The sequence below is a fragment of the Lathyrus oleraceus genome, chromosome 4, assembly GCF_024323335.1.
Source record: "Lathyrus oleraceus cultivar Zhongwan6 chromosome 4, CAAS_Psat_ZW6_1.0, whole genome shotgun sequence".
In the NCBI taxonomy this organism is placed as follows: Eukaryota; Viridiplantae; Streptophyta; class Magnoliopsida; order Fabales; family Fabaceae; genus Lathyrus; species Lathyrus oleraceus.
The window spans coordinates 325,204,140-325,276,228 of record NC_066582.1 but is presented as its reverse complement, the minus strand read 5'-3'; the positions used below and the strand labels follow the sequence as shown (position 1 = coordinate 325,276,228).

Below are 72,089 nucleotides of genomic sequence, written 5' to 3'. Positions count from 1 at the left end.
TCAAAGCTTCCACATCACAACCTGCAAGTGAGTGAAAAGTATCTAACCGTTCCGGCAAAACAGATCGTTAGATAAAACCGTGCCCCAGGCGTGTCAAGATTTCAACACTTGGGTCACTCAACCTTCCGAATAAGATTTCAAGCTTTCAATCTTATAAACATGCATTGGAAGGAAACCTGTATGTTTTAAAATGCAAAGATTCTTTATCAAAATATTCGGATGTTTTTGCAATCAAAATGGTAAGGAAAAACAAAAACAAAATTATTTGACTGAATGTGCATTTTATTGATTGAAAAAATGTGGCTCGAATGAGCAATACAAAAGGAAGCGATTCCTGAAAAGAGGTAATTGCGCTCAAAAGGAAAAATCTATCCTAATGGCAATGTGAAACCCGTGATCTCATCGAGTTCCAACTCGGTTACACCCCATATGTCCTCAGACTCTCCATGCTTTCCGCCTTCTGAACAAGACAATTCCAATTGATCCCTACCGGGTATTATCCATGATGCTTTAACCAAAGCGCAAACGATCACGCTGGACGCAGTTGTTCGTTTCAATCCCTTTTTTGCCTGGACCGCCCTTTCGGGTTTTCAGTCCACCGGGATACCCCTTTTTGCCCAAGTCGCCTTTCCAGGTTTTCGACTTGCCGGGTGTACATTTTCATTTTTATCCCTAATTTTTGCCCGAACCTTTTTTCTGTTTTTGGTTCGCCGGGATGCCCATTTTTGCCTGGACTATTTTGTTCTTTTCGTCCAGCGGGTCTCTTTATACGAAGTATTTTTTAACTGCGTCCGCATTCACAGGGGATGGAAAATCTTCACCATCCATGGTCGTTAACAACAAGGCTCCACCAGAGAAAACCTTCTTGACCACGAACGGACCTTCATAATTCGGCGTCCATTTGCCCCTCCGATCGTTTTGAGGAGGAAGGATCCTTTTCAGCACCAAATCACCGACGTGATACACCCGAGGTCGCACCTTCTTGTCAAAAGCACGCTTCATCCGTTGCTGGTATAACTGCCCATGACAGATGGCAGCTAGCCTCTTTTCCTCTATCAGGCTCAACTCTTCGTACCGGGTCCTTACCCATTCAGCCTCTTGCAATTTCACGTCCATCAGGACTCTCAAAGAGGGAATCTGAACCTCAACCGGTAATACAGCCTCCATTCCATATACCAATGAGAAAGGACTTGCCCCAGTAGGCGTACCGAGGTACAATACCCAGGATACCAGCTTCATACTCGGCTACCATCGTTGGTATATTCCATCGTACTCCGGGAAACAAAATCTTATTCACCTTAACCTCCCTATCAGACATCAGAATCCGTTCGGATTCAGGGTCAGGCCCCTCCTCCGGGATCGGCTACTCTCAATCTTTCGATCAGAGCACCTCGAGATGTCCTCATCAGGGAACTCAAACTTCATCGGTTGATTATCCTCCGCGAGTTGCTGGGCGATGTAATCAGACAATACACTCCCCTCGATTGCTTTCTGAGAATATCACATATCAGTCAACATTCTTTTGCTCTTCTCGCAACCCGTCCGGTCAATGCTGGATTCTCAAATATGTACTTGATCAGATCCATCTTGAAATCCACAAAGTGGTATGAACCAGCATAAACTGTCTCAGTCGGCGAGCAGCCTATGCCAAAGTACAGCAAGTTTTCTCGAACAGTGAATGTATTGTTTCACAGTCGGTAAACTTTTTGCTAAGGTAAATTGCATGCTCTTTTCGACAAGACGCGTCATGCTGACCCAATACACCTCGTAGACCCCTCGAAGGCCGTCGAGTACAAGATTGACAATTGTTCATTCCACAAGAGGTATCAGAATCAGAGGCTCCTGCAACTTTTCTTTTATTTTTTTAATGCCCCTTGGCAATCATTATTTCACCTGACCGTTTGATCTTTTCTTTTCAACATTTTGAATATAGGTTCACACGTGGCTGTTATATGAGATATGAACCATGACAGGTAGTTCAATCCTTCTAAGAAACCACGAACCTACCCCTTTCCTTTTTCTTGGTTCAGGCATTTTTTTTAATTGTTTTTTTTTTTTTTTTTTTTTTAAGCAGGAGCAACCTCGATTCCTCTCTAACACTGAACCCCAGCAGCTTACCGGCTTGCACTCTGATAGTGCACTTATCTGAATTCAACCTCAGTCTGAATTATCTCCACTGGTCAAACGACTTGCCCCCAGTCTGCCAGATGCCCCTCTTCTGACTGGGACTTTGCTATCATGTCATAGCATCTGATTCCATGATGAATCATATCATGAAACAAAGTCACCCTGATACGCAGCATCGGCGCCCTGCTTCTCAAGAGGACAGTCTTCTCTCCGTGGTAGCTTGTGAGCAACGATATCGGTGTTCGACCCTGGCGTATCCTGACACGACCAAGCGAAAATATCCACATGCTCTTTTAACAGGGCTACCATTCTGCTCTTGACTTGCCTCTGAGGCGGCTCCAATTTCAATTCCTTCCTGACCTCGGCGGTGCGTGGAATAACAATCTCAATCTGCTCCACAGGCGGCTGAATCACCTTCTCCTCTTGTTTTCAGCAATCTGGCCAATCCCAACAGATCACAATCTTCTTCGTCTTCTTCTTCAGCAAGATAGATCGGTTTGTCGAAGTCATATGAGAGGTAACCAAATTGTTATCAATGAGATCCGGAGAAGAATTTTTTTTGAAGTCGAAACGAGACAAAACAAAAAGATAAAAAATGAAAATAAACATTGCCATTTTTATTTGTTTGTAAACTGCAAAATAAATGAAAAACAGGGAACACCGTTTTTGACTGAAAAACATCCATTTATTAATGATGCAAAAATGCAAATTTAAACATGAGGTGGCCCTTACAATGGACCATTACGTGTCGGGCAACACGTATGGCTTTCATGCAAATAAACTGAAAACAAGAAATAATACTCTTCCAGACGAGTAACAATGTTGATCTTTTAGGCCTTCCAGCTCCCTGGCACGCACGATTTTATCCACTGATCAATTCCCCAGTCACTGTTAGTTTCTTTACCCACTGCCCGGGTGTAATCTGAATCTTCAGTAATTGCATTCACCGTCGCTTGACCATGTACCGGCATGGGATTAGCATTAACATTCGGTGATGGCGCAAAATTGATAGCTTTGGAGTCTACCAGGTCCTGGACGACATTCTTGAATGCTCTACAGCCCTCAATGTTATGCCCCTGCGTACCAGAATGAAATTCACACTTGGCATTCTCATCATAATCAGGAGGCCACTGATCTGTTCTCATCGGAACCATCGCCCTCGGCTGAACCAACCCAAGATCCATCAACTTTTTGAACAGAACAGCGTATGTCACGGGCGGCTTGTCAAAATAGCGATCAACCCCTTTTCCTTTCACCTGGTACCCGGCTCTCTGTTGAGGTGGCTGACGTTGCTGTCGTACCGACTGATTACCAGCAGGGATGGTTATAGCAGCAGTGTGCTGGTAGTAACGATCCCTACCGTATCCTCCCTGGGCATACACAGCACTTGATTCTCCCTCATTCTTCCTTTGACCATTTCCGAAGGGCTTCTTCGATCCTGATGATGAAGCAATACCACCCTGGATTTTCCCCATTTTCAGCCAACTTTCAATTCGTTCACCAGCCACCACAATGTCTGCGAAATTGGTTACCGGACAACCCACCATTCTCTCGGCAAAGACCCCTTGCAAAGTACCCATGAAGAGATCAGACATCTCCCGATCCACCAAAGGAGGTTGCACTCTGGCAGCCAACTCCCTCCATCTTTGAGCATACTCTTTAAACCCTTCAGTATTCTTCTGAGACATACCCTGCAGCTGGGTACGACTCGGGGCCATATCAGCATTGAACTGATACTGTTTAAAGAAGCATCTCCCAGATCTTGCCAACCCTTGATGTCAGCAGATTTCAGCTTGGTGTACCACTCCAGAGATCCTCCAGACAGACTGTCCTGGAAGAAGTACATCCACAGCTTCTGATCCGTCGTGTAGGCAGAAATCTTACGTACGAAAGCTTGGAGGTGAGTTTCCGGGCAGGAACTCCCATTGTATTTGTCAAAGGCCGGCGCTTTGAATTTTTGTGGGATCACAATCCCCTCGACCAGCCCCATGTTGGACATGTTGACAAACCCCGGAGTAGCATGGCTTTCCAGAGCCTTCACCTTCTCTGCCAGCAACTGAATTTCTTTGCTCTGTGGCTGGACACCATATTGACCAAATGGCTCATCGTGCATGGAGAATTGATCAGCCTCTCTGTCTTCCTCCCTGTCATCATCAAACCCATAGAAAGGAGGCACAAAATTGTCCTTCAAATTCTGCCCCAGACCGGGCCCAGGTTGACCACCAGCACCAAAACCAGCAGCATTGTCATTCACCAAACCCACAGTCGCTCTTTTACCACCATCTTTGGATCCACCCAACCCCTGATTGGAGACACCATCCAGATTAACAACACTGTTAGCAGCTGAAGCCCGCTCGAGCTTTTCAACTTTATCTGCCAGAGCCTTCTGACCAACTGCAAAGCCTTGCATGATGTTGATCAGCTCGTTCATTTTATCTTTCAGTTCGAGCATATCTGTGTTGGGAAGATCCATCAGTCTGGGTGTATTGCGTCTGGTGAAGTATCTGTGAGGACGGGTTGAGTGCAAGGGTACAACTCTACGAGCACGAGCAATGATTCCTGCAAAACAGCAAACAGGTTAATATGCATGAATGCAACGTCTATCCATATGAGGAAGATTCCGTCCTTCGATTCTGGTTTCATCGAGACAGATAACATCTTAACATCCACATTCTGAAATTCATGATGTCTCTCAACCAGAATCTCAATCCATAGTACTCCCCATATGACTAGACGTAGTTTGGGTGCAGATGAATGCGAAATGAGAATGATGCATGAATGCAATGCACTGTGCCATCCTCCAAGCCCTCTGATCATCAACTGTACAGAAGCCTGGTCTCTGAACTGTTCATACCCATCCGAGGAAACTGTAACCATAAGTCCGACTCAAGGGTTCCGAAATAAACGGAAGATAGATACATCATCATCATCACCAGTCTCTGAGCAGACACCCTCAACCATCTGAATCGGCCCGGGGAATCCTGAAATAAACGGATCCCCACTGATAAATATCACGGACAGCACTTCGGCGTCACGGCAACAAATAACCATAAATCCGACTCATAAATATGTCTCTGAATCACAGATCAAAAGTCACCATCTGAAGGCTATCTGAACAAACATCTGACAGAACAACCCTCCCCTCACAGGTAAGTTCTAATCAAGTCATCCTAAGGCGGATAATGGTCTCGACAATCGGGCGGAGATACTCAATGGGTTTGCCCTTTCGGGTGTGCCATTGTAGCTCCCTTAAAATCGTCTAAACCAAAGATCCGGGAATGATCGGTCACCAGAGTCAACAACTCAAATGGAGTGACTCAAACAAAGCGGAATATCCACAGAGATGAGCACTATCAAGTGAGCCTCGTCCGGCTTGTGGCACATCACGCCGCCAGGCACATGTTGACTTAACATGAAAGAGGCAACGTGAGACCACACTAGTCCTAGGTGTATACTCGGGCCTGGGTTTTAGCCCCACTCAGAACACCCACCCCACACAACAGAACCACCTGCAGAGGACAGCAACAACATGATAGTATGATGCATGCAAACATTTAATGCAAATATATACACACTGGTTAGAATAATAAATGCAATAAATAACACAAACAAGCAACCTAAACTAATCCTAGAACGCTAGGAAAGACTCGCTTAGGGACGATGGACCAGCATAGGTCTACATCGCAAGTCCCCAGCAGAGTCGCCAGCTGTCGCATCCTGCGAAAAAACAACCGGCGAGCCTAAAAATAAAGCACACACAGAGCCGCCACTGCGCGTTATTTATCCCAAGATAGGGAAAGGAAACGCTCAGAGAAACCTGGAAAGGAAATGGTCTTGCGACCAAAGAGAAAAGGTTCGGGAGTCGGTTACGCGAGGGGAAGGTATTAGCACCCCTCACGTCCTAGGTACTCCTAGGGATCCACGTCCTAGAATAAAGAAAAGGTTGCTAAACATCACACACACACACGGGGAACGCAGGTGGGGTTAAGAGAAGGGAGCTCGATAAGGTATCGCACCTTATGCCTACATATCTTGTCTGGAACAAGAATCAGAGCCACTGTAGTTCGGCTTACGCACGCCAAACAACACAACAACATAAACAAGCAAGGGTGGCAAACACGGAGCCCGACAACCACTGGATGGAATTACGTCAGCATCCGGACCAAAACATGTACAAAACGGAAAACGTGGAGCCCGACTGCCAATCACTGGGCTTACGTCGGCATCCGAGCCAAACACACAGTCAGATAATAAGTAAACGCACGCAAAAAAGAAAAAGGTTGCCCGGAGTGGTCTCGCACGACCACCTGCCTACATACCTCGTCTGGCACGAGGATCAGGGCGATGTAGTTCCCCTGAAAGGGACTAAATTGCTAACCAGAAACCGAGGGAAAGACACACAACTAGGGAGCTGAGACTCGAGCCTAATGTTGTCATGCATCGTTAACCCTAAGTTTGGTTTTCTATCTACTTGCATCAGTGCGATCTAATCCTAACCAGGAAAGAAGAAAGCATACAAGCATACATCATATATCAAATGAGAACAGGCATCTCAAACAAGCATGTCAATCAGAGATTCACAAAACACCCACTATAACCAAACAAGAGGCTCAATCAATGGGGTTTGACCGCCGAAGCGAGTCGTCTGTACAGGCTGGTTTTGCTCTTAACCTTGCCATTACGAGGCTAAGGTGAAGCAGATGATAGGTGAAGTGAGGATCAGACCTCACAGCTCTTATCCCTAACTAGGGAGAGCTGACAAATGAGCATGGGTCCAGAATAGGGGAACCCTTCTATACTCGATGACTCTGACTCATTGTGCACTGCACAAGATCTTGGGCTTTTGATCTCAATGCTACAACCATGTAATGGGAGCAAGGAGAAGACTCAACTGAATAGTGGGGGACAGGTTGCTTGTCCCTACCTTCCACCAATTGCCTTACTTGAAGGACTTTTCCTGCTTGGGCTTAAAAATAAACATACACAAGCATTGCCTCTTAAGGAGGACTTCAGACAATTTGCCCGGCCCGATAACAGCCGGGTCTCCAGACTACATGAAGTAAGAAAGTTATACCTCTATGCAAGTTGCTTAAGCAAAGCAAAGCAAAGCAATAGTTCACAAGGAACTGAGCAACTAAAGTACCTGGAAACAATCAAACTCAGTCAGTACTCAATCAGACAAACTGTAAAGCAAACAGTTAAACAGCTTAAACAATACAACACAAAACAAGCCCAAGGCTTAAGCCCAAGCTCCAACACCTACAAAACAAGGTTATGTTAATGTACAAACATCCACAACATCAATTAAAATCAACTTGTATCATTCTCCATGTGCATTGCCTTTTTGATCCTGAAAAATCAAGCAAATATTAGCAACTAGACCACTAGGCCAAGCCTAGGGTCCAAAAGCAAGAAAAAATCTAAAACAGCAAGGTATTCATCAACCAACATCAAATTATCATCAAACAAGAGCCAACATCATTGGTCTCATGTTTATATCATCCATCATATTCAATTCATGCACAAAAGAAGTCAAATGATGCCAAATGAACCACCAAACATACAAACAGAAGTATTGCCTTCAAATCCCTATCAAAATAAATCCAAAAATTCTCAAATTAAATACACCTAAACAGGGGTCAATCAAGGTCTACCATGTCAAATTTGAGCTTAATTGGGCAAATGGAACCATGTCAATGAAAATCAACAAAAACAGACACAATTTCATGCTTCAATTCACACCATCAATGCATACATCCACTTCAAAAATTCATATCTCATTGAAAACAAAAAAGAAATGGATGGGACCAAAACAGGAATGTCACATTATGTGTCTACAACATGCATATCAAATTTCATGACCATACAATTCCATATGAGGATTTCCCAATCATTCTACCAACCTATGTCATATGAGCTTGCAATTTCAACCACCAGAAATGAAAAATCATGATCAAATTGAAAATGCAATGTAAAATTCCACAAAAATTCATACAATATCTCAACATGCTAATTAACCATCATGCAAAATTTCAGCCAATTCTAACATGTATAGGTCACTCAAAAAAATCCTGCAAGTTGACATAATGAGGTGTGACACAAATTGTCACACCTAAGTTCCAGAATTTGCTGCTCTCTAACCAGGTATCCAAAATTCATGAAATTTACATATAAATAATCCTCAATGAGTCAAGAACCACCACAAAAATTTTCAAGAATTTATTTTATGATATGAGTATTTCATGATCAAATTGCAAAAATGTGTCAAAAATGGATACATGTGAAAAAAGTCTAAGTCAAACAAGATATTTGCCATGCACAACTTTGACCAATAGGTCAAAAAAAACCTACACTCAACAAGGAAGCTATAGAAAAATTTTCCATATTTTTAGGATTTTTCTCCTATTTTTTATGAATTTTTTAAGGTCATTATCAATTTTTAATAATTAATTTGAATTAATTGCATTAATGAAATTGCAGTGGCGGGAGCGGGAAACTCCTAGTTTGAAAATTCAAACGCTTCCACGGATCAAACACACTAATTCATCGTCTCCTTCACACAGAAATTCCAGAAAATTGAAAAAAACGAAGAACACAAAAAGTTAACGAAAATGGACGAGGCTATATCCGTTGAACTCGTCTCAACTCCTACAATCCAAATATCACACTATCCAAACCTAATTGTTCCTAAATCAACCAAATCGAGTGAGTTAGGGTTTGCATTCATACTTTCATTTCCGGATTTCTCCCTACTCAGTTCACTATTTCATAAACCACAAGCATATCCATGACCTACGTGACTAGCACTTTCAAACGCATATGAACAATCAAAGAAACATGAGATTCGAAAAACCTTCAAACCTGGATATGGCAGTGTAATTCGCGCGCTTTTAGAGCTCAATTCATGAAAACAGCAATAGTAGAGGGATATAGAAGGTGATTGGAGATGCTAGCTTCAATTGCCATGGCTTCCATTGCTTGAAATCATCATTTCACCATGGATGCTCTTGAAAATGCAGTCACGATTCCATCCTTCTCCACCTTCGAATTCCAAAAACAGTCCAAGGTAATGATGCAAGGAGTCCAAATCAAAAAGAATCACGAAAATGGTTGAGAATTGATGAAGAATTTTGAGATTGAAAGTGTTGTGTTCTTGATGAAAATGGAGAGAATGAAGAGTTTCTAGATCCAATCTTGGAGAATGTGTTTTTCTGTTATGATTAGGCAAGGATTTAGAATATATATGTGTGCTTAATTGATCACTAATCATGTAATTAACCAATTTGGCATAATTAGTGATAATGTAATTTTTGCAAATGAGGGCAAAATAGCCAATTCACAATGACAGCACATGCCAGCTCAAAATTGGTTCCAACATGTCCAAAACACCATATGTGAAGTGTAGAAACAATTCCCATTGCAATTGGTTGCTTAAATCTCATTTTCACTATGTGTATGTAAAGTATCCATTTTTAACCATTTCATTTTTCATGCCAAAACTCAAACCATGTGCATTAACCATGAAATGAATATTCAAACACACTTAAGATGCCATTCCTGAGGTTTTGGAAAAAGTCCCATTCAAAAATTCCCAATATTTTGACATTTGGACGATTTTGCCCCTGGTCCAATTCAGCTGTCCAGTTGAAAAGTGACTTTTTGCCTTGGCCATTTTTGGGAAAATCTAATGATGCACCCTCAAAGTACATGTCAAATGGAGTTTGTGCATATAAAGAACTTGCAATTTGGACAAACCATGTGGAAGTTATGGCCTCCTGATTACGGTCTTTTCTGAAATTCACTGAGCCATATCTCGCAAACCGTACATCGGATTTTCAAGTTCTTGGACTTTTTGGAAAGGTGAGAACAAGATCTACATCTGTCATGTTGAACAATTTTTCATTTGAAGCTTCCTTGGACTTCTGTTTTTGAGGTCAAAAACTTTCCATTTTTGGAAACTTCAATTACAAGTCACTTGCTATTTTTGGCAGTTTTTGTCCTGACTTGATTTTCTTCAGTTTTAAGCTTTGCAATGTCATTTAACACTTGTTCCAACATGAATGAAGTGTGTCTAACTCATCTCCACCTCCAAATCCATCAGATCATGTACAGTTGACCACAGTTGACTTTTCATCTGATAGATGAATCTGGCAATGCATAGATCAATTTAAACCCCAATCTCCAACTGAAATGGCTCAAGGGTGACACCCTAGCCTCAATAAGCACCATATAATCATAGAATGATCCTCATCTCCTTCATAAACCCCATCTCCTGATCCAGCCCTGATTGGCCCAATACAACTGATTAGGGTTGACCAGTGGTCAAAACCCTAATCTCAAGGAATCTTCTCCAATCTCCTGATGACATCCAACCATGATGATGATGATGTATCAATTCAAACAAGATGAAGACCACTATCCTTGGAAATCATGAAACCCTAATTCACAGTCCAATCCTCAGATGGCCCATGATCAGTCATTGAACCCTAGCTTGCACCTTTGAACTTCCTCATCTCCTGATTAAGACTTGGGAAGATGGCTTGCACTATGTAACCACATGTTATGCAATATGAAATGCCTAATGCCCTAAAATTAAATGCAAATATGTTAATGCTAGTCCCAAGAGAGGAGGGCAAATTTTGAGGTGTTACACCAGTGATCCTGAGCGTGCTTGTCCAACTAAAGCGTCTCCAGCTCTCTGATTATGCCAAGCGTGCAATGGTGGCTCTCGAACAAATTTTGGTGCCTATGCTGCGCCACATCGACAACGTTCGGGACATTGAACGCCAGATTGCTGTTACTGAGGCCTCAGTGAAGGAAAAATGGGAGTTGGTCACGCATGCCGATGCGGAGGTTACCAATATGTTGGGGGCTATGGAGGAGCGGCAAAAAGAATTGACTTCCAAACAAACACGGGCCACTGAACTACGTCAACAAATTGATGCCCTTCGACGTCAAATTGCCACTTTGGACAGAGAGTTGGAATCAATTGTTAAGGAGGAGTCACGCTTTGTCGATGAAGTGTTAAAACCTGCTCAGGCCACTGTGGAGAAAACTACCAGTGATGCCCTAGCCGTCGGTGAAGAGCTCATGGCCGTCGAAGGAAAACTTGAAGAGCTCAAAGCCCATGCCGACACCTTGGAGCCTGCGTCCTTGCATTATAATTTTGAGCTTAAGTCTTTCCAATCTAAGTTCGGCCAACTTTGATCATTTCTATTGATTTTATCAGTTTTTTGTAATGTTTAAACAATGGCTTCTTGCCACATTAATGTTATCTTTCTTACCTTTAGCACTGTATATTTATTTCCTGTGCCTTTGCAGCTGGTTTCTAACATAGTTATCTCCAACCTTATTCTTTCGACAGTTATTTAGTCTGCCAAAATTTTGACCTCTTGAAGGAGAGGCCTATATTTTTTCAAGTATTTTTCGTTCACTCTTAAAATCTGCCTGTCTGGTGCCAACTCTTCGACCTTGTAGGCGTTGTTAGAAAAGGCCTGCAAAACCTTAAACGGTCCCTCCCAATTTGGGGACCACTTACCCAAAACTCTATCATTTCTGTCCATAGGCAGGATCACCCTCCAAATCAGATCGTCGACAACAAACACTTTCCCTCTCACCCTTTTATTGTAGGCTCGGGCGACTTTCTCTTTCTGTCTTTGTAGGGAGTCCAATGCTAACATTCTTTCTTCATCTATGTCGACTAATTCGTCTATCATCATACTCCAGTAATCTTCAGAAGGTATTTCGTACTGCCTTTGGGTTCTGACCGCCTGGACCTGAATCTCTACTGGTAATACTACGTCATACCCATAAGCCAGTCGAAATGGGGTTGTTCCAGTTGCTTCTTTTGGTGACGTTCGACATGCGCACAAAGCTTGGTCCAAAGTCTTATGCCAATTTCTTGGTTTTTTCCCTATGTGTTTCTTTATTAGGCTGATGATCACCTTATTAGCAGCTTCGACTTGGCCATTCGCCTGTGCGTAATAGGGGGTAGAGGTCAGTAATTTGATTCCCATTTCTTTTGCAAATTCTTGCACTTTTCGACCAGTGAAAACTGACCCCTGGTGGGTTGTGAGAGTTTCTGGGATGCCAAATCTGCAAATGATGTAACTCTGGACAAAGTCTATCACAGCTTCTTGGTCCATATTTGTTAATGCCACGGCTTCGACCCATTTTGTGAAATAGTCGATACCGACTAACACATACGTTTGTTGTTTCGACGAGGCTGGCTTTATTTCTCCTATAACATCCAGAGCCCATCCTCGAAATGGCCAGGGTTTCATAATTGTATGTAGCTCGCTTGTAGGCACATGTTGTATGCCCCCATGCAATTGGCATTCTTGACAGCCTTTAGCAAATTCAATGCAATCTTTCAGCATTGAAGGTCAATAAACTCCTGAGCGCATCCAGAGCCATTTCATCTTCAAACCTGCTTGATGTGCCCCACACGCCCCGCTATGTATGCTTGACACAACCATGTATGCCTCACTTTCTCCCAAGCATTTTAATAACACTCCTTCGACTGTCTTTTTGAATAATTCATCATTTACCAAGACGTAGCTAAGGGCCCTATATTTTATCTTTCGATCTGTCAACCCCACGGGATTATGTAAGTAATCGACTAGCAGTTTACGCCAATCACCTCCCCCGTTGTTGTCGACAACCAGAATTTCAAAATGATTTTTATCCACTGCTCCCAACTTCACGATCGCCAGATCTGACGGTGACAACACTGTCGCTCGTACTTTCTCTCTTACTTGGACCTCTTCATCCTGGTCTTTCGACGTTTTATACCCTGAGGTCTCCTGCACCAAATCATTTGCTCTTTGGTTTTCTTGTCGTGGAATGTGATGGAGATTGACTTGCTCAAACCTCTTGAGTAATCTGATAGTGACCATAAAATACATGATTAAATTTTCTTTAACACACCTGTACTCTTTTGATGCTTGTTTAATCACTAACTCCGAGTCTCCCATAATTTCAACATTCCTTGACCCTAATTCTAGCAGTAGTTCAAGTCCGGTGATCAGTGACTCATATTCTGCTTCATTATTGGTGCATACCCCTTCGATTCTGTATTTGAACTCTGTTGGAATTCCATCTGGAGAAATTATGACTCCTCCTATCCCAGATCCATGCTTATGTCTTGACCCGTCGAAGTATAGCCTTCACGGTGCTAAATCTACGTAATTTTACGCCATTTCGACCATTGAATGGTCGACAAGAAAATCCGTTACTACCTGCCCTTTCATCGCTTTCAAGGGTACGTATGTCAGGGAGTATTCTGTTAACGCTAAAGCCCATTTTCCAATTAGACTATGTAAAATTGGTTTAGACAACATGTGTTTAATAATATCAAAGTGGGAAGATACGTACACATCAACAAGCTTGATATATTGCTTTAATTTCATACAAGAGAAATACAGGCATAGACATAGTTTTTCTATATCACTATACCTAGTTTCAGGATCATTAAGCATTCGACTAAGGTAATACACAGGTCTTTCGACGCATTTTTCATCCTCTTGGACTAACATATTTCCTATAGTCGATTCTAAGGCTGCAATATACAGTCTCATTGGCCTATGCCTAACATGAGGGGCCAATACTGGAGGCCTACTCAAATACTCTGTGATTTTGTCGAAAGCCTCTTGGTGTTCATCCTGCCACTTGAAATCCTCGTTCTTCAGTCGAAGTAGTGGGGAGAAAGCTTTTGTTTTGCCCCTTAGATTTGATATAAATCTTCTAAGAAAAATTATTTTCCCCAGAAAAGATTACAACTCCCTTTTGGTCGACGGAGGCTTGACGTCCATAATGGCTTTTGTTTTGCTTTGCTTTACTTCAATACCCTTTTTATGCACCACAAAACCAAGGAAGTCGCCTGCCTGCACACAAAAAGTGCACTTTAATGGATTCATTTTTAATCCATATTTCCTCATCCTCAGAAAGGCTTTTCGAAGATGTTCGACGTGAGTACGTTGACCATTGGATTTTATCACAATATCATCAATGTAGACTTGCATGAAATCTTCAATGAAATCATGGAACATTGAGTTCATTACCCTCTGGTATGTTGCTCCGGCGTTTTTCAAACCGAATGGCATGACAACCCATTCATATGTCCCTAGGGCTCCTGGACATCGAAACGCCGTCTTCGGCACGTCTTCTTCTGCAATAAAAATTTGGTTATATCCAGCGTAACCATCTAACATGCTTAAATATTCAAAACCAGCGGCCGAATCGACCAACATTTCAGCCACGGGCATGGCATATTCATCTTTTAGGGTGACAACATTTAGATCTCTAAAATCAATGCATACTCTTAAAGACCCATTTTTCTTTATGACTGGCACAATATTGGCCAACCATTCGACGTACCTTGCAGTTTGAATAAACTTGCTTTTCAGAAGTCTTTCTACTTCTTCTTTTATCTTTGCCATGATTTCTGTGGCGGAACGCCTGGGCGTTTGCTTCACTGGCTTTGTTCCAGCTTTTATTGGCAGCTTTAACTCAACCAAATCTCTACTTAAACCCGGCATTTCATTATAATCCCAAGCAAAACAGTCCCTAAATTCTTTAAGTATGGATATTACCTCAGACTTTAGTTCTTTGTCGATGCTGGCGCTTATGTACGTTGGCCTTTTATCGCCATTCTCGCTAAGGTCGACTTCTTCCAAGGGGTCTTTTGGTCGGATCTTCTCTGGTGCATTTGGGTCTTTTTCAAACCCTAAAGGTTCATTGTCATAAGTGCAGTCCAGACGCTGCATGTCGATGTTCCTTTTAGCCATAGTTGGCCTATCTGGGGGTTCTGGCACAATATCTATACGTTCTTCTTTATGTAATGCACAGGCTTTAGCAGCCACGTTTACTTCAGCCTCTAAGGCCGACTTTATTTTGTTCTCGGCAACGTATGCCAAAATCTTTCTTAGCGCTTCTAATTCAGACATCATCATTGACGTCCCCCCAGCCTGTCGGCCGTATACGTGTGTAGGGTGGATCATCTAGGCGTTCCACATCCCAAATGAAGCCATGAGTCTCATGTAGAGTTAGAGAGACGAAACCTTCACTCAGATTAGCATATACATCCTCAGCTGGGAAGCAAGGAGAGATGTTGGCTAGTTTTCTTTCAAACTCCTTCTTGCCGACATTATTCACGTCGGCCATAAAGTATCCTTGGTCGGCTTCGATATTTTCGGTCACCCCATCCTTGAAGGAGAATGGCGATCCAAAACGCAGCAGAATTAAAAATTTCTCCTTTAATGATCCTTACGAATGGGCATGATCAGTGATAGAATCGTTACCTCTTGTGGCGATCACGAACGTTGAACAATGACAACGCCTCTACTCAGTCCACACGAACGGATTCCTTCAATCTTAGTGCTAGATGCTACGAATGAAGGCTTTGAGTGAGAGAGAGAGAGAGAGAAACGAAATGCAAGAGTGACAATGCTTCTACCCAAGGGTTCTATTTATAGAACCACTTGTGTGGGCTTCAAGCTAAAAAGCCCACTTAAGTGTATTTTGGCCCATATCTTATAATATGCCCAAAATCACTTAAGCGTGTGGTACCTTACCATTTAAGTGCACCGTACCTTACGGTGTTCCTTAGTTACTCTATCTCTCATCAATCCTTCCTTTGTGTGTGACCCTGTAGGTTTTCGCGACGTTGGCAATTATATTAAATCACGCATTTAACATAATAAACAGTGAGCGGTATCTAGCAACACATCACTGCTACCCAAGTCACGAAAATATCATGTGATCTGACAAATCCTTCTGTGATAATAATTATGTGTATAATTACCCTTTTGCCCTTATGTCTATATTGAACACAAGGCATAGACCGTGTCATCCTTGTCCAGTTCAATATTGGGCCCATAGACATTTATCATGTTACGCAGGATGGGCAAATTCCATCTAGGTCACTCATGTCCCTTAGCATGCTTCGTGGAGTACCCATCAACTGTCTTTATGGTTATCCAGTTATGGACAACGTTTGATCAGTAATAAAGCACTCGACTCTACATCTAGGGTCCATAGTGGTTTCAGGTCGAAGAGTGGTATACACCATTATCACCATGAGAATAACTTATGACACTTTGCATAACTTTCTATATAGTATTCTCATAGCGGGTCAATCTGGTATAAATATTACTCTTAATATTCATACCTATGTTTAAGACTTGATAACTCTTTATCCATGATCCATGAGATGTGATCATCAGTCTATAAACATAATAGTCTTCATGCTTTAATATTATCCCACTTCACAATAAAGCTTGACTACGGATACTTTAATAATAGTGTCCTTATGTTTAATGTGATCTCATGATTAAGTCATACTTGATTCATTAAACGGACTAACTATTCTATGGACTTTATTAAACAAACATAATAAAGAAAAAGCCTTTTATTATTAATAAATAATTCGATACAAGTACCAAAAGTATTGCCCTCTAGAGCTTACACCAACAATCCTCTCTCCAAATCACCAGCCTTTGGTGTGCTGAAGATGGTACAGCTCCGACGCCATGTAGCCACTCTCTGCCAAGTAGCAAGTTGTAACTTGGCTTAGCGTCTATCACCATGAATAGTGTCGGTCTGGTCACTGAACCCACTATGATATTCACCATAATCACTCCCATGGTGCTTTTCGTCTTTCCTCCATAGTCTAACAAGACCACGTTATTAGACCTGATGTCGGTATCATATTTGCCAATCTTCCTCAGAATATGGTGTGGCATGATGTTGACCGTGGCACCACAATCGACCAAAATTTTGTTGACAGTTACGCCTTCCACTTTTGCCCTTATCAGCAGTGGTTTCAAATGGTTTTTCATGTTCATCGTTGGTCTTTCGAACACTGCCTCTTGGCTTTCAGCAGAGCCATCGTTCAGCACAAAATAACATCTTGGTTGGTGCAAAGCCATTTCTTCAGCGTCAGCATTGTCCACCGACCCTTCGACTTCAGTCACACACTTGTATTCTTGTGGTAGGATTGACACCATGTTGACTAGGATGTCGAGACTTGCTTCAGATTCTGAATTGAAGTCATCAGTCACTTCATCAGAACATTTTTCAGTTGGTCGACGGACATACTCTCTTATCCGTTCCTTCGTCGCTGTGTCGACTTTCACAACAATTTTCTTCCCAGTATTCGCCTCGTTGGTCATGCCTTTTGCAGCGTCTCTTTCGGCCTGCTTACGCCTCTGAAAACGTCTCCATTGAGTCCTCGACATGGGGTTCTTTCCCAAATAGTTTTCAGAGATATGAGTCCTTTTTTCAGACTTAAATTCACGCCTGTAGTTAATTGCTAAACCTTCTCTAGCAGCAACAACAACCCCTTGTGGGGTGTCTTGTCTTTCCTGAGGCTTGATCCAAGTACCTATAGGAGCACTTGCCGACGGCACAAAGCTTTTAGGCCTTGTCTGGTTATTTCCCACATCCTTTTTTGAGCCTCTTTCATTCTGGTAACCTCTGGTCGGCACATTCCTTTTGCTTTTGCCTAGTTGCATCTTCTGGAAATTCTCCGCCGTTATTTTGTCGGTGACAGCACCACATCTTGGGCATAAACACACTTGTGAACCCTTGTTCTTGCAGCGATATAGAAAATCTACCAAGTCTTCATCAGCCCTTGGGTAAACTTCAGTTATATCGACATCTGGGCTTTCCCCAGTTTGCTCCAGCATGTTGGCCTCATCGTATTCGGTGATCTCGACCATGTTGATCTCGACTGGCTCCATGAATAGGGCCTCCTTCTGGTGCAGAGGATCAGTGTCGATCTTCATTTTGCGGCCAGCAAATTTCGGCCTGCCCTCTTGAATTGCTTTCTGAACCAAATCCCTGAAAAGATGACAATTAGAGGTGTTATGACCAAGATAGTTATGATATTTACAAAACCCTCTTTTCTGTCTCTGTTCTAACGGTGGCATTTTAGTACCAGGAGGTACCACCATTTGCCCATCTTTGACCAATAAGTCAAAAATTTCCTCACACTTCGACACATCGAAAGTATAAGTTTTCGAAGGGAATTTTGGGTTCTGTTCGACAGGATTTCTTCCTTGTGCAGGCAGCAATGATCGACACTCATAGGCGGACCCTGGCTTTAGTTCAGCCACGTCGATGTCTAATTCGGTCGATGAAGCATAATCGGCCTCACATATGGGTCTGTCGCGTCGTATTCGACGAACGATACCTTTTCTTTCCTAGACTTATTGTGCCTAACTTTTTCTAGCCTTAGCCGCTCTAGATGTCGGACTCTATCAGCCAGTTGTGACATACTTTTTACAAAAGTTGGATCTATCTTCTTCCTAATGGAATAATCTAAACCTCATGCGGCCATTTGAACTAGTTCATGTTTTGGCACTTGCGTAAAACACCTAGCCTTTGAGGACCTAAAACGATTCAGATAATCGTCGATGCTCTCAGTAAACCTTCTTTTGATACTAGACAATTCTGCCAAACTAATTTTGGAGTGTCCTTCGTAAAACTGCTCATGGAACTTCTTTTCTAATTTGGCCCACGAATCGATTGAACTTGGGGCCAACGACGTAAACCATGTAAAGGCAGCCTTGGTTAGAGAGGAGGGGAAGTTTTTTACTCTCAAACATTCATTATGAGCTAGATCCCCTGACTCTGTTAAGTATCTGGCGACGTGCTCTACTGTCGATTCACCAGACTCTCCCCCAAATTTAGTGTACTTAGGCACTTTCATACCCCTAGGCGCCTCGGCTTGGAGAATAAATTCAGCTAACGGGGAGGCGTATAATGGCCTTTGTAATGTAGCACCCATGCCATTTCTAGCCATAATCCTTTCGACAATAGTTGTCAAATTATTTTCCACTGCTAGGTCTTCTTGTCGATGTTGGTCGACAATTTGATCAGCATCTTGGTGTCGGTTAACCATTATCATCTGGTTACGTCCTGCGACTCCTGATTCGATGCCTTGATTCTAAAGGGGTCTAATGATTTGTCCTTCGTGGACAGTCTCCTCCTCCGCTGCCCCTATCTCTATCTGCACAGGAATAGTCGGTCTAATCATTGGCGTCATCTGTCGAGCCGGTGCCCCCAAAAATTGCACAAGCGTGTCAATTGGTTTGCCACCTGCCTATTTGTTTTAGCAGATTCTTGTATTAGTGAATTGAAGATTGTGCCCATCTGGTTGGTCAACATGTTAACCAATTCATGGTTACTGTCGTCCATTTGTTGTCTCAACACCGCTACTGAAGTGTTCGACAACAGCATGGTCCTGTTCTGAATAGTGTTCCTCATGTTGCCCCCTTGCGCTGATCCTTGCAAGGGAGGATTTGTATCTGAAAATAGTGTTGCACTGGCTGTCGACTGGTATCCTGGCATTAAGGAATACGGCATTCCATAAAGCGGATCTGTGGTGCCAAAGCGAGGCACATATGGTCTGAACGTCGTTATCGTTGATCCTGAACCCCCCGGTGGAGGCTGAGGAATTGACGTTCCAACTGCACCCGTAGTCGACGTGGTTAAGGTTGCACTTGTCATTGGTGGCAAAGTGGCAACCTGTGAGACTACTGTTTCCGTAGTGGATAAAGTTCCTCGTGGAACTTCATCTGTGTTAGTTTCTGACATTTTCACACTATTTCGTGGCTTACTATATAGTTTGCCACTTCTAAGTTTCATGCAATTTCGCAACTGCTCTAGCACTGTCCCACTGGGCGTGCCATTTTGTTTACTGTGGAAATTGGTAAACAACCGTTGGTCCTCCCTAGGCTTTAAAACAAAGGGTTACTTGCAGGATCGACCAGTTGATCCTAGGACATGTGCTAGTGCAAGTGAGGCTTGTCCAACTCGACAGAATGACTTTGTGAGGAACGGCTCCTGACAAAGCGTCGAACAAGCGTAAGGTTTTTTCCACACGAACGGTTTAGAGGATGTTATTGCCTATAGGTGACTCGTGACCGACAGTGCTATAACATTCAAAAGAGGTATACGACGAACACGCTTTTGGTAAACTCTATTATCGTAATAGAATCAGTGTCGACAGCGTAAACGACAACGTAAAATGATAACTCAAAAGTAAATGAAATTAAGATAAAATGTTCAACGGGAACAATTGAAAAGTAAGGAAGTTGCATTGAAATAAATGTGGTGATTCACGTACATAGCACTCTCAAAAACTCTTGCTTCCTCGCGCTGGGAATGGGAAGTTTTCTTACAAGTGATGTTTAGTACAAATTGAACACCCCTGAGCCCCTTGTGGGACACCCTATTTATACTAAACTAGAGGAACTACTCATAAGCTAAACTCCTAGAAACTAGCAGATGTTATGTCACACGATCTGCACAACCGCTGCACCCATGTCTAGTTAACTGCTCCATATTATGGCGCTCTTATTCCTTTGGAAACTGCTGTTATTTTAAATTTCAAATTTCTCCCGCCCAGACGTTAGGGCGATGCTGCCTTCTACATATTTAACTATGATTCTTTAAGTCTCAAACCTTACGTTGGTCGACAGAATGACCCGTCGACGAGGCCAACTTCCCTTGTCGGCCTAATCCTTTGATTTGTGTTTTTCCTACTCTTTCTTGCTTCCACCGTCTCTTTATCCTTTGATGGGGTACAACCCCCACATTCACAGGACTCCTTCATTAATTATGCTTTCAGCATGCCTTAGAGATTTTTCGTGGTAACAACAACATTAGGTGAATAACCAAAAGTTTCCTAAAATGTCTCAACATTTAGAAAACAAAATAACTTAAATTCAAATAGAATATCTGATTCCTCAATCATGGACGCCACACAGGATTGCTTAATATTTCTAGACTACTCAGTAACCTGTTGAATCAATCAGCCATTACCAAGAGAAAATAAGTTCCAGACAAGATGTCAGATTCACATGTTAGGACATCTTGTTCAACATGTCGCTGTTAAGTTAGTTTTATCAAAATTACTGCCAATCATAAAACTAGAGAATTAACAATGACCATCAACAACACTCCATCTTCTTCTTGTTTTGCAAGTGTTGCATCTGTTTCTTGATTTATTTTTCTTACCTTCTCGATATTGACTTGCATAATATTCATACTTTTGATAGTTATAACACTGAATATGTCTTTTGTTGGGTTTTCTTCCATCACCTTTTCCTTTACCTGCAACACCACCTTTGTGATTGCTTTGGATTGAGGATTGTCTCTGATTTGATGAACTGTCTTCTTGTTGGTTTTATCTACCAGTCAACTTGTTATAGTCCCGTCTACCTTTGTTTTGGTTCCATTTTCCTTTGCCTTTCTTATATTTAACTAATTGTGACTGCAGAGCCACATCACTTTTTGTCTTTCTTGCTGACCTTTCAGTCATTCTTTATTTATGAGATTCATCCGTCCCTTGACGCTCTTCTTTTTTCATGCTTGAAAAATCCTTTAAATCTTCTATGGCTACTACCACATGATCGAACTTTGAAAGTAATGACCTCGAGATCTTTGCAACTATTGATCTTGATGTCGACACTTCTCCATACATCTTAATTTGATTCAGCAGTCTCGTTACTCTGGTGAAGAAATCAGTAACACTTTCGTTTGCTTCCATCTGAAGTAATTCGTACATTCTTGTGAGTTTGTAACTTCACCTCTCTCACCTTCTCAGCGCCTCCAAACGATTTTTCCAAGATGTCTCGTGCTTCCTTTGATGAGTCTACATCACCAACTTTCTTAAAGTTGACTGGATCAACACATTGCACACAGATTAAGATGATTCTACTTTGCACACAAATTTTGAAGAGACGAAAGAATAGATTTAGGTTTTACGAGAATACAAAATTTGGAGGAAGAAGAAGAATGTATTTTACTGTCCAGCTGCACTGAATTGTATTTCTTGAAAGTGTTCACAGAGTGGTCTCTCTTTGTGTTATGATTACATAGATTATCCTTCTATTTATGATGAGATTACTTGCAATCCAAGTAATCTCAAAATAACTAACTCAACTGATACAAAATATTAAGTTCAACTCTGTCGAAGTAAACTAATTCGACTCTGTTGAAACTACACAAATTTAGACTTTATCAAAGTTAACTCCTTTGACAACTACATACTCCAACACCTGTCGAATACACTCTTACTTAACACAAAAGTAGTTAGATATTTAACAATTCATATATGGAGGGATTCAAAACAATTCTTTTATCTTCAATCCTACATAGACTAAAAATATATTTAACAAGAGCGCGGTAATGCATCCGCTAGTTCCATCAGAAACTCAACAACATGATCGGGTGAGGCAAGTGTATATCGAGCATTGGTTCGGCTTCGTCCAACAGCGCATGAGAAGTAATTCTCCTTCTTAAGGTCAAGGACATTCCGTGATATATTTTCTGGAGCCGGGCGTCGCAGTGAACTGCAAATTTGATTATTTGTTTTCTTCTGATCAGAATTTGAGACTGCCTTTTGAGCCTTGTTTTGAGATGATGATGACTTTGCTCCATTTTTACTACTAGCTGGAATTTTCAAAGCTGGTTTCTTCTCAACTGAAAACTTAACTGCTTCTGTTGGTAACTTATTACTTCGCGGAAGACCAACACCAATAGATGGAAGCTCCGGCTCAAAAAAGGTATAAAGATCTTCATCCTGTAACAAAAAAAAATCATGTTCAATTCAATCCCCTAAAGTATTTTTATATTTAACACGAGCTCGTTTTCATCGCAGATAAATGAAACTATAACTCACCTTTCCGAGAAAATGTCCTATACAAAGAACATAATCAATCGGCGATGTCATTGATTTACTGTGAACTATCTCTCCTAGGATGCGGTCAATAGCTGCTCCCTGATAATAAAAGAAATTTCGAATAAACTGTTATATATGTACAAATAAAAGTATTCTGATGAAAAACTTCAACTGACGAATTATTAGAAACAAGAGATCATATCATATCACCTTTGTAACGCCAACAGCTCTAACCTCAACCGATCGGCTGCCTTGAACAACTTCAACTGACGAATTAGAAATCGGACCTGTCCAGAGATGTTGCAGCATATCTCTTGCTTGAAGTTTTCCAAACTCTACGTCTATTTGAAATGTAAGAATCAGTAACGGCATTGAAAGATAGCTGGAAAACCAAAAGATCAATCTGCAATATGAACAATTCAAGCAAGCACCTGCATATTTGTAATTCCATACAAGTGAAGTTTCCCTTTCTTCAAAATCAAAGTGTGACCGCGGTGTTCTTTCTGTGAAGTACTCAAAAACATGCTGTAACGCAGGATCAAAAATGTAAGTTGTTGACATATATGAATAAATGAAGTTACAATCAAAAGAAATGGAATTTCAAAATTAGCGCTAACTTTCACGCTGTCGACCCATTCCATATTCAGGTGCTCCGGCATTGTTGTCATCCATTCACCCTTTGAAGGTTGTAAAAACATCCCATTCTCTGCTGCCAACCACAGGTCATATTCTTTGAAATTCTGTTGATAGGAAGACGTTACAACTGGATTCATCTAACAGTTCATAAGGAAAACAAGTAATGTGCAAAGAATTACATCATCTAGAACTTTTCTTCCACTTCCACTGAGCACAACTACTGTGGTATTTGGATCATTGCAAAGTGCTGTTAAGGGTTGTCTCAGTTCTGGATGCACCTTAAGTTCCATTTCTTTAATCTGATCACCAGTTTTCTCAACCGGTTCTGTTAAAGTTCCATTGAATCCCTGTATGTGTATAACCAGCCTCAGTGCAAATGTTAACGAAGAAAGTACGTATATGAGGAGTAAAAGGCAAATAAACAAGACACAGAGAATTCATGAGCTTCAGTGTGACTCAGCATACCAATATGAGCAATCTATTAGTTGAGTGTCGATAACGTCTAATTGCAATCTCTGTTGGAAGCCTAGGCGGAACTTGTCTAGTCCTTAGTTGTGCCTCGATAACAGTATCATTTAGTTCGCTGCAAATATCAAAGATTCGTAAGGTAATGTGGTTCTTCCCGAAAATCAAAGTAAGAGATATAATCTAAATACAAATATGCACACCTGACAAAAGTTCCTGCCCATTCTTGTGCAGTGTGGGATTTCACATGAAGAAAATTATGCTTATGTCTCTTTTCTCTCTCCGACGGGTGCATATTCAGAGCCCTTGCAATTGCAGTAGCAACTTCTGTAATGTTCCAGGGATTGACAAGAATTGCCCCGGCACCAAGAGATTGTGCTGCACCAGCAAACTACAAGAAGAATACCGAATATCATGCGCCAGATCAACATTATACATATCTAGTTACAAGAAAAAAATATGCAAATTCTAACCTTAACATGGTTTGAATTGAAAATTTTAAATAAATTAAAATGATAATAAGTATTTGAAATTACTTCACTAAGAATGAGAACCCCTTTCTTTTTCTCCTGGCAGGCCACAAATTCATAACTCACAAGATTCATTCCATCCCTTAAAGATGTGACTAGTGCTACATCTGCGTAAATAATGGGTATGAATACAGTTAGAAGAAAACTTAAAATGACAAGAACTGAATACCAACAATATATTTTGATGCACTGACGATAAAAAGAAGTCATAAAAATGTTTGATAAGGTAGGTATAATGTACTTAAGTACACAAATTTTACCCGTAACTGCGTACAGAGCACATAGTTCATGAAAGTCAAGAGAGCGATCCTGCAGACACAAACAAAAAATCATGAGATTGTCAAACATAACAAAGTCTTCAGTGAGTTGAAGACTCGGACAATGAAGGCCAGATACTTCAACTATAAGAAGCCTTGGTGTCCAACATGTATCGAATATAGATAATTCTTGATGTGTGATAGAACACCCGGTCCAATAAGTTTGATGACACAATCATTGGACTCAAGTCAGCGTTAATATAATTTCGATCAGGTTATCATGATATCAAGAGCGTACCAGGTGATGTATAGGAACAGTAGTCAATGATCCAAATCTACCATTGATGCGACCAACAATTTCATGAACCTGACTTGTAAGCTTTTGATCTATGTTACACAAGAAATAAAGTTAAACCAGTCATGATTCAGATACCAAGAGTAAGTAAACCAAATACCTCATACATAATGTATAAAATTCAATTGATCTAAGAAAATATTCTGTTGAACTTTGCCATTTCAAAGTGCAAAGGACTACTATCTTCTAATCTAACCTGAGATTATTGGAAAAATTGGTCTACCACTTGTAGAAACAGTAGGAAAATTAAAAGTGAGACTGTTTTGAAGAAAATAAGTAACATACATTCAGGAACATCTGTTCGTGTTGGGACGGCGATTTGAAGCAAAACTACTTTATCGCGCCAATAAGCATTTTCTTCCAAAAACTTTTCAAACGCTAGAATTTTCTGAGGGATTCCTTTAATCATATCAAGGCGATCAACACCTAACATTACCTGTCAAGACAGAAGAAATGAAATGTGAATTCCTTTCAAAATTAATAGGATCAAAAAGTAGAATAAGTTATATGATTCAAACACTTTACTAAGAAGCAATAGATATACCTTTCTTCCTTTGAATCTTTCTTGTAATTCTTTGATATGTTCCTGCACTTGAGGAAGGTCTAGCGCCCGTATAAATCGTTCTGAATCTATCCCAATTGGAAACTGACATTCAAAAGCAACAGAAGAATTTTTAAGCTCACTGTAGCAATTGGTTACTCAAAATGAAGTTTTATTCGAAGATTTTTTTCTTTGTCCCTACCCTTCTGTTCTAATAGGTGAAATATTAATCCAAGATAAATAATAACTGCTAAAATTATAAAGCAAAAGGAAGCTTATAAGAAAATTTTGCGGGCACTTACGGCGGCAACTCGAGTTAGCTTCCCTTGATGCTCAACCCCATAAGGTGTACCTTCAAGTCCAAGGATGCGAGTACAGGCACTAACAAAATGTCTTGCATAATCATAAGTGTGAAAACTGTGCAAGAAAAGTTGCACTTACCCAAATCAGATCGACGATATAATAGAAAAATGAAAATTATTATACCAAAGATGGATACAGGATAAGGGAGAAATTAAGACTTACCCAACTAAATCAGCTGCAAGAACAGAATGCAAAAGCTCGGAACGAGACGGCAGTGTCCTGTGAATTTCAGAAGAAGGAAAAGGGGTGTGAAGAAACCACCCAACTTTCATTTTACTGTTATATTTCTTCAAGCATTTTGGAAGGAACATAAGATGGTAATCATGGCACCAAACAACATCACCCTCTTCATAATGTTGGTTCACAACATCAGCAAACATTTGATTTGCTTTCTCATAGGCCACAAATTGAGATTGGAAACTACGCGTGGTGGCAAGACGGTCTTCTTGTGGAAGCCCAAGGTAATGGAAAAGAGGCCATAAAATATTGTTGCAATAGCCATTGTAATATTGATGAACAATCTCTTCATCTAGAAATACCGGGATACACCTCTGCAATGTATAATAGCACAAGCAAGATCAAGACAACAAAATTTCATAAATTTTTTACATCAATATAATTAAATGATACTATTTCATTAAAATTTCAAACTTAGTCATGTTTGGATGTCCATCAACTTGATCGGTGAGATTTGAAATAATCGTGTCCTTCCATATTAGAAACCACATTCGCCAAGATCTTTTCAAGTATTTTCGCCAAAATTCAAAATTTAAAACTCCAAAACTCAATTTACTTCTGAAAATTCTTGATTTTTAACTGATGGATTTAAAACTCTTCTCAATCAAAATTCATGCCGCAACGGCCAGCAACGTGCAACCGCAATGACCGCAATTTAAAACCATGGTCTTAAGTTTAAACAAATGTATACAATTTCAAAGTTCAAAAAATTAAGGAAAAGAATGTGAATATACCTTTTCAGCTAAGGCTTTAGTGAGTGCCTTCTGTCCAACCACATCTGGAACATTGACACCGGCCCAACCTATCCACCTTGCCTCAAACTCCTTCACACCTTTGTTAATATACAATATCAAAAAAGGAAGTAAATACATTTTAAAACCATAAATAAATAAATAGAGTAAAAAGAAACTATGAAGTACGACACCATAATCATGAACGTTAGTGTCGTGTCTGGTGTGTGTCTGTGTTAGAGTGCAGAGAGGTGTATGTGCTACATAGAAAAATGTAATCATGAAGGTCTGTGTTAGAGTGCAGAGAGGTGTATGTGCGATTGATGATACATACCTAGGAGAGCACTAACGAGGCCACCAGCACTTATCTCCAAAGACCAACAATCTTCACCTTTTCTAATGGCGGACACGGGCAATCTGTTAGCCACAACCAAAAGCCTCTGTCTATTACTACTACCATACTTTCCAACAGCATCATCTCCTTCTTGTTGTCTTCTCTCAGTTATTAACGACGATGATGATAGTTTCTCAACATCATCTTTCTCTTGATCCTGCTCCAAGTAGTCATTGTTTTCACTTCCTCTTTTTCTCAACTCTCTATCTCTTAACAACCTTTCTACACGTCCCGGTATATGATTTGAATCACCATTGTATTTATTCCCTGGCATATATTATACCTATAAATAATATTAGTAACAAAGGTGAAGTTAATATTAATCAGAGTGTGAACACCTTGTTGAATTGGTTGTGTTGAGAAAGAAGAAGTTCACGTGAGTGACGTTGGAAATTAGCGGAGAGTTAAGGGAAGACAGGTGTGTCCTCAAAAAAAGGAACTGAACTGACTGGTTTGGGTTTAGTGAGTCAATTTTTTGAAAAGTGTTTCTATAGAAACTTAACAGGTGGGATCTTGTGAGGAAGACACTTTGTTATGAGTTGCAACCTTTTAAATGGTCATTCTATTGCAAATTCTTCTTTTTCTAGTAGAGATAATAATAGCATAATAGAATTGTAATTTAAATAAAAAAATTAAAATAATGGAGTGAGAGATTAATAATTTTATTTCAATACTAAGTTATAGGATAATGAAGATGTTTAGCATTTTAGTCAGATTAGGTTTTCTTTTCTCACACTAGAAGGGAAAATAACAAAGCGGCACATGCTCTAGCTAGGAGTGGGAGTGATTTGGGTAATATTAGGGTTTGAGAGTGTTTCAATCCTAATAGACTGTTAAGCCATTCTGATTTATAATAAAATAAAAGTCTGTTTGATTAGAAAATAATAATAATAATAAAAATAAAAGTAAATCTTTTTATTTATACTTTGAGAACAAATTGAGTTTATTTTTAATAAATTTATTAAATAAATACATAATCCACATTTTGGCAGGTTTTTTTAAAATTCACTCAATTTTATAAAATTGTCTTTGTTTTGAAATATCCTACTTATTTGTCACTCCAGGAAAAACTCCTACAAAAATGCTAGCCATTTGTCACCAGGAAAAACTCCTACAAAAATTCTAACCATTTGTCATTCTCTAACACTCGGTTTAAGAATTTGGAGGGAAGGCGAGGAAGAGTTTTGAGGGAGGAGATTTGTAAAAAATTAGAAAAATATTTAATATTTTTTGAAATTGTAATTTTATATAGAATAATAAATAAATATTTATTATTAATATATTTTAAATTTTTAGAATATAATAATAATATAAAATATATTTTAAAAAAGATATAATCATCCCAAACTCTCCTATAATACAAATTTTTAGTTTCGCAAATTAAAAAAAATTGCTTTATAAATAAAAATAAACCCTCTAAAATTTCCTCAATCAAAATTTTTCAATCTTTATTATTTTATCCTTTTTTTCCCCTACAAATTTCTAATCAAAATGCCTGATGATATGTTTGGATATGATAAAATTAAATTTTTTTAGAGAATCGAATTCTAAATAATTTAAATTATTTAATTGAAATCCAATAAATTTTAAATTTTTTGTTTAGATAAATATAAAATTATTCGTTGTTAAATTTTTTGGATCATTTTTTATAAATTTTAAAAGTTTTTGGTCTAATTTAAAATTTTAAAAATAAACCAAATTTACAATTTTGAAAAATTTAAGGGGTCAATGTGTATTGGATATTTATTTCTTGAAAATTTTATGGGTAAATTTAAAAGTTTTAAAAAATATGAGAATAATCTTGAAATTTAAAAGATTAATAATAAATTGTTTAATATTCACATTATATAGGATGAATGAGCAAATTCAAATTTTTCATTTTTTAATGTTATTTGATATTCCTTAAATTTAATTTGAACAAAGTATTTTATGAATTTATATTATTTTAATAATTTTTATTTTTTTTTATCCAAACAATAAATTAAGATCAAGTCATTTTAAATTTTCTCACAAGATTACTTTTTTTTTCATGAAAATACTTTATTCAAACACATTTTAAAACTATGTTTGATAGTTTGAAGGGGGGAGAGAAAATTTAAGAAAGATTTATTTTTATTTAAAAACTAAAATATCTTTAATTTTAGGAACTAAAAAATTGTATTGGAGGAAATATTTGAAGAGTTTTGCAAAACTTAAACAAATTATTCCAATATAAATTATCTTGATATAATATTCTAAAAAAATTTAATAAAAAAAAAAAAATATATATATATATATATATATATATATATATATATATATATATATATATATATATATATATATATATATATATATATATATTTGTCACTCTCTAGAAAAACTCCTACAAAAATTCTAACCATTTGTCATTCTCTTAACACTTGTCTAAGAATTTAGAGGGAAGGGGAAGGAAGAGTTCTGAGGGAGGAGATTTTGTAAAAAATAGAAAAATATTTAATAATTTTGAAATTGTAATGTTATAGAAAATGATAAATAATATATTTTTAATTTTTAGAATATAATAATAATATAAAAAATATTTTTTAAAAATTTATAATCCTCCAAAACTTTTCTACAATACAAATTTTTAGTTTCTCAAATTAAGAAAATTTTGTGTAATGAGTAAAAAGAAATCCTTTAAAATTTTCTCAATCAAAAATTTTCAATTCTTTTTACTCTATCCTTTTTCTCAAAACATTTCTCTCTCTTCTCCTCCAAATTTCTAAACAAAATGCATATGGTTGGAAAGATAATTGAAATTTTTTAGAGAATTTAGAATTCTAAATAATTTAAATTATATAATTGAAATCCAATCAATTTTAAATTTTTTGTTTAGATAGATATAAAATTATTGATTTTTAAATTTTTGGGTCATTTTTTATAAAAATTTTGGGTCTAATTTAAAATTTCAAATAAACTGAATTTACAGTATTGAAAATTTTAAGGGATCAGTTTGTATTGGAGATTTATTTCTTGAAAAATTTATGGATAAATTTAAAATTTTAAAAAATATGAGGATCGATTAATAATAAATAATTTAACATTCACATTATATAGAATGAATAAGCAATTTCGAATTCTTTATTTTTTTGTGTCATTTGAAATTTTTTAAATTTAATTTAAATAAAATATTTTACGAATATATCATTTTAATAATTTTTATATTTTTCGTCCATAATAAATTTTGATTGAATGATTTTAATTATGGTGGTCATCAACCGTAACTACCTGAACAATAAAGGAAAGAAAAACTAACAAAATTATGGTGGTCAAAGCGACGTCAGCAGTTGAGGAAGTAGTGTCTAGTATGAACTTGATAGTGAAGGTTGTATTTAGAAATACGATATGAGGTAACAGTAGGTTCATGACCACCTTCTCCTTGCTTGAATTACTCTTACAAGTGGGTCAGAAAACCAAGTTACTATTAAATTTGACCAATTTGATTTTTTAATGAAGGATTTTCATATGGCGATGGAACTAGTTAGATGTAAGAGTCGAGACCTCCACTGCCATAAATAATTAAGTCAGTTCATCATTATCCCTTTCAGTCTTCCCTTTAGCATGAAAAATAAATTGATTGAATATATTATAATTAAATATATCAATTCAAGTTTTTGTCATTCTTGAACTCTTGATAAACATTTTAAATTTTTATTTGTTGATTCTCTCATTTAATATTGCACATAGTGAGGTATCGACCTTGAGTTCCTTGAACCACAAATATTATGTGTTTTTTAAAATAATTATTCAAATTACTTATGGACTTTTTCAATCTCAAACAAATCTCAAGTTCATTCATCTTTTTAAAATTAAAAGCATATATATCAATATTCAATTTCAACGAGAAGTTAAAAATATTCAATGTGACAATGGTAAAGAATATGTCAATGGTCAATTTTAAAAACTTTGTGAAGCCAACAGAGTTTTATTTCTGTCTCTTTTGTCGGTACATATCTTATCAAGTCAATATTGTTTGTTGTTGTCAAGTAAGACTTGTTTGTCGTAGTTCAACTCAAATTCATTTTTTTGTTTAATGAATATATTGTATTATTTATTTTTGGTATTCTATCTTAATTATTTGAACTTGATTTTAGTTATTATATTCTATTATTTTAATTTTGATTTGAATTAGTTTAACTTATTTTATTATAATTTTTTAATTTGGTCAAATTATTCTTAAATAAAGATTGAAATGAAGTGTAGAACTATGATATGTTATTATATATATATATATATATATTATCGATATTGTTGTATTAACTTTGTAATAGATTTTTGAAATATTTATTTTATTAAGTTGTGAACGTATGATTATGTGTGACATATCTATGAAATTTAGTTTCATATTATTAGTTTATTTAATAAACGGTTCGACCGTAAGTTTTACCTGTTGAACCAATTAAATCTTAAACTGCAAGTTTCACCAGTTCGATCTTTGGTCCGATTTTTAAACATTGCATTTTATCAAACAAATGTTTCAATTTTCAATCACCTCTTTAAATACTATACTAGAAAGACTCATCATACTCTCACATATGAGTCTTTGTCGCTTATGTTACCCTTTATTCCATTTTATTGCGATACATAAGCTCCAATCTCATTCCACATCATGTCTATTCTTAGGTTTTTCATCACATTATTATGGTTACAAATGTTATAATTTATCATCAATAAAATTATTATTTGTCGACATATAATTTTGATGAAACTCAATCTTACCTTATATCCTTAACCATTTTCGGCTCACAAATCTCATCTCCTTAACCTTCTCTTTCTCCCTCCCTATAACTGAGTCCTTTTCCATCTAAATCACCGCCAGCATTGCCTACAAATCTCAACTCGCATCTAGATCAAACGCAACATCTTCCTCTCATTTACCAATACTCATCATACTCTCACTTATGAGTCTTTATTGCTTATGTCACCCTTTATTCTATTTCATTGTGATACATAAGCTCCAACCTCATTCCACATCATGTCTATTCTTAGGTTTTCCATCACATTATTATGGTTACAAATGTTATAATTTATCATCAATAAAATTATTGTTTGTCGACATATAATTTTGATGAAACCCAATCATTAACCATTTCCGACTCACAAATCTCATCTCTTTAACCTTCTTTCTCTCCCTCCACATATCAGAGTCCTTTTCCATCTAAATCACCGACATCATTCCCTACAAATCTCAACTCACATCTAGATCAAACGCAACATCTTCCTCTCATTTACCAATACATTTTGAGTTCAAAAACTAAATCTGTCACAAAGAGCCAACATGGTATCTTCAAACTGAACCATAAATACTATGATATTCACTTACGTGTTACAAAATTACCTCCCTTATAACCCACTGTCTACACTCAAAGACTCAAATTAGAAAATGATTATGGGTGATTAATATGATGTTTTTATTGAAAATAAGATGTGGGATTTGGTTCTCCGTTCACCCGATGTTAATGTTATTTAATCTATGTGGATTTATAGATAAAGAAAAATTTGACGACGCGTTTGAGAGACATAAAGTCCAATTTATAGGTGATGGTGAATGTGTACAATTAGTCTGGATTATGGAAAGACCTTCAGTCTAGTTGTTAAATCAGAAACCGTTCAAATAGTGGTCAGTCTTGTTCTCTCTAAAGCATGACACATTCATCAGTTGAATGTAATGACTTCTTACATGTTGAACTTAAAAAAAACAGTTTACATGTATTGGGGTTTAAGGAACAGTCTACATGTTTTGTAAAAAAAATAAAACAAAATTATGTAACATTATAAAATTATTTTTAAAAAAACTCAAACAAATTGATCTTAAATTATCTCACTAAATCGGTTTAATTTTGATTGTATAAGTACGAGCTGAAAATTGTGATATTTTATAGGCTTAAAAAAACGGTGACTTGGCTGACGCACACTTGACGGGTATTTTTTTTCATTTTTTTATTAACAAGTATTTCATGTCCTCTGGCTTTAAATAGCATTCATTATCCACTTACCAAATTGTTTATAATATTGCAACAAAAATATATATTACATACATATTTCAAAATGATTTATTAAATATTTTAATTATTTTATATTTCAACTATTAATATTTAATAAAGTTTTAATATTTCAATTATTTAAAAATTAAATAATTAAAATATTAATAGTTGAACTATTAAATAATTGAAATATTCATTTAAATATTAAATAATTGAAATACTCATTGAAATATTTTGTAAACTAATAAACTAAATAATTGAAATACTAATAGTTTAACTATTAAATAATTGAAATATTTTATAAGCTTATTATTTAATAAATTAAATAATTGAAATATTAATAGTTGAAATGTTAAATAATTGAAATACTTTATAAAATTATATTTAATAAAATAAATAATTGAAAAAATTTATAAACTAATTATTTAATAAACTAAATAATTGAAATATTAATATTTGAACTACTAAATAATTGAAATATTTTATAAACTTATTATTTAATAAACTAAATAATTGAAATGTTAATAGTTAAAATATTAAATATTTAAAATATTTTATAAACTTATTATTTAGTAAACTAAATAATTTAAATATTAATAGTCGAAATATTAAATAATTAAAATATTATTTAATTTAAAAATTAATAGTTGAAATATAAAATAGTTAAATATTTAATAAATTATTTTTATAATACTGAAATACGTATGTAATATTCATTAGTTTATTAAATAATTAGTGTAACAAGTATTTCAACTATTTAATATTTCAATGAATATTTCAATTATTTAGTTTATTAAATAATTAATTTATAAAATATTTTTATTATTTAATAGTTCAACTATTAACATTTTAATTATTTAGCTTTTAAATAATTGAAATCTTAAAAAATTATTAAATATTAATAGTTGAAACATAAAATAGTTAAAATATTTAATAAATTATTTTGATAATACTGAAATACATATGTAATATATATTTTTGTTACGGTATTATAAACAATTTGGTGGGTTTGCTTAGTGGATAACAAATACTGTTTAGACCATCCAAATCAGCGTTTAATAGAATTTTAACTCCAGAAACTAACATCAAAATTAAAAACTCGCTAGTTACAGGGACCAAAGAACTATTTATATTTTAAACATAAAATTTTGATTATTAAACATTACATATTAATTAAAAGTATTCTAGTTCATTACTTTAATTTTCTTTTACATTTGATTAAACTATGGAACTAAGTTTGTTTTGTCTATAATTACGTATTTGAATTATTATTGTAAATAAACTTACTAAATTAGTTTTAATTATTTAAATTTAATTTGATCTAGTCTAATAGTTAGAATTAGATCCTTTAAAAATAAATAATTGAGAAGTTCCAAATTTGAACTCGAGTCTTTCTATTTAGATGTCCTTGATTAGCTAGTAATTAAGTTGACTTTAACGAGACAATTATTATAATTTTTTTTAATAATTACAATAAATTTTTATTTATTATTTTTATTGCATCAGCATTTGTTTGGATTCAATTCATTTTCAACTACTATCGGAAGAAAAAAAAGCTTTACATATCTGCATTCTATTCTCTTAAATTTTAAAAATTGTTATTTTAAATACAAATATAAACTTTTTATATTCATTACTACATGTTCTTATATCATAAGTCACTAAGACTCTTAATTAAATAATATAAACACATCAAATTCTTTGAAAGTCTAATCAAATCTGGAATGAGAGTCACAAATCAGGCAAAGAATTTCGAGACATCATTTCTCTTTTGGCCTTTGTCACCCACAAATGTCAACAGAGTTACTATCCAATCCAATTATGAAAATAAAACATATGACAAAAATATCTTCCACACATTACATGGTTTAGTCTTTTTAATTAATTTTTCTTAATATAGTATTGACTTCTTGATGAACATGTCTCTTAAAAGTTTCAACAACAAAATGAATAAGCTCAGTCAAATCAAAGCATGTGAAAACAAAACAAGATCACAACCGAAATCTAAAAGCAAAGAAAACAAGAGTGTAACAAACACTTTCCATATCTATGGTCTAAGAAAAACATACTTAATTCAATAAAAGCATGAAAAACACAACAGAAAAAGAAAGAGGGAGGGGTAAAACTAACCTGGAAGATACAAAGGTGAAGAATGAAGATGCTTTTTGGTCTTATAGAATGTGTGTGTGTGTGAGAGAGGGAAATGAGAACATTAACAAAGAGATAACAATGAATGGAAGAAAACACTTGGATGTTATGCTATATATCCTCACGAACAGGATTCTTTTAGCTCTCTCTATCTCTCTTTATTTACCCAATGACTTCAGAGGGAATTTGTTCCATCTTTTTATTCTTTTTCAAAAGCCATACATTTTTATTATTATTGTTGACTCAACATACACACGGTATGCACCAAGAAAAAGATTACACCAATGGTTATCATTTAAAAACCATATTCTCATCCTCTCTTTTATTCTCAACTACATCTAACTTATAGAGTTTTCTTTTGTTTTTTTATTTTTTGTTGGGAATAAAGAGGTCCAAGCACAGAAAGGAATAAATATTTTAATCTTGATGTAACATATTTTCTTGTCATTTGATTTTTTTTTTTTAAAAGGTATTTGTTTATGACTGCAGAAGGTGAATGCTGAGGTGATGCTTTTAATGGCTAATTCATTTTTAAGTGAAACAGAGCAATAGAAAAATAGGAGATCTTATAAAAAGGGTTCAACTTTCTCAAGCCACACAAACACTTGAAGATAGACATGTATAGAAAAAACTTTTTTTCCTACCATCTGATTTGAATGAGTATTTAATTTGATATTCCCTCTTTTATATGTGACATTTCATATTTTTATATTGTAAAAAAATTGAATTTTTGATACGATTTTTTTCGTTTTTTTACCATTTTTTTTGTTGTAAATTTTCGATGAAGAAATACGGATAATTTTGAAAAATCCGATATTTTTCTGGAAAAAACCAAAAACATACCGACAATTTTCAAAATTTTCAGATAGCAACTAAAATTTCCAAAAAATTGAAATTTTTCTATATATTGAAAATTTTGCCTATACTTATAATTTTCGGTAGTGCAGAATAATATTTTATTTAAGTGATCCATAACCAACATGGTCTTCTACAAATTCATGTCCATATTTTACGCAGTTCCTCACCACTGACGTTGTATGCTTTCTATATAACAAGTTTAATTTAAAGGTTTTCTCGTCTTTATGATATTGATAGTTTACTCTTTATATGTTGTAAATGATAAATATTTAAGTCTCGATCTGAAGTATTAACATGGGCATAGACTATTGGTAAACAACATGGTATTATTGTTGTCATTGTTCGTCCTGATACTAAAAATAAGAAGTAAGTGAGAAAAGATAAATTGATTATGGACTGTGAGAGAGGAGGAAACTACAAACGAAAGAATACATCTAAAAGCAATAATTCTTCAGAAGTCATTTATAGTATGAAAGTTAAATGTTCTATTAGACTGAGATCTGTGTCAAGTGGTAGAGGTTGAAAAGTGATGGTTAGGTACGAGTTGCACAATCATAAACTATCTAAGGATTTAGATGGGTTGTGCAATATGGCTTAAGGTACATAGTTGCTGCTTTGAAAGACAAAGATCCAGAAAACCTCATGAGTGTTACCCATGTCTATAAAGCTAGCGCTACATAGAATGCGGGCAAGAGAGGTCTTTTGGCGGAAATGCAAATGGTGTTAAGTCTTATTCATAGATAGAAACACATTTGTTGGACTAGAAATAGGGAAGACTCAAATGTTGTTGCTGGTACCTTTGGAACACATTATAATTCAGTGAAGTTGTTGAATATGTTTCATTCGATGTTGATTTTTTATTGTACATACAAGACAAATAGGTAATGGCCTACACTCATTAAAAAATGCAAATTTTGATTTAGCAGATTTTTTATTATATGCATCGTGATCATACAGGTATTGGCTACCACTACTTGAGATTGTTGGTGTTACGTCAACAAAGTTGACGTTTTCGGCTGGCTTTGCCTATTTAGAATATAAAGGGAGGAGAACTTCAAATGGGCACTAGAGAAGCTCAAAGAGTTATTCTCTTCTGAGAATTTGCTACCGAAGGTTAGGGTGATGGACTGGGAACTTCCGTTGATGAATGTCATGGAAGTTGTGTTCCCAAATTTAACTCATCTGTTGTGTTTGTTCCATATTTCAAAAAAACGTTAGTATGAAATATAAAGAGTATGTTCAATCAGAAAGACAAGAATATGTCATGGATCTATGGAGCAACATCATGTATGCTAATAGAGAAACTGAGTTTGTCGATTGCTTGAAGTACTTTGAAACTGTTTGTGCATAAATTCCTTTATTTGTTAAGTATGTGAGTGAAACATGATTGACACCTTGTAAAGAAATGTTTGTTGCTGCTTAGACTAACAGAGTCACTCATTTCGAAAACACAACAACGAACAGGTACGCGGACGATATTTTGATGTTATTACATTACTAAACATAATTTAACATATATTTCTATTTATTGTTTTTAGGGTGGAATCTACTCATTGGAGACTAAAAAACATGTTGATTACAAGCCGAGGAGATTTATGTCGAAGTTGGGATGATGTGAACACCATGTTGAAGTTGCAGTTAGGTTCAATCAGAATCTCATTTCAAAAAAAGTATTGTCAATATTGAGCATCGGTATAACACTCTATTTTATGTCAACTTGCATGGTTTTGTTTCAAGACAATGTATATAACACATTGGAAAGGAACTAGAAAGGGTCAAATTTATTGGTGCAAACCAAGATGCACGTGGTTGCTTCATTCGAACAACACATGAGTTATCGTGTGTGTGTCAACTTGCCGATTTCCAAATACAAGGCAGTCATGTTCCTTTAGAACCAATTCATGTATTTTGGAAGAAATTACACAATGAAGAGCATGAGGTCAGTCGTGAAGAAAGTGGTGCACAGTTGGATTTAGAAGCAGAGTGTGAAGAGTTGAAGACATATTTCATTACTTTGGATATTATAGGCCATAGGATGTTGAAGAAAAAGGTTCGGGAAGTAACATATTCATTCACAACTTCTATGTGTCCACCGTCGGTGAAGTACAAGCCAAAGAGGGGGTTTAAGAAGAGTAGAAAGGGTCGAGAGAGTGATGTGCATTATGATCCTTCATATTGGTAGTATGTTGAGGGATCGTAAGGGAGTCATGCTATAAAGAGATCATGCACAAAACTAACTAGAAGTCAACCGTCAAGTATGTCGGCTAGAAGTCAACCGTCCACCACATCTTCGATAGATGTTTACTTGTTTCAGTTTCTTGATTTCTTACATTCATACATTGATAGCATTTTTTATATGAGTGACGATGGAAATTATGGCTTTCGAGCTATTGTAGTCTTACTTTGATGGGGCGAAGAGTCATGGTCTTTGATTCGGATGTAATTTGATACTCAAGTTCATCAACACCCTCAATTATTTTTCAATTTGTTATATGACATGGTCTCTACAATTAGAAATGTGTTACGAATAAAAGACTTGGTTGTGCAAGGTATTGATAAATGGATGACGATTCTTGATACGGGTTATCCTATTGCTTGTAGATACAATATCGTATTTGTCTCTCTAACCAAGAGAATTAACATCACATTTTGTCCTCTTGCCTTAGCTCCACGTATGTATACGAGCATGCATAAAGTCATTGTTGTTGGTTTTGTCAACAACAATCATTAGGTTCAGGTAAAGTTGAAACTCGATTGTTCATTGTCTCCTGTCACTAACCGTTGGAGACAGAACTGTACTGAAGATGCAAAAGCATGTGAATCAATATAAGGACACATTAGGCACTAGGAAGACGAAGTTAGGAAGTCATCCTAATTTGTTTTGTATTCTTATATGTAGCACAATTTTTATTATATGTATATAGTTTATCGGGTAGTTTTTTTATCGAGTCAGTTATTCTACAAAAATTAATGCATGAAAAAAATAAAAAAATTTATCTCACTGTATAGCGGAAATTTCATATTTCCTAAATTTTGTGGTAAATACTAGAAATTTCACAATATCCAAAATTTTGTGGTAAATATCAAAAATTTCACAATTTTCAATAAGAGAGCACATGTCTTTACCTGAAATTTCAGAAGTTACATACTAGAAATTCCAAATTGTCGGTATTTTTATCTTTGTTTCGGTAAAAAATGTAATTTTTCACAAATTACCGGTAAATATTCTAAATTTCCGGTACGAGCTGGCATATTTTGAAAATATCGATAATGAATGGTATAACGGTAAAACTATTCTAAATATAGGGGTATCAGATATAACTAGGGATGGCATGTTAAATGCTAAAATCGAATGAGTATTTCCAAGAGAAAAAAGTGCATTTTTTTCTTCCTATCCAAGAGTGTATTCCCAGAGTCATTCAAATTTTAGAAAAGTGGGATGGGTAATGTTAGGTCTGTAAAAAGTAAATGACTTTTGATGAAGGGCAAGTAAATGACTTTTGTTGCGTTGTTCTAATATTAATCTAGAATATGAATTAACTAATCTAAAAACTACACAGTTAATCAAAATCTAAGTACTTATTAAATAATAAAATTCCAACTAATAGATTATATGACTAAAAAAAATAAGTTACTCAAAATTTAATAAAATAGTTATAAACAATAATCTACACAACTTTATCTGAGCCAAATAATGCAGTAGTGTTGAAAATCGATAGAATAACAAACAAAGATGGTATGGACGGATTTGGATCCTCTCATACATTTTCTCTCGTGCTTCTATTATGCACCAATATCAATTATTGATCCATCATTTTTCTCTCTTTTTCATACCCATGTTTCTTTTTATTAACACACTAATATCAACTATTGATCTATCATTTTCCCTCTCTATTTTAGCGAATTTCTTAATACACTATATATGTTAGTTACACACCACACAAAAATATTTAAATGTTCTCCATTTTTTGGATATGCATCTTCGAACGCACTCAATACACATTCAATGTAGGTCATTCTAATTGACGCTCTATAAATTAGGTTTTTTTAATACCGGATATGCACCTACGGAATTCTTAACAAATATATTCATAATTGATCAGTTCAGTGGATATTCCGGAGATGCATCTTCGTAAGTTTGGGACGGAATTTTTAAAATTGTTGTCACATTTGCATGTCATATATTTTCGGAGATGCATCTCCGGAATAATTTGATGAAAAACAAAGCTGCATGATCACACAATCATACTTGTTTTTCATTATAAATCCTCGCCAAAAACCCTTTCATTCTCAATCCACATTTTCACTCCAAACCTCCAATCTTGTGGCTCATCACATCAAAGGGAGAAAAGGTTGGAATTACAGGTAAAGATCATTTATTTCAAACCTCATTGCTCACATTAATCTTGTTTTCTGTCTGAAAAACTAGCGTTTTTTCCAAAAATGTATCTCTGGAGCGTGTATGAACTTTTTCGGAAATACATTTTCGATATCAGTCTGTGTTCATTTTTCAGCTATGTTTACAGCAGTAGCGTTTATTTATTATTACGTGGTAATTGTTTTATTAGATATGGTGCACCCCGATGTTTTCCCCAAACAAGTTGTGTCTCCGAATTTCAAAGATGTTGTTGTGAAGTCGATAAATGTTAGCAACCAATTTAAAAATGAGCAAGAGTTTGAATCATGTGATCACATGCTTCAATGGAGTCTTTTGGAGGCCTCCAAACAGGGATTTGGTGTGGTTATCAGAAGTTCTGATAATGGTTCGGATAGAAGATGTACTTTTATGACAATGGCGTGCGAAAGAAGCGGGAAATATAGACCTCCTCTCCATAATTTTAAACGAGACGACACCGGTTCAAGAAAATGTGAGTGTCTCTTTAAGGTGTGAGGTTATATGTTGGCAAACAATAATTGGATATTTAATGTGACATGTGGTTTGTATAACCATGATTTGTGTGAAAAGTTAGTCGGTCATCCAATTGTGTATCGCCTCATGCCAGAAGAGAAGGAATGTGTTGTTAACATGACTTTGAATTTGGTGCAACTAAAAAATATACTTGCAACTTTGAAACGTAAAAGACCCGAAAATATCTCAAATATCAAGCAAGTGTAAAATATTCAGTATCAAACTAACAAGGCGCTTAGGAGGATAGAACTTAAATGCAACAACTCTTGAAATTGTTGGATGATAACAGTTATGTGTCTAGGTATCGAACATGCGATGATGGAGTTACCGTTAGAGATATATTTTGGACTCGTCCTAATTCTATAAAGTTGTTCAACACGTTTCCTATTGTGTTCATACTTGATTCAACGTACAAGACCAACATGTATAAACCTCCATTATTGGAGATGATTTGTGTTACCTCAACCAGAAGACCTATTATGTCGGGTTTTCATTTCTAGAGAGAGAAAAAGAGAATAATGTTGTTTGGGTCTTAGAGGTGTGTCAACAATGTTGAATGACCAAGATGAGATGCCTAAAGTGATTGCTACCGACCCCAATACCGCCTTGATGAATTCAATTGCAAAGGTATTTCCTACTTCTTGTGCATTACTTTATAGGTATCACATAACAAAGTGTTGGTGTAAGCCCTAGAGGCCAATACTTTTGATACTAATATCGAATTATTTATTAATAATAAAAGTCTTTTTCTTTATTATGTTTGTTTAATAAAGTCCCTAGAATGGCTAGTCTATTTAATGTATCAGGTGTGACTTAATCATGAGATCCCATTAAACATAAGGACATTATTCTTAAAGTATCCGTAGTCGAGCTTTGTTGTAAAGTGGGATAACATTAAAGCATTAAGACTATTATGTATATAGACTGATGATCACATCTCATGGACCATGGATAAGGAGTTATCAAATCTTAAACATAGGTATGAATATTAAGAGTAATATTTATACTGGATTGACCCGTTATGAGAATACTATATAGAATTTTATGCAAAGTGTCATAAGTTATTATCATGGTGATAGTGGTGTATACCACCCTTCGACCTGAAACCACTATGGACCCTAGATGTAGAGTCGAGTGCCTTATTGTTGATCAAACATTGTCCGTAACTGGATGACCATAAAGACAGTTGATGGGTACTCCACGAAGCATGCTGAGGGACATGAGTGACCTAGATGGAATTTGCACATCCTTCGTAACAGGATAAATGTTTAAGGACCCAATATGGAACTGGACAAAGATGACACGGTATATGCCTTGTGTTCAATATAGACATAAGGGAAAAAAGGTAATTGTACACATAAGTATTATCACAAAAGGATTTGTCAGATCACATGACACTTTCGTGTCTTGGGTAGCAGTAATGTGTTGCTAGATACCGCTCACTGTTTATTATGTTAAATACGTGATTTAATATAATTACCAATGTCGCGAGAACCTACAGGGTCACACACAAAAGGACGGATTGATGAGAGATAGAGTAAATCAGGAACAGTGTAAGGTACGGTGCACTTAAGTGAATTGTAGAACATCGTAAGGTACGGTGCACTTAAGTAGAATATGAAATGTGGTAAGGTACCATGTGCTTAAGTGATTTTGGTATATCATAAGATATGGGCCACATACACTTAAGTGGAATTTTTAGCTTACAATCCATACAAGTGGTTCTATAAATAGAACCCTTGTGCTGAAGCATTTGTTCATATGAAATTTCGTTTCTCTCTCTCTCTCTCTCTCACTCAAAGCCTTCATTCGTAGCGGCTAGCACTGAGATTGAAGGAATATGTTCGTGTGGACTGAGTAGAGACGTTGTTACCATTCAACGTTCGTGATCACTCCTTAGATCTGCATCAAATGTTTCAATCGCCACAAGAGGTAACGATTCTATCACTGATCATGCCCATTCATAAGGATCACTAAAGGAGAAATTTTAAATTCCGTTGCGTTTTGGATCGCTATTCTCCTTCAGTGGCATCAGAGCCACTTACGAAACCATGCATCTGATAAATGTTTATTTTCTGTATTTTCTGTATGCATACGATTAAAATACAGAATGAATCAAAGAATAAACAAGTAATTAAATTTGGCATCATGTGTGCATGATTTGGATGATTGATGTTGATTATGCTTCGGAATCCGACGTTAGTATGGTGGAGCATCGATACATCGATCGTCCATGGGTTACACAATTGAGATCGATCAAGTTATATATATGATATAAGTAATTCTGATGCAAAATACAGTATATATGATATATTATTTCTCTTTCGTTCATTCAAACACTTAATGGTTATTTTCCTTTGAGTGATCAATGATCATTGGCTGTGGAATCCGACGAAAGTATGGTGAAGCAATGACATGTTGATCAATCATACTGAATTAACAATCGAGGTGTGTTTGACAGTATGAAATTGGTGCATTAGGATTCATGACGGTACAAGGGTTGTGTTGTCAAAGAGTTATGCGATTAGGGTTGTGACTGTGCAAGAGTTGTGCTTTAAAGTATCAAGTGTTGATGAGAAAATCGACGTCGATTTAAAATGAATTGTTCATTAAAATAATAATATTCATATGATGCGGAACCACCGTCCAGTAACCGGGCAGCGGAACCCTCGGCTAACTCTACGTAGTGTGATCAGCCGCCAAAATTTATTTTGGTTTATTTAATTAAAAAAATTTTAATTGATAATAATAATGTGTTTATTATTATTTTCTTATGGTGATCGGTTATGTCCTTAGTTTTCCTTTATTTTATTTTGGGATTTTAAAATATGACCTGCGTGTCGTGCCTCTCTTTTAATCTCTTAATGTAACTTCCTTTTTCATCTCACTCCCTCATATGTAAAACGAGTTTCTTTTATGTAATATAATGTTATGAAGAAAGAGAAGAATAAAATATCAAAGGAGGACAACCTTGAAGATCTTGCTTGGAGAAGCTTAGATCGTTATTAGGTTAGCTTAGGTTCTCTCATTGGCTTGGGAGAACAATTGCGCTAGGGGCCATAACTGTTTCATTTTGTATGTATGTTGATGCATGTGAATGTATGTTGATGCATGTGGGAGACGATTTATATGACAAATAAGCCGGTGAGATCAGAATTATTGCAAATTCCCTCAAATTAAATATTAAGTTTATGCTTTCCAAGTTTTAGCACTCATCAAGACTAGTATCGAATAATGTAGGTTTCGCCTACGCGGGGTGCATGTTCTATATTAGTAAGGTGTGATAGGATAATTGTAATATCCAATTGCTAAAACAATGGGTCTAACTTAACTAAACAAATTATAATAAGATTATATACGTTTAGAAGCAAGAGTTGGAAATGATCCATGTGATGGATTGGAATAAGGAGTTATTCACCCAACTAAAATATTTGAGAGTTGTATTAGATACAATTGGAAGGAGTTCCTACCTAAATAACCTAGTTATGTGTAATCCGCCTACGCGGACTTAAAACAAAGTGAAATCTGGATCTCGACCCACTAGAAAATCTTCCAACGGGATTTTCCGAATCAAATGGTGAGGGTCATTTGTTTTGAGTAAAATGGTGGGAGTATATTTAATTAAAGGACTAATTAAATATGTTATTGATACTTATATTTTCATTATTTTCATGTAGATTGTCATGACACCAAACACCTCTAACAACATTTTGCGATCAATCCTTGATAAGGAAAAATTGTATGGGACAAATTTTCTGGATTGACACCGAAATCTGAGGATTATCCTCAAACATGATAGAAAGTTGTATGTCTTGGAGAAACCTGTTCCTGAAGAGGAACCTTTTAGTTCTGCATCTAAGGCAGAAAGAGATGCTTATAAGAAGCATGTCGATGATGCCAATGAAACTGCTTGCCTCATGCTAGCTACCATGAACTCAGAGTTGCAAAAGCAATATGAGAACATGGCAGCGTTCGATATGATCGAACACCTGAAGATGCTCTATCAAGAGTAGGCAAGGCATGAAACGTTTGAAGTTTCAAAAGCCCTTTTTCAAGGAAAGTTAGCTGAGGGGGGCCCTGTAGGTCCCCATGTGCTCAAGATGATTGGGTATGTGGAGAACCTTGAGAGCTTGGGTTTTCCCCTCGGAAAGGAACTTGTGACTGATTTGATCTTGCAATCGTTGCCAGATAGATTCAGTCAATTTGTCCTTAATTTCAATATGAATGATATGGACAAATCTCTTCCTGAACTGCTAGCCATGTTAAGAACTGCTAAGCAGAATCTGAAGTCAAAAGGGAAGTCCATTCTGATGATCGAAAATGGAAAGAGACAAAATAAAAGACCCACCAAGCAAGGTGATAAAGGGAAAGGCATGGAAGTTTCCAAATCCAAACCCACTGCTCCTGCTTTGAAGCCTAGTGGAGGAATAGCAAAGGAAGGCACCTGCTTTCATTGAGGTAAGATCAGACACTGGAAGAGAAACTGCCCAAAGTACCTGGAAGATAAGAAGAATAGAGTAGAGACTTCAACTTCAGGTATTTTTGTTATTAAAATTAATTTATCTACTTCTGCATCATGGGTATTATATACTGGATGCGGTTCTCACATTTACACCAATGTGTAGGGGCTAAAAAGGAGTAGAGATTTGGCAAAAGGTGAAGTTGACCTACGAGTTGGCAATGGAGCAAAGGTTGTTGCTTTAGCCGTAGGAACTAATGTATTGACTTTACCTAGTGGTTTAATAATTCAGTTATAGAACTGTTATTATGTACCTGCAATTAGCAGGAATATTATTTTTGTTTCTTGTTTGGACAAGTTTGGTTTTTCATTTATAATAAAGAACAATTGTTGCTCCATTTATTTGAATGATATATTATATGCTACTTCACAAATGAACAATGGATTATATTTCCTTGATCTTGAAATGCCTATTTATAACATTAATACTAAAAGGATGAAATCTAATGAGTTAAATCCAATTTACCGTTGGCATTATCGATTAGGCCACATAAATGAGAAACGCATTTCCAAACTCCATAAAGATGGACTATTGGACTCTTTTGATTATGAATCATATGAGACATGCAAATCTTGTTTAACTAGAAAGATGACAAAGTCTCCATTCACAGGAAAAGGTGAAAGACCTTATGATCTTTTGGCCCTCATACATACTGATGTATATGGACCACTGAACATACCAGCCATAGGAGGTTTTCAGTACTTCATCACATTTAGTGATGATTTCAGTAGATATGGTTATGTGTATTTAATGAAACACAAATCAGAGTCCTTTGAAAAGTTCAAGGAATTCAAGAATGAAGTACAAAACCAACTAGGTAAGAATATTAAGATTCTTCGATCAGATCGAGGTGGTGAATATTTAAGCCTAGAGTTTGATGACCATCTGAAAGAGTGTGGGATCTTATCCCAACTTACTCCTCCTGGAACACCCAAATGGAACAGTGTATCTGAGAGAAGAAATCGAACCTTGTTAGACATGGTTTGATCCATGATGAGTCACGCCGATCTTCCAAACTTTTTTTGGGGACATGCATTATTGACAGCAGCTTACACACTTAACCGTGTTCCATCCAAAAAGGTTGAGAAGACGCCATATGAGATATGGAGTGGTAAGAAACCACATATGTCTTACATGAAGATTTAGGATTGCGAAGTTTATGTGAAACGAAAAGTTTTAACTAAGTTTGAGCCCAAATCTGACAAATGCTTATTTGTGGGATATCCTAAAGAAACAAGGGGGTATTACTTCTACAATCCTTCTAAGGGCAAAGTGTTTGTCGCTCGAACTGGAGTTTTCCTAGAAAAAGATTTTATTTCCAAAGGAATCAGTGGGAGGACAGTAGAGCTTGAAGAAATTCAAGAATCACAAAGCATTGATACACCTATGGAGGAATTAGAGCAGGAAACACAAGTAGTTATGGAAGAGCAACCTGCTCAAGTAGAATAAGACCAGCGTAGGTCAAGCAGGATACGTCACCTACCTGAGAGATATGGATATCTCATAACTGATCAAGGTGATGTATTACTCATGGATCAAGATGAGCCTGCGACCTACCAAGAGGCCATAACTGGTCCCGAATCTGAGAAGTGGCTAGAAGCCATGAAATCTGAAATGGATTCCATATACACAAACCAGGTTTGGACCTTAGTAGAGCCTCATGTAGAAGTTAACCCTATAGGATGCAAGTGGGTCTTCAAAAAGAAGACTGACATGGATGGTAAGGTACATACCTATAATGCAAGACTGGTTGCAAAAGGATATAAACAAATTCATGGGGTTGACTATGATGAAACCTTTTCACCAGTTGCAATGCTTAAATCTGTTCGGATTTTACTTGCTATCGCTGCATATCATGATTATGAAATATGGAAGATGGATGTCAAAACTGCTTTCCTTAATGGGAATCTTCTTGAGGATGTGCACATGACACATCCTGAAGGATTTGACATACCAAAAGAAGCCCAAAAGATATGTAAGTTACAAAGATAAATCTATGGATTTAAGCAAGCTTCCAGAAGCTGGAATCTTCATTTTGATGAAATAGTAAAACAATATGGATTCATCAAGAATGAAGATGAGCCTTGTGTCTACAAGAAGGTTAGTGGGAGCATGATCGTCTTCCTGGTGTTATATGTAGATGACATATTACTCATTGCAAACGATGTCCCTACCCTACAACAAGTAAAGTCTTGGTTGGGGAAATTCTTTTCTATGAAGGACCTAGGTGAAGCAGCCTATATATTAGGAATCGGGATCTATAGAGATAAATCACAAAACTTGTTTGGCCTAAGTCAAAGTACATACATAGACAAAGTGTTGAGACACTTTAATATGCATGATTCCAAGAAAGGATTCATACCTATGCAACATGAGATGTGTCTATCAAAAACAAATCCCCTTCAACTAAGGAAGAAAGGGATCGCATGAATAAGATTCCATATGCATTTGCAATAGGATCTATCATGTATGCCATGTTATGCACTCGACCAAATGTCTCGTATGCTTTAAGTGCAACGAGTAGGTACCAATCTGATCCCAGTGATGCTCATTGGGTAGCTGTCAAGAATATCCTTAAGTATTTGAGAAGGAATAAGGACTCATTCTTGATATATGGAGGTCAGGAAGAGCTTGTTGTAATTGGATACACCGATGCTAGCTTCCAGACAGGTAAGGATGACTTTAGATCACAATTTGGTTATGCGTTTTGCTTAAACGGTGGCGCTGTGAGCTGGAACAGTTAAAAGCAAGATACAGTTGTTGATTCTACAATCGAGGTTGAGTATATTGCTGCCTCAAGTGCAGCAAAGGAAGTTGTTTGGATCAAAAAGTTCATTAGTGAATTTGGCATAGTTCCTAGCATTGTGGATCCCATTGATCTCTATTGTGATAACAGTGGTGCTATCGCACAAGCTAAGGAGCTTAGATCTCACCAACGATCCAAACGCATACTTAGGTGTTATCACCTCATTCGAGAGATAATAGATAGAGAAGATGTGAAAATATGTAGAGTACCTACACTTGACAATATTGCTGACCTGCTAACAAAGCCTCTTGCGCAGCAGAAGCATGATGGCCATACTAGATCTATGGGCATTAGGGGTATGCCTGATTGGCTCTAGTGCTAGTGGGACATTGTTGGTGTAATCCCTAGAGGACAATACTTTTGGTACTTATATCGAATTATTTATTAATAATAAAAGAATTTTTCTTTATTATGTTTGTTTAATAAAGTCCCTAGAATAGCTAGTCCGTTTAATGTATCAAGTCTAACTTAATCATGAGATCACATTAAACATAAGGACATTATTCTTAAAGTATCTGTAGTCGAGCTTTGTTGTAAAGTGGGATAACATTAAAGTATTAAGACTATTATGTATATAGACTGATGATCACATATCATGGATCATGGATAAGGAGTTATCAAGTCTTAAACATAGGTATGAATGTTAAGAGTAATATTTATACTGGATTAACCCGTTATGAGAATACAATGTTATGCAAAGTGTCATAAGTTATTCTCATGGTGATAGTGGTGTATACCACCCTTCGACCTGAAACCACTATGGACCCTAGATGTAGAGTCGAGTGCCTTATTGCTGAACAAACATTGTATGTAACTGGATGACCATAACGATAGTTGATGGGTACTCCACGAAGCATGTTGAGGGACATGAGTGACCTAGATGGAATTTTCCCATCCTGCGTAACAGGATAAATTTCTAAGGGCCCAATATTGAACTGGACAAGGATGACACGGTTTATGCCTTGTGTTCAATATAGACATAAGGGAAAAGGGGTAATTATACACATAAGTATTATCACAAAAGGATTTGTCATATCACATGACATTTTCGTGTCTTAGGTAGCAGTGATGTGTTGCTAGATACCGCTCACTGTTTATTATGTTAAATACGTGATTTAATATGATTAATAATGTCGCGAGAACCTACAAGGTCACACACAAAAGGACAGATTGATGAGAGATGGAGTAAATAAGGAACACCGTAAGGTACGATGCACTTAAGTGAATTGTAGAACATCGTAAGGTACGGTGCACTTAAGTAGAATACTAAATATGGTAAGGTACCACGTGCTTAAGTGATTTTGGCATATCATAAGATATGGGCCACATACACTTAAGTGGGATTTTTAGCTTACAACTCACACAAGCGGTTCTATAAATAGAACCCTTGTGCAGAAGCATTTGTTCATATGAAATTTCGTTTCTCTCTCTCTCTCTCTCTCTCTCTCTCTCTCTCTCTCTCTCTCTCTCTCTCTCCCTCCCTCTCCCTCTCCCTCCCTCTCTCCCTCCCTCTCTCCCCTCTCTCTCTCTCTCTCTCTCTCTCTCTCTCTCTCTCTCTCTCTCTCTCTCTCTCTCTCTCTCTCTCTCTCTCTCTCTCTCTCTCTCTCTCTCTCTCTCTCTCTCTCTCTCTCACACACACACACACACACACACACACACTCGAAGTCTTCATTCGTAGCAACTAGCACTGAGATTGAAGGAATTTGTTCGTGTGGACTGAGTAGAGGTTTTGTCACCATTCAACGTTTGTGATCACTCCTTAGATCTGCATCAAAGGTTTCAATCGCCACAAGAGGTAACGATTCTATCACTGATCATGCCCATTCATAAGGATCACTAAAGGAGAAATTTTAAATTCCGCTGCATTTTGGATCGTTATTCTCCTTCACAAAGAATGTGAGAAGTCTGGTTAAACCCACGGTAGGGACGAAAGAGATAGTCCGGAGATGGAAAAATGATGAAGGCGGTGTGATTGTGGAAAAATAATGGATGCATGGAATCGTATGGTAAATTCTTCGACAAAAGAATTATATGTCGATTTGTTTATGCATTTCAGGAAAATGTGCGAAAAGTATCATGATTTGTTGAAATATGTGGAAAGCATAATTCTTGACCAGGTGAATGAGAAAATTGTTTGTGCTTGGACTGATAAGGTTATACACCTTGGAAATACAACAACTAACCGAGTTGAGTCTGCTCATGCTACATTGAAGAATTTGTTGGGAAATAGTAAGGGCGATTTGTGTAGAGATTGGGACTTCGTGAACCAAATGATTCAAAACCAACATAATCATATACAAACATCATTTGGTCGGAGCATCACAGTTTTGGAACACATATTTAAAGACAACAATCTTTATTCTCAGTTGGTCGACAACATATCTCGAGCGGGTTTTAATTATATTTTTCACGAGGCTAAACGAGCTAATAATGTAGACTTCGATAGCGCAAAATGTGGATGCACAATTGTGAAAACATATGGTCTTCCATGTGCTTGTGTTATTGCAAAAAAGGTGAAACTTGGTGGTCCAATAAGAATGGATGAGATTTTCACTCATTGGAGGAGACTTAGGTTTGATGATGATGGTGTCATGAAAGACGTTAAATCGAATATCTCTATTTTGACCAAATGGGAATTGATACAAGAGAGATTTTTGAAAGTCGATAACAACATGAAACTCTAAATCAAAGAACAATTGAGGAATATTGCTTATCCGAAACCACTAACTTGAAACCACTCTCTCAACCGTAAAGTTGACAAAGTTTTTCCGAACTCACCAACTCCAAAATCTCAAAAAAGTATTTTCAAAGGAGCTCGCATTAGTAAACTACCTCATATGCAGCCTCCACCAAAGATTTCATTCATTGACAAGATGTCGATTTTATGCACAAATACATTGAGCGGATCGTCAATGCTGAGGGGGACGGTAATTACAGTTATCAAACTGTCTCGACTTTACTCGGTAAAGAGAAGATAATCATACACTTTCCTGCCATCAACTTATCCAAGAGTTGCAGACTCATAAAGAATCATACACACGACTGTACGGAAAGAAAGAAAAGTTCGTTGAAATTTATGAGTCTTTTGTTCCTTGCCTTAGTGGACAGTGATGGGTCATCATGAGGGGAAAGCATTCACATTGAATCAAACACTCACCTAAAGGTCAAAGATTCGCCAAAACAAGTGAGAGAGACACCACATATTCATCCAAAACCTTAACGTGACAGGTGTATGGGTCCTCTTACTTATAAAGTGCTCAACCTCCACTTTTCTAAGCAATATGGGAAAATAAGTCACACTTGTTTCTCAATACAACTCACACTTGTTTCTTAACAATCTTCCCCTCAAGTGTAAGTCCATCCACTATGATCCCCCTCAAACGGAAGCCTTTTCATCCACATGCTTGTACCACCGTTGAAAGACACGTTTATCTCATCATGGGCTCTTCAATGGGACACGTTGTTTGACCACCATGTCAGAAAGACTTTCGACACAAGGAGCCGGTCCCTTACTCGAATCGGGATCTGATACCACTAATGGTCATCATGAGAGAGAAATGTTAATATTAGATCAAACACTCACATAAAGGTCAAAGACTCACCCCAAACAAGTGAGAGAGACACCACATATTCACCAAAATCTTAAGGTGATAGATGTATGGGTCATTTTACTTATAAAGTGCTTAACCTCCACTTTTTAAAGCAATGTGAGACTTATAACTCACACTTGTTTCTCAACAGTCAACACCGGAGGCAAAATAGATGTGTTTCCCTGAAATGGGTCACCTCATATCATGTGCGTATGATAGAGTGTGTGTTGATTTGACACGATACGGTTTTTTAGAAACCTTTTTCCCATTATGTACTGCCCCACCTCAAAATCCAAATGATTGTATTATGTGTATTGGGTGGATGACTTCAAAATCACGGCATTTTGTTCAAGTTTATTTGAAACCGAGATGTCTTATACCACTTACATCTCCGGAGTGGACGGCTCATTCAACAACAAAGGTTGAGACTTGGTCGGACCATTTTATGAAAATGATGCAAAAGTTCGAAAAATTGAGCAACATTGAAAGAGAATCAAATGCGCAAAAGTCAAAGGGGATACCGCTTATAGATTTAGCCGACGATAAATGTTTCGATTTGTTTTATTTTCCTATTTAACAAGACAAATAAGTGTATGTAATTGTGTCTCAATATTAATGAAGTATAATATATTCAATTTCTTAATATTTTAATATATTTTTTATCTTTCCCATAACATTTGTTCATTTATCAAAAAATATCTTCAATTAAGTTTTGTTTTTAAAGTTTTGTTTTCTGCATGTTCAGGAGAGGTTCCGGAGATGCATCTCCAGAACAAGATAATTGGGTCTGGAACCATAGATATATCTTCAGAATTAGCATGTTAGATTTTGAATGGTCCATATTGTCTACAACTTCTATAAATTAAGGTGCTCTTGTTTTTATTTCACACAAACTAAAAATATCTCAGATGTCACAAATAAACATTAACCGGTATGTCGCAAATGTCTCATTCTTTGACACGACACCGAGCGAAAGTTTAAGCTCAACGAGTACACATCTCTTGCATATATTAAGTACGAAATCCATAATCTCCTACCTTACAGAGACAATCGAAGAATTGTGAAGCTCGAGTACCGTTCATCGTCAATTAACAACGGATGGAAGATTGAATTCAACAATTTTGAGCTCAAAACGGATGCAGATGTAAGAGCTATGTGAAATAGATTTTTCCATTTCGAAACAAAAGTTCCGCTAGAGTTTCGCTCGAGTTGGAACCGACGATTGCAAGATCTGTCGAAGATATTGTGAAGATATTGAAGCGTTCAATTAGATATTGAAGTGTAATGTTGCATTTTATGTTAAAATCATCTATGTAATATTTATTTTATTTTATGAATGTTATTATTATTTTGTCAAATTATATATTTTTGATGTCTACTTTTGTTACTAGTGTGTAAACGCTCCAAAAATGCATCTACGGATATCTATCGGAGATACATCTCCGGTATTAAAAAAATCTAACTTATAGGATGTGCTGAGTGTGTCTTGAGTACGTCCGAAGATGCATCTCCAAAAACTTATGAGTATTTTAATATTTTTGTGTGGTGTGTAAGTAGCATATAGTTGCAGTAAGAAGTTCCCCTATTTTATACTCTTTGTTTCTTTTTATTGATACACTAGTAATATCAACTATTGATCCATCCTTTTTTCTCTCTACTTTATACTCTTGTTTCTTTTTATATGACAAAGAACCATTGGACTAGAAAAATGAGAGAACAAAGAGAGCATGGGAGAGCATGGGAGGATCTAAATCCGATATGGACATAGTGACGTGCAAAAGTTATGTTGTGCGCACTATGGACAGTAATACCACCATTCATTTTCCACATCTGCCTCTAACCAAAGTTGAACTCGCCATTGTTGGGTCATGTTCAAAAACCCCATCATTGGAGAGCTACTTGTTTCAACACATCTGCCATAGAAAACAACCACTATACCATTTACCAGGACCATTAGAGTCTTCATTCATAATTAAGAACATGGCACCAAAACTTTACTGTGGGGGAGGGGGCGCCTGCAGAGCAATATAGGGAAGGGGGTACATCCAGAGTAGAAGGCAAAACAAGCGGGAAAAGGGAGTGTGGAGGGGTTGAAAAAATTTGTTTTAGGTTGGGTATTTTAAGCAACAGAAAAAGAAGAAAAGAGCCGTATATATAGGAAAGCCAGTGAGGAAATTACATTTTAGTATCTACATAGCATGTTATATGGTTTATATTTTTATTTATGAAGTTAACTAAGAGATGGAACCTACGCTCCGCAGCAGAGGTATGAGAAAACCCATATTTCTATTTTAATAGAAATGATAAATGAACAGAATAAATTTTTACATAATTAAATAAAATAATAGATAGAACTATGCCATAATGCAAATGTTGAAGATCTTCATTCATTAAGATCATTCACAAGCAGCCCTATTGTAGGAACAGTGAAGCATTCAAGGGGATACTTTGATAACAAAGGGTATGCAACCCTCTATACAAAATGGATTCATCTGAATGAAACTAGGTTATTCTAAGAATATACATTGCTTCTTACATAGTATATCACTTCCACGCAAGAAATGACATAGAAGATAGCTCCTTTGGTACGTCCTGACATTGACCATAAATAAGTAGAAAGATTAATGTTTGACAACGGAATGTGGAGAGACTAAAACATATGATATAAGTTTCGCAGAAGAATACCTCGGAAACATTAACTTGATTCAAGGAGAAGAGGTGGAGCAGAATGGATTGGGGTTGGATTAAAATCTGATAAGATGTCAGAGACAACACAAATGCATAAGACATTTAGGAATGTTCTAAGGGTGGAGAAAATGAACCAATCAAGTGAGAACATACCTCCTGATTCATTTCGGATCCAATCTTGTGCGCATACTAAAGCCTCTCGTGTATCTGGGTTCAGCAAACTGCGAGAAGAATCGAGCACTCTGCCCCCTGTGCTAAATGCCAATTCAGGTGCCAAAGTTGACATTGGAGTCCCAAGAACATCTCGCGCCATCATAGACAAAATCGGGTATCTGGGCATGTGGACTTTCCACCAGTTCAATATGTTAAACTCGGAATTACGAGGAAATATCGGTTCCTCTAAATACTTGTCCAAGTCTGATGTCATCGACTGACTCTGTGATGTCTCGTGAAGGAATCTGTCGAAGCCTTTTAGTCTATCCCTGGCACCACTACTAGTGCTTGGTAAGCTACTTCCAGGCAAGGCTGACCCTTGATCAACCATTGTCGAACAGATAGAATATGCATTAAAAAGTTCTTTGATACCGTCCGAAACTTCCTTGATACGATCCAAAGCAGTACTTCCATATATCAAGGAGTAGTAGTACTCAACCAACTTCATTTTAAACCGTGGATCTAGGACTGCAGCTAAAGCTAAAGCTAAACTGCACTTGCTCCAGTACTTATCGAATTTGGCTTTCATCTTCAAAGCCATGGGACTAAGAAAATGGTCAGAACTTCTGCTCCAGTCAATTAATTGAATATGAATGTCACATATTTCAGGGAAGAATATGTTAGCTGTAGGAAATCTGTTGCTTGAGAAGATATTCATAATTTCAACAAGGAGTTTTAAATATCCAGCAACAGAATTAGCCCATTCCCACTCTTCATCGGATAGATTTGATGAGTAGGAGAGATCATGTTCTTGGAGGAGTGAAAAAGCACCCCTGTATTCTAGTGCAGTTTCAAGCATGATATATGTAGAATTCCATTGTAGTGGATTATCAAGAAATAAGACCTTCGGAGAGTTGATCCCAGCACGTTGAGAAATTTCATTAAATTTTTCTTGAACTTCTTGTGAACTTTTAACGTATCTGATGCTCTCTCGAATCTTTTGGATCAACTCATGCAATGCATCCATGGCATCTTGAACGATGGAAATTATGAGATGTGCTGCAGAGCGTACATCGAGTATTTGTCGAGTACTTAAGAAAGGCCTTTTCTCGGAAACACGCTCTTTGATTCGGAGAGTGATGTCATCGTCAACAGAACAATCATCAAGAGTCAACGCAAATAGTTTGCAGTCAATATCCCATTCATCAAGGCATTTGATAATCACTTCTGGAAGCAAGTCTTCAGTGTAAGAAGAGTCAAGTGTAAGAAAGTTCAAAATTTTCTTCTGCAATGTCCATTTCTCATCAATATAATGCGCAGATAGACACAAAAATGATGTATTTTCTGCCGAAGACCACATTTCGATGGAGAGATTGATCCTGCCACATAATTTGTTTAGCATCTCATTCACTTTCTCTTTCTCCCTCCTATAGATTTCTATACAAGAAATCTCTACGTTGCTATTTGGCAAGAACTCGAAGAGAGGCTGGAGGTTCTTCACAAAGACTTTGAATCCTACTTGTTCAACCAAAGTCAATGGGTATCCATGTAATATGATCATACGAGCAAGATCATGTTGACTCCTATCCTGGTCAAATTTACTACTTACAAAGTTAATGATTTCATCTTTCTTATGTTCCGGTTCAAACTTGACAAATGCTGGCTTTATATATTCTTCTTTCCTCTGACCTTCATCAAAACTAATGTTTGCTAGGCTGACAGTATTATCTTTTTTCCTTCTCTTTACTGTAAGTAGTTGAGAAACGTCAAAGTTTGATCTTTTCAGACACCGCATCAAGTGATTTCTTAAATGAGTAGTTCCACTGTTACTTGATCCACTAAGCCTCTTGTTACAATGTAGGCAAACAGCATAGCATATATCAGCCTTTCTAATCCTTTCAAAGTGATTCCAGACAACAGATGTCAACCTTTTTGGTTTCTTAGTGCCTGAATCATTTGATATTTCCATCAGATAGGCTTGAGAGTATACTTAATCTGCATGTCATACAAAATAATGTGACGTGTCAAAACCGAAAAAATTATACAGGAAATAACTCAAGTTGAAAATAGAATGCAGAAGCAAAGGATTAAACAAAAGGGTATATGGAATCTAGTAAAACAAAGTCAAGTGCTTGGCAGCCTCTGGTTAATAATGAAGAAGGGGGGAAACGGAGACAGAGAGCGACAAGACTTAATTCAGTTCCATCAAAATCACTAAATTAAGAGACTAAAAAGCTCACCCGGTTACATCACATCACTCAAAAGAAAGGTTTGAAATTCCAGTTACAGTTCCATTAGCTTTGAAATCATAGAAAATAGAGGGAAATATGACTAATGCGTCTACAATTACAATTGAACAGACTTGTGAAAACTTAACGTTGACATTGGTGGGCAGAAATTTAAAACGCAACTCGAAAGTGATGAGATCTAATTAAAGATAGCATAGTCCTTACATGGCAAGAACCAAGAGTTTAAATCAGAATCTAGACATATCTTGATTCAAACTAACCAACCTTTAAAGCCTAGACCCACATAATCAACTCATAAGCTAATACAGGGTATCCTTAGCGAACCCTGTTTTTTTTTTCTGTTGAGACCGACTAATCCAAGGGACCAATCCCACCGTGCACTAGCGAGGGAAGGGGGGGCATTGAAAGTCAGAGCAAAGCTCTATATGGACTGTCCCAACACAGGAATTGTTAGCACCCAGTGGGATTCGAACATGAGACCTTGAGAGGAGCAAACTCTCATGATCCAAGTCTCAACCATCAGGCCAACCCTTGGGGGTAACCATGTCAACTAAATCCATCAAAATAAAAGAAGAAACAATCCACACCATGAAAAAGATATGGACATTAAGCCTAAGCAAATCAAGAACAAATGATGCAACTGTAATGTAACACCCATGTTGTTAATTGCGACGTCTGCAACTCCAAAAAGCCGAATATCACCAGTGTAACCTCAATTTAAAATCTTACAAATATTTCAACAGACCAAAAAACTACAAGTAATAATTGAACAAAAATAACAGAATATTCCTCAATTATGGCACATAGAAATTACAAAAAAAAACTGGCTATGCGCCTGCAATTTAAAAGCAAGAGCTGAAAAGGTTCATTAAAAAAATTACAATCTACGAGAAACAAGATAACAGAATAACCAAAACAAAAATAAAAATTTGTAACACACGTTATTATACCAGTGTTGCAATTTAAAATACTGTTTTCAGTAGTTGTCGTAAATTTAACAATGAAATGATGCAATTGCAAAACAAAAAGTTGAATTGAAGAAAGAGAGAGACTTACTTAGAGAGAGGGAAAACGAGGGAAGGTGGTTGGGTCCGATCGGATAATCCGGAAGAAAACGATAGGGTTTTGAGAGGTGGAGAGAGGGGAAACAGAGATGACCCGATTATGGTGTGGTGGAATCTGGGTTGGACCCGATTTCGATAGGGCTGATGTTGTTGAAAGGAGAAGGGAAAACGGGTCGGAGCATCAGAAACATGGTTCCACTAAATTATTTAAATTAATTTATATATTTTATTTGGATAATAGAACCGTATATGTGTTTTATAGGGTATTGGAGAGGATTACGGGAAGGATAGAAATTAATTAGATTTATTTTAATTAATTTAAGTTGAATTTTAATTAATTTAATTTGAGTGGAATAATTAAAAATAAAATGTTTGTAGAAAAATAAGTGAATAATAAAATTTGATGGGTAATCGAATTATTAGAAATTAAGAATAAAGGAAATTGGAGTTAGTAAAAGGAGTAAATGCAATATTGAAAAATAGAAGAGCAAGTTAAGAGTGATAAGGGAATAACATAATTAGAAAATTAGATTTTGGTTTAAATAGAAAATAGTGAGGAAGACTGAACTTTGACAGTACGTAATATTTTGGAGAATAAGAGAAAAGAGGTAAGGAGGCAATCTAAGGTTTGGGAAGAAAACACTGTTGAATTGTAATTCCTTGTGTCAAAGCAGATTGCTCGACAGAAGCAAGGAAGTGTCGAATCATCTAGTGTGTTGAGTTCAATTAGTGTGTCGAAGTGTCAAGCATGTTGCTTCATACAGGATTTCGACATAGACTTATTTTTAATAGTGTTAACTATTTTGTGCTTTTATAGTTTTGTGTTTTGTCTTAGTGAGCAAGCTAACCTAAATCTATAAATAGAGGGAGTAATCCTTATTCTTATAACAGAGAAGTCATAACATTGTATTCACAGAATTTTGCAGTTGCAAAGTGAATAAATAAGTTTTCACAGGTTGTGGGCAGAGAGAAACTTTGTAGAAAATATTCTTCTTCTCCATTGGTCTTTCTTTTCTTTCTCAAATTGTTCTTCTCCTTTTTTTCATTGTTATTGCGTGGTTGATAACAATCTTGTTCATCAAGATTGATTGAAATTCTCCATAGGTTGTGGTGAATTTCCAACATCTGGTATCAAGAGTTCCGGTTTAAACGATTCATGGGAAGAAAATCATCATGGAAATGAATCATCCAAACGGGCATTTTCCAACAAATCTTCTGATTCTCAAGAACAACAATTATGAGAATTGGGGCAAGCAGATAAATATTGTGTTCTGTTATCAAGATCTTTGAGATTTTGTGAAGGAAAAAGTAACAACGTTTGTAGAAAATGCGACGGATCAAGAAAGGGTTGCACATAAAGAATTGAAGAAGAAAGATTATAAATCTCTCTTTATAATCCATCAATGTGTTGTTTCAAATAACTTTGAAAAGGTTAGTGATGTAGAGTCAGCGAAAGAAGCATGGGAAATTCTAGAGAAGTCATTTGGAGGCGGGGAGAAGGTGAAAGAGGTGAGGTTACAAACTTAAAAAAGGACGTATGAATTGCTTCAGATGGAAGACAAAGAAATCATAACTGATTTCTTCACTAAGGTTACGAAACTGGTGAATCAAATCAAGGTATGTGGAGAAGCGTTGACATCAAGATCTGTTGTTGGAAAGATCTTGAGGTCATTGGGTCCAAAGTTCGACCACGTGGTAGTAGCCATAGAAGAGTCGAAAGATTTGTCAAAACTGACAAAGGAAGATCTTCAAGGGACGCTTGAATCTCATGAACAAAGAATGGATGAAAGAGCTACAGAAAATTCGAAGAATGATATGGCTTTGCAGGCTCAATCAGCAAAAGAAAGGAAAGGCAAAGGAAGTTGGAATGACAACAAAGGCAGAGGAGGCTACAACAATTCGACTAGTCGAAATCAGCAAGAAGGAAATTGGTTGAATCAGAGAAAACCCTCGAACCAAGGTAACCAAATAGGTGGTGTTGTAGGTAGAGGAAGAGATGGTGGTCAAAATCCAGACAAGAGTCACATTCAGTGTTACAATTGTCAGAAGCATGGTCATTATTCTAGTGATTGCCCAAAAAAGCAGAAGTATCAAGAAACTTATGCAAAGCTAGCAAATCATGAAGAAGAAGAGATGTTGTTGATGGTTACAACGAGAGATGAAGAGAGATTCAAGGACCAGTGGTACTTGGACTCAGGATGCTCATCACACATGTCTGGAAGGAAAGATTGGTTTGTCAACATAAAACCCTCAATGAAGAACATGGTGAAATTTGCAAATGACAACACTCTAGCAACTGAAGGTGTCGGTGGTGTTCTGATTATGAGGAAAGATGGTAAGAGGTCAATAATTTTAAATGTGTTGTACATACTAGGCATGAAGAGCAATTTGCTCAGCATAGGGCAGTTAGTCGAAAAGAACTACAAGGTGTCGATCAAAGACAAGATGATGAGAGTTCTCAATTGAAATGGAAGGTTGGTATTGAAGGCTTCAATGTCTCAGAATAGAACCTTCAAGATTAAGCTTAATATGATGGAGCATAAGTGTCTTGCAACAACAGCCAACAAAGATGAATGGATATGGCATTATAGACTTGGTCATCTCAATTTCAAAGACATCAAAGTTTTGAAGAGAAGAAATATGGTTTCAGGATTACCAGAAATCGACATTCCAAATGAAGTGTGTGAAGAATGTATACAGGTAAAGCAGCACAAGAACAACTTCAGTAAGGATGCAGGAAGTAGGTCGGAGAAAATTCTTGAAGTCATATACTCTGATGTATGTGGTCCTATCCAGGTGGATTCGATTGGAGGTAACAAATATTTTGTTACATTCATAGATGATTTCAGTCGAAAACTCTGGGCTTACCTGATCAAGAAGAAAAGTGAAATGAGCGAGGTATTTGCCAAGTTTAAATCTATGGTCGAAAGAAAAAGCGATCGAAAGACAAAGCGGTTGAAAGATCAAGATTACGAGGACTGATGGTGGTGGAGAATACGTGTCGAAAGACTTCGACGCATTATGTGTGAAAGAAGGGATTGTGCATGAGGTGGTGCCACCCTACACTACACATCAGAATGGAGTCGCAGAAAAGAAGAATAGAACCATCATGAATATGGTGAGAAGTATGTCGAAAGGCAAGCATCGACCCAAAGAATTATGGGGGGAAGTTGTGTCAATTGCAACATATATCATGAATAGATATCCTACGGAGAAGCCAGAAGGAATCACGCCAGAAGAATATCGGTCTGGTGACAAGTCTAGCTTGAGTCATCTGAAGGTGTTTCGATCTATAGCACATAGACATGTGCCAGATCAGTTGAGAAGAAAACTTGATGAAAAGTCGAGTCAGATGATCCTGATAGGATATCATTCGACTAGAGGATACAAGTTGTTCGACACAGTGAACAAGCAAGTGGTGATCAGGAGGTGTAAGACCCAATTTTGACCCTAAGATCCCTCATGCCATCTCATACCATTGCATTGGCATTGAGATCATATCTTCGTATCCTATGATGAGAGATAGAGTAAATAAGGAACACTGTAAGGTACGGTGCACTTAAGTGAATTGTAGAACATCGCAAGATATGATGCACTTAAGTAGAATACGAAATATGGTAAGATACCATGTGCTTAAGTGATTTTTGGTATACCATAAGATATGGGCCACATACACTTAAGTGAGCTTTTTAGCTTGCAGCCCATACAAGTGGTTCTATAAATAGAACCCTTGTGCAGAAGCATTTCATTTAATGAAATTCCGTTTCTCTCTCTCTCTCTCACTCAAAGCCTCCATTCGTAACAGCTAGCACTAAGACTGAAGGAATCTGTTCATGTGGACTGAGTAGAGGCGTTGTCACCATTCAACGCTCGTGATCACTCCTTAGATCTGCATCAAAGGTTTCAATCGCCACAAGAGGTAACGGTTTCTATCATTGATCATGCCCATTCGTAAGGATCACTAAAGGAAAAAATTTAATTTCGGTTGCATTTAAGGATCATGCCCATTCACTAATCATGCCCAACTATCAGAGCCACTTACGAAACCATGCATCTGCTAGCTAGTTATTTTTTGTATTTTCTGTATTAATGTGATTAAAAGACATAATGAATTAAATAATAAACAAGTAATTAAATTTGACATCATGTGTGTATGATTTGGATGATTGATGTTGACTATGCTTTAGAATCCGACGTTAGTATGGTGAAGCAGCGATACATCGATCGTCCATAAGTTACACAGATGAGATAGATCAATTTATATATATGATATAAGTAATTCTGATGCAAAATATGGTATATATGATATATTGTTTCTATTTTGTTCATTCAAACACTTAATGATTGTCATTCCTTTGAGCGATCAATGGTCACTTGCTTCGGAATCCGACATTAGTATGGTGAAGCAATGACATATTGATCAATCATACTGAATTATCAATCGAGGTGTGTTTGAAGGTATGAAATTGTTGCATTAGGGTTCATGACTTTACAAGGGTTGTGTTGTCAAAGAGTTATGCGATTAGGGTTGTGACTACACAAGAGTTGTGCTTTAAAGTATCAAGTGTTGATGCGAAAAACGACGTCGATTTCAAATGAATTGTTCATTAAAGTTTTGCGTTGGAGCGCTGCCCCTGCAACCCCGCAGGGGACGCTTCCTCCTTAACCCCCGTCTAACTCTATGTAGTGTGATCAATCACCGAAATCTAATTTGGTTTATTTAATTAACATAATTTAAATTAATAATAATAATGTGTTTATTATTATTGTCTTGTGGTAATCATTTATGACCTTAGTTTTCCTTTATTTTATTTTTGGGATTTTAAAATACGACTTGCGTGTCGTGCCTCTCTTATAATCTCTTAATGTGACTTATTTTCTCATCTCACTCCCTCGTATGTAAAACGAGTTACTTTTATGTAATGTAATGTTATGAAGAAAGAGAAGAATACAATATCAAAGGAGGACAACCTTGAAGATCTTGCTTGGAGAAGCTTGATCGTTATTAGGTTAACTTAGGTTCTCTCATTGTCTTGGGAGAACAATTGCGCTAGGGGTCATAACTGTTTCATTTTGTATGTATGTTGATGCATGTGAATGTATGTTGATGCATGTGAGAGACGACTTATATGATAAATAAGCCGATGAGATCAAAATAATTCCAAATTCCCTAAAATTAAATATTAAGTTTATGCTTTCCAAGTTTTAGCATTCATCATGACTAGTATCGAATAATGTAGGTTTCGCCTACGCGAGGTGCATGTTCTATATTAGTAAGGTGCGATGGGATAATTTTAATATCCAATTGCGAAAAAAATGGGTCAAAATTAACTAAACAAATTATAATAATATTATATACGTTTAGAAGCAAGAGTTAGAAATGATCCATATGATGGATTGAAATAAGGAGTTATTCACCCAACTAAAATATTCGAGAGATTGTATTAGATACAATTGGAAGGAGTTCCTACCTAAATAACCTAGTTTTGTGTAATCCGCGTATGTGGAGTTAAAACAAAGTGAAATGTGGATCTCGACCCAGTAGAAAATCTTCCAACGGGATTTTTCGAATCAAATGGAGAGGGTCATTTGTTTTGAGTAAAATAGTGGGAGCATATTTAATTAAAGGCCTAACTAAATATGTTATTTTAATGATACTTATATTTTCATATTTTTCATATAGATTATCATGACAACAAACACCTCTAACAATAGTTTACGATCAATCCTTGATAAAGAAAAATTGTTTGGGACAAATTTTCTGGATTGGCACCGAAATCTGAGGATTATCCTCAAGCATGATAAGAAGTTGTATGTCTTGGAGGAACCTGTTCCTAAAGAGGAACCTCCTAGTTCTGCACCTAAGGTAGAAAGATATGCTTATAATAAGCATGTCAATGATGTCAATGAAGCTGCTTACCTCATGCTAGCTACCATGAACTCGGAGTTGCAAAAGCAACATGAGAACATGATAGCGTTCTATATGATCAGACACCTGAAGACGCTCTATCAAGAGCAGGAAAGGCATGAAAGGTTTGAAGTTTCAAAAGCCCTTTTTCAAGGCAAGTTAGCTGAGGGAGCCCCTGTAGGTCCCCATGTGCTCAAGATGATTGGGTATGTGGAGAACCTTGAGAGGTTGGGTTTTCCCATCGGAAAGGAACTTGTGACTGATTTGATCTTGCAATCATTTACAGAGAGCTTGAGTCAATTTGTCCTTAATTTCAACATGAATTGATATGGACAAAACTCTTCCTGAACTGCTAGGCATGTTAAGAACTGCTGAGCAGAATCTGAATTTAAAAGGGAAGTCTATGTTAGGGACCAATTAGTACTACTTTTTATATCATTTTATTGGTCCCTTTTACCATGTTTTGATGTAATTACACACTTTTTATTCTTATTAATTCGTATAAATGCAATTACGTTTAATTTATTTTGTTTTGAATAGTTATTTCACATTTCTATTAGTTTTGTAGAATTTTTGGATGAGAAAGCTTTGGATTGCAGCATCATAATTTGGAAGATTTTGGATGAAGCTTGCAAAGCAAGGAAACTGAGGCAGCTTCAGTTCGCCCCGCGAACAAAGTTCGCCCCGCGAACTGAATGAGACAGCATCAGTTCGCCCCGCGAACAAAGTTCGCCCCGCGAACCCTGCGAATCCAGCAAACTGATTTTTGGGTCAAAAGTGCTGTTTTGAAGGCCAGCTGGTTTTGCCATTTTGGTGTTTGCCTTGGAATAGCTTTTCTGCTTTGGATGAGAATGACCAATTAGGGAAATGTCAACCCTTTTTGTAAAGAAAAATACATTATTCTAGGGCATTCATTCATTATCATACACACATTGATATTGAGAGTTTTTTGTAAGAGAGAAAACAAAGTTTTTCTTCTTTAACTTTCTGCTTTGTAACAATGATGATGAGGAGCTAAACTTCCCTTTTGTCAAGATTGGAGGTAGTAGCTATTCTCATATGTTTATGTATTCCATTTGATTTATATATATGATAAAGATTGTTGATGTATTGAATACTGTTTTTGCCCTAAGTTGAAAACCAGATTTGAGTAGTTGTCGAGAGAGATTATTTGAGTCTTGACATAAAACAGATTTTCAAGTAGTGAATAAGTTGTAGAGATAGATTTGTTCATTACTCTTCTTTGGTATTAAGCATTAAAGATTGCTATATTGATAGTTAGGTGGAGAGATCGTCTAAGGATCAATATAGTGATTATCACAATATCATTTAGACATAAATGACTTTGAGAGGATACTTGAACATCATCAATAATCTTGAATCTATTTATTTATAATAAGAAATCATAAGCATTTGAAATAGTGAACTCCAATCTTGCCAAGCTTTATTATTAGATTAAAACCATTTTACTATTTTTAGTGAAATTTACTTACAAGATAACTTTCCAACCAAACCAACCTTGTTACTATCTAAACTTACAACATTTGGATTATAGAACGGCGGTAATATCAACCAATCTCTGTGGATACGATATAAAAATATTTGCCGAAGATATACTTTTCAACAAATTGGCGCCGTTGCCGGGGATTGGTGTCGATATTACAAGCATTGCAATAATTCTTTGTTTTAACTTGTGTTACAATTATTACTATTCCTCTTTTGTTTCACTTGGTTTGTTAGTTTTGTAGATTCTAGTGCATGCGAGGAAAAGCAAACGAGGAGCAACTTCAATTCGATCCTGAAATTGAAAGAACACTTCGGAAGCTCAATAGCAAAACACGAAGAAGAAGGAAACTAGCCGAAGAGAGAAACCGGAGAGAAGAAGCATCTACTTCCGCACTTGTTCCAATCGAAGAAGTGGTTGTAGAGGCTTGTGACGGAAACATGGCGGATGACAATCGTACCGAAATGTCCGCTAATAGTCCAAGAAGAAATGCTCAATTTGCCCGTGGAGGAAGAAATACAGAGATGAAGACCGGAATCCTCCAACTTCTCTACGCAAATCCATTCACCGGAATGGATCATGAAGATCCGTACACCCATCTCATCAAATTTTATGAGATTGCGGGTTCTACGGGAATTGATGAAACGGGTGAAGAGGCACTATTCAAAAGGATGTTCCCACACTCCTTAGTGGGAAAGGCAAAAGAGTGGTACCTTGATCAAACAGCAAGAGTGATGACGGATTGGAATTTGTTAGAAGAGAAGTTCTTAGAAAGATATTTCCCTCAATCCCGATTCATGGAAGCCAAAACGGCTATTGCGGTATTCACTCAAGGAAGCAACGAATCTTTAAATGAGGCTTGGGAAAGGTTCAAGTCAATGTTGAGAAAATGCAAGGGTCATGGTTTTGATGAGCTCACTCAAATCCATATTTTTCTTAATGGTCTCCAATCAACTCACAGAACACTTTTGGATGCTACCGCGGGTGGCTCTCTTATGTCAAAGAATGCGGAAGAAGCTAACGTCATTATTGACCGGATGGCGCTCAATGATCGTCAAAGTCAACATGATCGTAGTCCTTCACAACGTAAACCGGGAGTTCTTGAGTTAAATACCAATGACGCCATTCTTGCTCAAAACAAGCTACTCTCTCAACAAGTGGAGTTGCTTACTCAACAAATGGCCAAGCTTCCACAGCAAATGAAGGAAATTCAAGCTTCTCAAATTAGACATCAAGTAGCATGTTGCGAATTATGTCAAGGGGATCACCCTACTGGTTTTTGTCCTCCACTAGAAGAAGTGAGCTATGTGAACAATCAAAATCAAGGCTATCAAAGGAACAATCAAGGTTACCAACCATCAAGGTTCAACAATCAAAATTTTCAGCAGCAAAGTCCTTATCAACACCCCAATTCTCAAGGCCAACAATCACAAGGAGGAAGTTCCAAGCTAGAGGACACTCTTCAACAATTCATGCAAGCTTCCATGGCAAATCAGAAGAGTAATGAAGCAGCAATTAAGAATCTGGAAAATCAAATAGGTCAACTTGCGAAGCAACTGTCGGAACAAAACGCAGGATCCTCTTTCTCCGCTAACACTCAAACCAATCCAAAGGAGCACTGTAAAGCAATATTTACTAGAAGTGGTAGAGAGTTGACAGGTGAAAAAAGTGAGGAAATTACAATAGAGAATGATATGGATGCTGTACTGGAAAAGGAGAAAGAGGCAGAAACTGCTAAGTTCGCGTCGCGATCTCGCTTCGCGCCGCGAAAATAGCAGAACCAGCAATTGATGGAGGAACAGCAGTGTGAAGCGGAAATGAATAAGGAAATCGAACCAAGAAAGAAGAAAAAAGGAGACAAAGGAGTGAAGGTCATTCCAATTCAACATTTGCCATATCCGCACGCACCATCAAAGAAGGATAATGCTAAGCATTATGCACGGTTCATGGACATCTTCAAGCAACTTCAAATCAACATTCCATTTGCTGATGCATTAGAACAAATGCCACGGTATGCTAAGTTCATGAAGGACATTCTTACAAAGAAAAGGAGACACGTGGAAGACGAAACCATACTGCTTGATGCACGGTGTAGTGCCATCATCCAAAAGACTCTACCAAGAAAGGAGTCCGATCCGGGCCGAGTTGTTCTACCGGTAACCATTGGAAGCACATACATTGGAAATGGTTTGATTGACTTGGGTTCTAGTATAAACTTAATCCCTCTCTCCATTGTGAAAAGATTGGGAAATGTTGAGATCAAATCGACAAGGATGACTCTACAACTAGCCGACAAGTCTACCACTTCACCATACGGAATTGCTCAAGACATGTTAGTGAAGGTGGACAAATTCTTGTTTCCGGTAGATTTTGTGATAGTAGACATGGATGAAGATCGTGAGGTTCCTATAATTCTTGGAAGACCATTCATGAAAACGGCCTGAATGATGATTGACGTAGATGATGGACTAATGAAGGTGAGAGTGCAAGACGAAGAGGTAACCTTTAATCTTTTTGAAGCCAAAAAGCATTTCAATGGTAAGTGTGAATCCTTCCGAATCGATGCCACACAGGAGGGACTAGTTGAGATCGCAGAGCAGGTTCATCTTTCTAATCCATCAGAGGAATCTCTTATCGGAGTCTACAAAGTTTCCACCAAAAACGAAGGCTTGGAGATGACAAAGGAAGTGGAAGAGCCAAAACTAGAGCCACATTTGAAGTATGTGCTCCTTGGTGATGCCTGTACTAAACCGGTGGTTGTTAGTAATACATTGTCCACAAAAGAGGAGAATCAATTGATGCGAGTGCTGAAGAAGAAGGAAGTTGTCAAACTAGTAGAGGCCGAGATGATTTGTTCTATCTTCGATGGTGAATGGGTGATTGTTGTGCAAGTAGTTCCGAAAACAGGTGGTATCAGAGTTTATCGAAGGTTCATCAAGAACCTCTTGAAGACAACAAAGCCCTTGAGGAAGTTGCTTAACAAAGCCGGATCATGAAGACCGTTGAACCGTCGAGCTCTAAACGACGTTAAACAAAGCGCTTGTTGGGAGGCAACCCAACGTTGTAAGTCTGCATTTTAATTTTTTTTTCTGCTGTGTTAAATTTTGAAAAAAATTGGGTTCTGTTTTTTACCGTTCGCCCCGCGAACTGAATTCACAGCTTCAGTTCGCGCCGCGAACAAGGTTTGCCCCGCGAACAGTGAATGGCAGAACCAATATTTTTTGAAGTTTCCTTCAGTTCGCCCCGCGAACTGAAAAAAAAAAACTTTTCTTTTTATGTCATTTTCGTTTCATTCCTATTTTCACGAACTTAGGAGATTCTTTCAACAACCTCGTTGCTCCACTTCCAAACCTCCAAATTTCAAAACTTCCCCTCTCCATTCCCTTCCTAGGAGGATTTTGTTGATTATGCTAAGTGGCCTGAGGGCAGGCCAAATTTTTTTTGGGGGGGTGTAGGAGGTGGTGTAATCCATGGCGATGAGTTGAAGGAAGATTGAGTAGTTTGTTGAACTTTAGAGTTTGGCTTAATAATTGCATGAATACTTTTTGAGATTTGAGTGTGTTACAATCAAATTGGTTACCAACATTTTTTGTTTAATTGTTCTTACTCTTAAGTCAAGCTTAAAGCAACCGAGAAATGATCGCAAAGAAAGAAGCATAGGACACCTCGAGTGGTGATGATAAGAATTAGTGTCGGTATTTCAAGGTACACTTTATCGCTTTCTAGATTTAACATGAGTAGTTTGATGGTTTGTGCAAATTTCATATCATAAACTCATTGAAATGTATGTCATCTTTGAATCAAAATAGGACTTAACCATTTGTGAGGAAGCTTTCCATTATACACTAAAAAGCGGGAAACCGAGCATTATTTTAACTCATTCTTATCATGCTAAATCATGCATCAATCTATTTTTGTGTGAAAATTTTGAAAATGATAGAGGCATCGTTTGTGAGAAAAACCACTTGACCAAAAAGTTTGAATCAACTAACCTTGTGAGGAATAATCCGTAGTTAAACCCCTTTGAGCTTATTTTAGGATTCATTTGATTGATCATTGTAAAATCAATTGAAAATTGTGGAATAAATGAATCCTAATTTCTTTCGTATCAGTTGAAACCTCAAACCGAGTTGTTACAAATTTTGCCTTGTGCTTATTTCTAAATAGGGAGCATTATTTAATAAATTTGGTTTTGAAACCTAAGTTGGGGAGAGTAAAATGAGAAGTGATTAGAAACTTGGAAAAGTGAGTTTCTTATGAAATGGTGAAAATTTGAAAAGAAACAAGAAAAAGAAATCACCCTTGAAACCATAGAGCAACGAAAAAGAAAAGAAAAGAAAAACAAAGAAATGCTCATGGTTGTGTGGATGTGGAAAGAAAAAGAAAAAGAAAAAGATAGGGATCAAAGAAATGGAAATTGTGTAGAGTTGAATATTTTGGAATGCTCCCTTAGGATAGGCAACTTTGTAAATTCTCTTAATCATATCCTTTCTTGTAACCTAAGCCACATTACAACCTTTGAAAGACCTCTTGATTCTCATTTTTCACATGATTTGGTATTTGTTGTGATAACCGCATGATTTGAGTTGTTGTTGATTGAATTGCTTGGATGAGTGAAAGTAACCCTTCATGTTATTCATCATTATTATGATGTGTGTGTAAGTTTGATTCAATTTTGACATATTTGGCTTTGAATTCCTTGGAATGATTTTTGCACTCAACCATTTCTCTTATTCATGTTTTGTCGAGAATTGAGATAGGTGGATTGAGAAAGTGCCAAACACTTTTGAACCATTTGAAGGTCCTTGGTAAATCCTTGCTTCGATCTTTTGTGTCACTGCTTTGGTTGTGAGGGTGGAAACTTTTGTTTAGGGACAAACAAAATGCTAAGTTGGGGAGAGTTGTTAGGGACCAATTAGTACTACTTTTTATATCATTTTATTGGTCCCTTTTACCATGTTTTGATGTAATTACACACTTTTTATTCTTATTAATTCGTATAAATGCAATTACGTTTAATTTATTTTGTTTTGAATAGTTATTTCACATTTCTATTAGTTTTGTAGAATTTTTGGATGAGAAAGCTTTGGATTGCAGCATCATAATTTGGAAGATTTTGGATGAAGCTTGCAAAGCAAGGAAACTGAGGCAGCTTCAGTTCGCCCCGCGAACTGAATGAGACAGCATCAGTTCGCCCCGCGAACCCTGCGAATCCAGCAAACTGATTTTTGGGTCAAAAGTGTTGTTTTGAAGGCCAGCTGGTTTTGCCATTTTGGTGTTTGCCTTGGAATAACTTTTCTGCTTTGGATGAGAATGACCAATTAGGGAAATGTCAACCCTTTTTGTAAAGAAAAATACATTATTCTAGGGCATTCATTCATTATCATACACACATTGATATTGAGAGTTTTTTGTAAGAGAGAAAACAAAGTTTTTCTTCTTTAACTTTCTGCTTTGTAACAATGATGATGAGGAGCTAAACTTCCCTTTTGTCAAGATTGGAGGTAGTAGCTATTCTCATATGTTTATGTATTCCATTTGATTTATATATATGATAAAGATTGTTGATGTATTGAATACTGTTTTTGCCCTAAGTTGAAAACCAGATTTGAGTAGTTGTCGAGAGAGATTATTTGAGTCTTGACATAAAACAGATTTTCAAGTAGTGAATAAGTTGTAGAGATAGATTTGTTCATTACTCTTCTTTGGTATTAAGCATTAAAGATTGCTATATTGATAGTTAGGTGGAGAGATCGTCTAAGGATCAATATAGTGATTATCACAATATCATTTAGACATAAATGACTTTGAGAGGATACTTGAACATCATCAATAATCTTGAATCTATTTATTTATCATAAGGAATCATAAGCATTTGAAATAGTGAACTCCAATCTTGCCAAGCTTTATTATTAGATTAAAACCATTTTACTAATTTTAGTGAAATTTACTCACAAGATAACTTTCCAACCAAACCGACCTTGTTACTATCTAAACTTACAACATTTGGATTATAGAACGGCGGTAATATCAACCAATCTCTGTGGATACGATATAAAAATATTTGCCGAAGATATACTTTTCAACAGTCTATAATGATGATCATAAATGGAAAGAAACAGAACAAAAGACTCACCGATCAGGGTGGTAAAGGGAAAGGCAAGGAAGTTGTCAAACCCAAACCCACTTCTCCTGCTTTGAAGCCTAGTGGAGGCATAGCAAAGGATGACACCTGCTTCCATTGTGGTAAGACTGGACACTGGAAGAGAAACTGCCCAAAGTACCTGGAAGATAAGAAGAATGGAGTAGAGACTTCAACTTCAGGTATTTTTTTTATTGAAATTAATCTATCTAATTCT

The 72,089-nt window shown here is 36.7% G+C and overlaps 3 protein-coding genes across 4 annotated transcripts; 1 reads left to right on the top strand and 2 right to left on the bottom strand.

Annotated features, from left to right (window-relative positions):
• Window positions 1–21,934: 21,934 nt before the first annotated feature.
• Window positions 21,935–35,621, bottom strand: LOC127075328 (alpha,alpha-trehalose-phosphate synthase [UDP-forming] 1). Its single transcript, XM_051016821.1, has 18 exons — window positions 35,464–35,621; window positions 27,269–27,611; window positions 26,938–27,035; window positions 26,129–26,517; window positions 25,906–26,020; window positions 25,607–25,708; window positions 25,348–25,498; window positions 25,006–25,094; window positions 24,711–24,759; window positions 24,457–24,557; window positions 24,124–24,311; window positions 23,921–24,038; window positions 23,635–23,802; window positions 23,437–23,559; window positions 23,251–23,344; window positions 23,030–23,160; window positions 22,820–22,918; window positions 21,935–22,720 (listed from the first exon to the last, which is right to left on the bottom strand). The coding sequence occupies exons 2-18, from the start codon at window positions 27,600–27,602 to the stop codon at window positions 22,310–22,312; spliced, it is 2,760 nt and encodes a 919-aa protein (XP_050872778.1). The 5' UTR covers window positions 27,603–27,611; window positions 35,464–35,621; the 3' UTR covers window positions 21,935–22,309.
• A 5,288-nt stretch (window positions 35,622–40,909) lies between these two features.
• On the top strand, window positions 40,910–51,258 carry LOC127137294 (uncharacterized). Its single transcript, XM_051063765.1, has 4 exons — window positions 40,910–41,224; window positions 41,306–41,451; window positions 41,538–41,672; window positions 50,631–51,258. Exons 1-4 carry the CDS (start codon window positions 40,910–40,912, stop codon window positions 51,256–51,258), a joined length of 1,224 nt encoding a protein of 407 aa, XP_050919722.1.
• A 3,268-nt stretch (window positions 51,259–54,526) lies between these two features.
• Window positions 54,527–58,527, bottom strand: LOC127075327 (zinc finger BED domain-containing protein RICESLEEPER 1). 2 transcript variants are annotated; one of them, XM_051016819.1, is made up of 4 exons: window positions 58,311–58,527; window positions 55,006–57,000; window positions 54,850–54,915; window positions 54,527–54,756 (listed from the first exon to the last, which is right to left on the bottom strand). In XM_051016819.1, exons 2-3 carry the CDS (start codon window positions 56,972–56,974, stop codon window positions 54,860–54,862), a joined length of 2,025 nt encoding a protein of 674 aa, XP_050872776.1. In that variant the 5' UTR covers window positions 56,975–57,000; window positions 58,311–58,527; the 3' UTR covers window positions 54,527–54,756; window positions 54,850–54,859. The 2 variants fall into 2 exon arrangements, with proteins under 2 accessions (XP_050872776.1, XP_050872777.1); XM_051016820.1 differs by lacking the exon at window positions 58,311–58,527 and adding an exon at window positions 58,205–58,266.
• Window positions 58,528–72,089: the final 13,562 nt, after the last annotated feature.

Bases quoted from the DNA above. Each gene is read 5' to 3' on its own strand.
- LOC127075328 (XM_051016821.1), bottom strand. From the start codon at position 27,602: ATGCCAGGGAATAAATACAATGGTGATTCAAATCATATACCGGGACGT. The intron at 24,558-24,710 runs GTAAAATTTGTG...TTATTTACGCAG, and splicing joins TGCTCTGTACGCAGTTACGG to ATGTAGCACTAGTCACATCT. The intron at 23,345-23,436 runs GTTAGCGCTAAT...CCTGCGTTACAG, and splicing joins AATGGGTCGACAGCGTGAAA to CATGTTTTTGAGTACTTCAC.
- LOC127137294 (XM_051063765.1), top strand. From the start codon at position 40,910: ATGGTGCACCCCGATGTTTTCCCCAAACAAGTTGTGTCTCCGAATTTC. The intron at 41,225-41,305 runs GTGTGAGGTTAT...TTGTGTGAAAAG, and splicing joins AATGTGAGTGTCTCTTTAAG to TTAGTCGGTCATCCAATTGT. The intron at 41,673-50,630 runs GTATAAACCTCC...TATGCATTTCAG, and splicing joins TCAACGTACAAGACCAACAT to GAAAATGTGCGAAAAGTATC.
- LOC127075327 (XM_051016819.1), bottom strand. From the start codon at position 56,974: ATGGAAATATCAAATGATTCAGGCACTAAGAAACCAAAAAGGTTGACA. The intron at 54,916-55,005 runs GTATGTTCTCAC...ACATCTTATCAG, and splicing joins GATCCGAAATGAATCAGGAG to ATTTTAATCCAACCCCAATC.